Source organism: Vigna umbellata, chromosome 1, assembly GCF_029865625.1.
Source record: "Vigna umbellata cultivar VRB3 chromosome 1, Vumbellata_1.0, whole genome shotgun sequence".
NCBI lineage: Eukaryota > Viridiplantae > Streptophyta > Magnoliopsida > Fabales > Fabaceae > Vigna > Vigna umbellata.
In genome coordinates, this window is record NC_142165.1 from 57,060,142 (window position 1) to 57,132,057 (window position 71,916).

Below are 71,916 nucleotides of genomic sequence, written 5' to 3' on the forward strand. Positions count from 1 at the left end.
TGAAATACACAAAACATCTGGCTCATAGCCTTGCAAAATAATGACATTTTCACTCAATTGTCCCCTACTGGAACAAGTTATATGCACTAGTGTAAACAATGTTTTCGAAATTGCTTAATAAGTTTTGGTTTTAAGAGATACAAAGTTTTTTAAAATGTTTTGACATTTTTAAAAGTTTTTACATAATCAAAGTCTATATTAGTATAGGTTTTGTTATAGTCTTTAGTTATATATATAAAAGAAAACTGAAACGTATAATTTCACATACAAATTCAAAATTTCATTAGTGTCATTTTTTAAATTATTTGAATAATTTTAGGTTTCAGTTCTTTAAATAACCAACACTTATCAGTATGTTAGATTAAAATTTCACAAATTTTATATCCCTACCAAAGTTTTTTTATTGTATCATCTCACCCACTACAGAACACTTTTTGCGACTTCCATTTGCATCACTCCTCAACTACAAAAGCCACACTCTTCCACTCTCTCCCTTCCCCATTATCAAACACAAACCACGGCCGCTTTCGCCACTTTACCACGGTTGGGATAAACTTAAATTTTAGGGTTTTATCAATAATTTTGTTTAAATATTATTTTATTAGTTTTTGGGTATAGTAATATTTAGCTTGATTTGATAGAGATAAAATAGGGATACGTAGTTATGATTTTCGGTTTATCTAGGTACAATATAATTTTGTGATAGATTAAGGAGATTTTATTTTTAAGATAGTTGATATTTTATTTTCAGATTTTATTTTTATTCTCGTAATATTGTAAGTATCACGACTATTTAAAAGCCCTTCAATTATCAATGAATAGAAGACTCAATTTCAGAAAAATATTTGAGTGTGTGTATCGTGAGATTTTCCTATCAGTGGTATCAGAGCTATATGCTCTGAGTACCGAGAGAGAGAAAAAGAGAGAAAGGAGAGAGTCAAAATCGTGAGAGAAAAAGTGAGTGCTTGATTTTTTTGTGAGAGAGATGACAAAGGTAGTCAATGGGATGAGTGTGCCACAATTGTCGGAAAATACCAATTACGACAATTGGTCTTTGCAGATGAAGGTTCTTCTTGGATCCCAAGATGTATCGGACATAGTGGAGGACGGGTACAATGAACCCGCGGATGATGAGCATCAGACACCAGATGTCTCTATTGAAAAAGACACGAGTGAAAGACAGATCGACTTTGTACTTTTTGTATAATGAAGTGGATGAATCTAGATTCGAGAAAATAGCTAATGCAAAGTCAGCAAAAGAAGCATGGGAAATTCTGAAGGTGGCATACAAAGGAGATACCCACGTGAAGCAGGTCTGAGTACAAGCTCTCAGAAGAGAGTTTGAACATATGGAGAAGGATGAAAATGAGGGAGTTGCCGAGTTTATAACTCGAGTGCAGAAGATGGCCAACCAACTCGGAATGAAAGGAGAAGAGGTTCCTCCTAACCGGGTTACGGAAAAGATCTTGAGAAATTTGACGGATGATTTTGAAAGTATCGTGGTCACTATTGAAGAGACAAAGGATTTGTCAACTCTCACAGTGGAGGAGTTAGCTGGGTCATTAAAAGCCCACGAATTGAGGAAGAAAAAAAAGGAGGGAACCCGACGATCAAGCACTACAGGTACAGTTTGACTCGAATAAATCTCGGATTACTCAGAGCCGAGGTCCTGGTGGCATAGGGCAAGAAAGTCGAGGAAGAGGTGGACGAGGTGGACGTGGCTGAGATAATTTTGAGAATGATAGTGAAGAGAAAATCGGTCAGTAGAATTGGCGTGACCGAGGACAAGGAAAAGGCCAAGGTGATCGGTCAGGAGTTGAGTGTTTTAACTGTGCCAAGTATGGCCACTATGCAAACGAGTGTAGATCATGCAAGTGCTACAATTGTGGCAAGGTTGGTCATATTGCAAAGTATTGCAAGTCCAAGACAAAGGGGGAGATGAATCTCGTTACTGAAGATGTTGAAGAAGAGTGTGGAATCCTGTTGATGACAAAGAGCTCGGATGCAATGGACATAGAGAGCCCAATCCCAACAATGGATGAAGTGATCTTAGTAAAGGATGCAACAATTGTGGAGAAGGAAAACCTAGAGAAAGAACTCAAACAAAAAGATGAAGAGATTCAGCGGATAGGGAGGCTTCTAGATGAAGCTAATGAAATTATGAATAAACAGAGGGTTGAGCTTGAGGAGCAGATGATGGAGGCTGATGAGATTTCTACCAACTCGGTATGGTATCTAGATACTAGGACAAGCAATCATATGTGTGGAAACGAGAACTATTTTTATAAACTCACCAAGGTTGAAGCCAAATTTATGTCTTTCGGAGATGACTCCAAGGTGGTCGTGAAAGGGCGTGGAACAATTCGACATATGCAGAAGAATGGACGAGTTGGAGAGATTAGGGATGTTTACTATGTTCTAGAGCTGAAGAACAATATTTTAAGCATGGGTCAGATAATTGAAAAAGGTAATTCAGTTTTTATGAAAAATGAGGTACTGTATTTAAAGGATAAGCATGGTCGTCCAACAACCCAAGTAAAAGCAAAGAAGAACCGGTTGTACTGGAGCTGAAAATCTTGGAGAGAAGATGCAAACCCGATGTGGGATGATGCACATGGAAAGTCGACTGAAGGAAGAAATAATTTAAGTTTATGGGGGAGTTTGTTGGGATAAATTTAAATTTTAGGGTTTTATCAATAATTTTGTTTAAATCTTATTTTATTAGTTTTGGGTATAGTAATATTTAGTTTGATTTGATAGAGATAAAATAGGGATATGTAGTTATGATTTTCAGTTTATCTACGTACAATATTATTTTGTGATAGATTAAGGAGATTTTATTTGTAAGGTAGTTGATATTTTATTTTTAGATTTTATTTTTATTCCCGTAATATTGTAAGTATCACGGCTATTTAAAGTCCTTCAATTATCAATGAATAGAAGACTCAATTTCAGAAAAATATTTGAGTGTGTATCGTGAGATTTTCCTATCATCTCCTCCTTTCCTTTTCGACAAATGCCAAGTTGTCGCTTTCACTACCATTCTCACTATCCCTCTTTCCCTTCCCTTCCTCATCACTAATGTGAACTTTGTCGTTGGCTCTAAGATTGTTATTGAGTTAGTTATAGTGAATTTGTATAACAAATTATAGGGTAGTTTTTTTGATTGAGTTTTATTTTACTTTATATATATATATATATATATATATATATATATATATATATATATATATATATACACACATTTTGTACAACTAAATAGACTGAAAATAGTATTTTGTTTGTGTTTTGTATCTAGTATTGTCTATGATTCTTTCTAAGTATCTTAAATTATGGAAAGAAATTAAAATAATAATTTCTTTTTTGAAAAAAAAAAATAAAATAAACTTTTCTTAAAAAAGAACCAAAAAACATAAAGTAAATAAAGTAAATAATAGACTTTGGTTATTAACCAAAGCCTAAAAGCCTACCATTTTAACTCATCGAAATATGTTTCGATTAAAAAACTGAAGTAGAGTTTTCAAAATAATCAGTATAAAAGCCCTCTCCTATATTAGTAATGATTAAGAATCAAAATTAAGGTTTGTATACCTATGTAACTCTATATTGAATTGTGTATCTTCACTACTACGTTTAAATGTATATAATTTAGGCTTAAATGCTTACTTCATCTTCATGTTAAGAGGTGAATTTCTGTTTAGTACCTGGTTTTAAAAATGAAGACATTGGATCCCTATGTTATGAAAAGTGTATAAATAAGGTCATGTCCGTTAAGTTGACAGTAACGGCGTTAAGTCCATACTGATGTGGCCGTACTTTTTCTCTTCTCTCTTCTGCTGTCCAGCTTTTTCTCTCTCTTGTTCAGCTTTTTCTTTGATGATTTGTTAAACTTGTTCTTTCTTTGTGGACCTTATTCATATACTTTTCATAACATAGGGAACCAATGTCTTCATTTTTAAAACCGGGTACTAAACAGAAATTCACACTAGTGCAGAATTGGCTTTTAACGTCCCCTCATAGACGTCCGTCCACAAAAGCCCCAACGTAAATAATTGACCAGTGACATATTCGTAAATAAGTGAAACTCTAGACGTCCGTTGTGGGGGGAGACGGACGTCTATAATACTATAGACGTCCGTGGGAGGGGCCCGGACATCTAAGAGGCTAAAAAAAGGAACGTTCAACTCCCCTGTCAGCCCATCAAACGTCCGTGCAGGAGGGGCACGGACGTCTATAATATTATAGACGTCTGTCCCCTCCACACAGACGTTTAAGTGGCTGAGAGACAATTAATAGTTCAAATACCTGTCAGCCCATCAAACGTCCGTGCAGGAGGGGCTCGGACGTCTATAATATTATAGACGTCTATCCCCCTCCACACGGACGTTTAAGTGGCTGAGAGACAATTAATTCTTCAAATACCTGTCAGCACCCGAAACGTCCATTGTGGAGGGGGACGAACGACTGTAATATTATAGACGTCCATGCCCCCATATCAGACATTTCGGGTGCTGACAGGGTGGTTGAAGAATTAATTGTCTTCAGCCCCTTAAACGTCCGTGTGGAGGGGGACGGACGTTTATAATATTATAGACGTCCGTGCCCCTCCACAACGGACATTTAAGGGGCTAAAAACAATTAATTCTTCAACAACCCCGTCAGCACCCGAAACGTCCGATACGTGGGCCTGGACGTTTATAATATTAGAGACGTCCGTGCCCCTCCACAACGGACGTTTAAGGGGCTGAAGACAATTAATTCTTCAACAACCCTGTCAGCACTCGAAACGTCTGATACGTGGGGCTGGATGTTTATAATATTATAGACGTCCATCCCCCTCCACAACGGACGTTTCGGGTGCTGACAGGTATTTGAAGAATTAATTGTCTCTCAACTCCTTAAACGTCCGTTGTGGAGGGGGACGGACGCCTATAATATTATAAACGTCCGGCCCCCTCCACAACAGACGTCGAGAGTTTCACTTATTTAGAACCCAGCCCCCCCTTCTGATCCATTCATTTCTGCAAGTAGGGGGCAATCTTATGGCCTCTCTTTCTTACCGGGAGGGCAATCTTATGTCCTTCACCTCCCGCCCGGCCCGGAAATAGAACCCAACCCCCCCTTCTGATCCATTCATTTCTGCAAGCAAGGGGGATCTTCGATGCTGTCATTTTGAAATGTCCGCTTCAACCGCAGTTTCACCTCCCAAAAAGCAAAGTTGGCTTGACGAGCGCAGATGCGAGGAAGTGGGAGCAAGATTTACCGAGATTGCTACTGAGAAAGCGAACGCACAACGCTTCAAGACTTAGCCGAGCGTGATCGAAGCTAGATTTACCGAGAGGCTTCGAGTTAGCGAAGCGTTGTAGTAGCGTCGGCCGAAGCCCTATGGGCTAAAATGCTTAGTGCACAAATGAACGTCTGGTAGTGCACAAACGAACGTCCAACCCCAACCCTACCACAAAACAATTCAGGCAGGTGGTCATCGCGGGACGTCTGACGGGCACGTTGGACGTCTACGTGGACGTCCGAGGGTGTACACCGGACGTCTGGATAGGCGTCGGGCCTGACAAATCGGACGTCTATGTGCACGTCCGATGTGGGCCCCCAACGTTTGAGCAACGTCACCCACAAAGACGTCGGGGGAAGGCCGGACGTCAAAAGGCCAAAAAAACGGACGTCTAAAGCCTTTTCTGCACTAGTGTCACCTCTTAACATGGAGAAGAAGTAAGCATTTAAGCCTATAATTTAAAGTCGTTGTATGTTTGGCTTTATTTAATATATTTTTTTGTCTCAATATGTAATATGTATTTTTAAGATGATATGAATTGATATTTATCCAGATTTTTATAAGATTCTAGCTATCCAAAAATTTTATATATAAAATTAGATACAAACATCAATCAGAATACGAAAACCTAATTTTTATAATTTTATTATAATTCAAATTCAAGTCTTTACTTTGGTTTGGATATATTTTAGCATCATACATTTTAGCATCTTTCATAGATTATAAATAATATTGTTTCTACTTCTCCAAATAACTCATACTAATTCTTCCACAGCCTCAAAAGTTGGAAGTAGATTTTTACCATATTATTATATGCTTCCCAATATTATTTTCTGTATTTTTTATACTAAGAACCTAAATATTGAGTTTTATATTGAATGAAAATAAAAATTTTGAGTAATATGAAAAATAAATATATAAATTTGTCTTAAAATTTTGGATTATGATAGATTTTTTATATATTTAATCTTATTCGTTCTCGTTCTTTTATATTCTTTTTATAAAATATTTTGACGTGCTCCGGCACGCCTTTACCTGAAAAAGCATACAATAAATATGTATTGTGTGTTTCTATGCCTACCTACGTAATAATATAGTCAAAGAACCAATAATACAAGATAAACACCTGAAATACAAAAGATAATTTAAAAGAGAACTAAAAAGATCAACAAAAAAACAAAATGGAATAGAAAAAATTAATAAATGATAATATGACACTTTTAAAAAGAAATCTCTCAATTAGGTGTTAAAATCTTTTGATTAATATTAACTGCTTTTAAGTTGAATACGTTAATCAATCATAAAATGTATTGAGAAAACCAAGACAGAAACAACGCCTGAAGAAAAGAACAAAATATGCTTATTTTCCTGTAAGTAGTCTCTGATGGTGAAGAGCAACATTCATGGTTGTTGTGACCTAGGTGGTAAGCTTACAACCTCAACATTTTCGAACTCTCTTCTTGTTGTGTTTTCCAATGACACTAATTCAGACTTCTTTTTCAATTCTTGGGCTTTACCCCAAAGCACCACGTATAGACCGCACACGATCATCACTGCTCCAACCACACTGTTCAACTTAACCAAATTAGATTAATCATATCAAATCATGAACATGGAAGACAGAAAGTAATGTAAGATTTAGAAAATACCTTCCTACATATAATTTCTCATCTAACATAAAATATGCTGCTATATCCACTAGCACAAGCTGTAGAGGACTGAAAATAGACACAAATAGGGGACCTCTCCTCTTTATGCACCAGGCAATGATCACAACCATTATTCCAGAGGCCACAATTCCCTGCGTAAACACTTCAATTTCTCACATACCATTTATATTTTTCAAAGTTTCTTGCTCCTTTTTCTTTCTATGAATATAGTTCTTAAAATCAACAGCTTTTCTGGTATTTTTGTAACATTTTCTCTTTTTTTTCTCTAAATCTAAATCTAAATCTAAAGAACCAAGAAAATGACTAGGCCAAAAGGTAGTTTTTTTTAGAAAAAAAACACTAGAATATTTTAATAATAAAAAAGTTATATTAGGAAACTTCAATTTTTATCAAAACTAAGGTTCTCTCTACAAACTTTCTCTCTTTGATTTTAATTTTACATAACCACTCATTCAACACAAAGTACATTTTTATTGTTTTCTTTTAGTTATTTTAACTCCTAAGTTGTATGCAGGTCATAACGTGATACGTATGACTCAAGATTATTCTCGCTAATTCTTTCTTGTTCTTAATTATGGTGTGATATAAAATGTAAAAGATGTAAATGTGATGAAATAAGTATATGAGTGTACGTGTGTGGTGGATAGTGTTTGAAGTTTATTTGAATAGAGTATGGGCTAAATGTTAAAATACAAAGAATACATATGAGAACCAGGATTGATGGATATATGAATGAGGAGGAAAATGTTTTAAGGAGGTGTTTCCAAAATAAAAATGAATGTGATTATGTTGTTTAGATGTTGTGATTGGTTGTATGGTCATACTATTCCTAAAGAGGGGAGGTATGACAAGTAAGCCTAGTGTTATGTATTGACTAGAAATACTTATGGGAAGTTATCTTTCACTCTACTAGACTCTCAAACTTATATAGAGAAAAGAGTTTAGGTGGTAAAGAGAGAAAGAGATTCCTATAGTTGGTCTTGGATCGTAGATTCCATTTCTTTTATATTATAAGTGGACTCATTTTGTTATGATAGGGAAGAACCAGATATCATTATTAGAATTGTAAGACTGAGGATTTCATTTTACATGACAAAACTAGGTTTCTAGTGTATGAGTGGATGCATAAATTTGGATAATTGAGTCTAAGTTATATTTATGACAACAAATGAAAATTGTTGTTTTGGCTAGTTGTCACATTTTTTATACATATTGTAATATGAAAATTGTATATGTTTGTCTAAATTATCATTACTTTACTTTTTTTATTTGTCGTTTATTGTATCTCTTTTACAATAATTGCTTCTATGACATGAGTATATGAGATTGCAAGTGAAGTGATGATGATTAGTTATTAAAAAAAACTAGGAGTGGAGTACTTTTTGAAAGGAATACATATTTTTCCATTTACCTTGGTGTATATATATATATATAACATGTATCATAGTGTTTGTTAAAAGACAGACAAATTAATGCATTTTTTTTAAGAATTTTTAATTTTTTTTAAAGTCAACGGGGTTTTACTTTAATAACTTATATATATGTTAAATTTTAATGCAGTTTTAATACAGAGATGATGAAACTCGAGATCGATCTTGTTGAAGACTACACTAAATAAACCTAAGTAATCGTACACATGTAAGTTTTACTATTTTTTAATTCTAAAAGTAAATATTATTTATTTTTTCTAAAATGTTAAAATTATAGGTAATGATTCTAAATTTTTAAAAGAAATAAAACTAATGAATTTATATTTTATAAAAATTTCCCTTATTTTAAGATTTCAAATTTTAAAAGGTAAAAAGTATTTTGGAGATAAACAAAATTCATTCCCGTAACACTTTTAATTCATTAGCTTCAAAATTTACACATATATAAAAAACTTCAGTCAATCTAAAGAGAAGTAATCCAGAAAAATTCTCTGCGAAAATAGTCTTTTTCATTAGAAAAGTTCTGAAAAACCACACTTTTATACTTAGAATATGAAATCGTAAATTAGGATCATACCGAATAAGCTGCAGTCAGAAGCCTGATATTGAAACCCAGCTTCCACTGGTTCCAATCTCTGTCGACACAGAGAGTGAAAATGGTGGCCTGCAGTGCTCCCATTGTGTTCATTAAAGCTGTGCTTGAATTTGAACTTGGGTATTCTTCATTCATTTTAGCCTTATGACGCATCACAAAAAAGTAATTAACACTACTCAAACAAGGAATTAAAAACCATTATGTGTGTTTTTACATCAAAGTTAATGTTGTTGTCTATAATGACTATATATATATATATATATAATATAAAAAATTTGGTTAACAAATTAATTATGTGGTTGTGTTAATAATAACTGATAAGAAAGAAGATTCTATTACCTGAAGGATGAACCAGAGAGAATAAAAGCAGCAGCTGATAATGGCCAACGGAACTCCCAACAACTTATTTCGAAACTGAGTGGGTGATGATGCATGCCCATTTTGGTTCTGATGTGTATGCATAAGGTTGATTTTAAACGAACAGATATTAATTTCTGTGCCTTTCACGAAGGTCACAAACATTGCCCCACTAATTCCAATTATGCTGCCTATCACCTTTGCCCTCCCTTCTGCTACTTCCAGATTTAACTTTTCCAATCTATATAATCAAAACTTAATTTCGCTAAAGTACTAGTATAAATTAAAATCACAGTGCCCAACATATCGTAAATTCATATAGAAATTACGAGAGTATAAAATTTTATTCAAACATTTGAATTAATGCATATCAACTCTAAAACTTAATATGGGCTGTTATTTACTACAAAATTGTACGGTATCTTTTCACAACATTTCATCATTTTAGTTCATGAAGTAATTAGGTTTAGAATATTTTAATTCATATTAGTTTGTTGCGTTTGTCGTGCATAATTAAGGTGTATGGTATTTAAACCGAATTCGCAATAAAAATACTACATCAAATGTTAATATAATATATAGGCAAAAGAAAAATTAGAATGGATTACAAACATTCAAAGTCATTCTGGGCAATCTTTGTATATTATTATTATATGCAAATGGAGTGATTTTGTATGCATTCCCAATACTACTGATAAAACATTCATCTCCGGAAATGGGTTTGCAAAGGCCATGTACATGAAAGCAATATTGTTAAAAAAAAAGTGCATTCTCAACACTAATACAACAACAAAAATATTTAGAGAGGAGTTCAAGTAAAAGTAAAGATGACTTCAGGATTATTGGTGAGACTAACATTATGAATTATCTATTTGGTTATTATGTTTTTATATAGTAATCGTTGAAAGTCCCATATCGATTAGTTTCACATCGACTAGAGATAAGACTAATTTATAGTATATAAGTGGACATAAATATCACCTTACAAGTCAGTTTTGTAGGGTTGAGTTAGGCTTAAAGTCCACTTCTTAATATGGCATAAGAGTCAAGTTAGAGTCTATCCTAGCAACATTTATGTAGACATATTGTTCTACTAGCTATCGAATCACTCACTCATTAATGTTTAGTCTCATGCTCGAGATGTATATACTTCAAGTAGAGATAAGGCCAATTTATAGTACATAAGTGGGTGTAAATCCCACCTTACAAGTCACCTCACCTTACAAACGATTTTGTGGGGTTGAGTTAGGCTTAAAGTCCACATTTTAATAATAAGCTTCTGGACTCTAAAATTTACTTAAAATAAGAAATCAAAACCAATGAGAAGTTTTTTTCATACCAATTTCAATTTTATTTTAATATAAGAAGACTAATTGTTTCCAACTATTATGTCTTCACTAGTACAGACAGGGGAAACGACAACAGTTATTTTTGCCTATAGGCAGCGGTTCCCGAACCGAGGCATATCCAGGCGAGGCAAAAAGTTTGCTACTTTTGGTCTCGGTTGAGAACCGAGGCATAAAATGACAGGATTTCGCCTCGGTTCAACATTAACCGAAGCAGTAAAGTTTTTGATTTTTTTTAATTTTTTTTCTGTAAGACTTTATGCCTCGGTTCAGAGGAACCGAGGCAGTATATTCCCCTAGGCTTATGGTGTTTCCTGTCCCTTTTGTCTCATCACCAAAATCAGTGTCTGCTCTTCCTAAGGTCAAAACCAAATTCATTGCTGCTTGCTAATAAAATAATTTGCCAAATTCTCTCTATTAATCAATTCCAGAAGCCATCAACGTCTGATATGAGAAATTCCACTACTATAGTAGGCAAACACACCTTCAAGGGACACAACTTATGTTTCCAGATTGCCTCCATATGCATACTAAGTAACTGCAATTTAAGCCTAGGAACGTCCATGAGAAATCTCATGCGAAAACACATAATGTTATAGGTGGATTAACATCAGAACCAAACATATTTGCTTACAATCACACACAGTCACATACCAAGCAATAAAAAGAAAAAAAAACAGTCACATAAGAGTCTGAACAAAAGCAATGGTTCCCATGAACCAGCTTATTCTGGAAGCATCCTCAGTCTCAAAGGCCATCTTGAACCTCATCCCAGAACACCACTGAATTCTCATAGCAGCCCTTATAGAAACAACCTCAAAAGGTTTGTTAGCAATAGCTAGGGTCACTGCTTCAACAACAACCTCAAGCCTCACTTTGGCCCTGCCACTCAAATTCCCACCACCACCACCGCCGCCTCCATTCCTTAAGCTCTTGTTCTCCTCTCTCAAGAAAAAAGAGAAAGGCCCATAAGGACCAATCCCACTATTCCCACTTCCACCAATACTTCCAGACCCTGAACCAGAAGCAGAGTTCCACACCTCAAACCCGATTCCCTTCTTTGCCCTCCGAATCCCAACACACAACTCTCCATTCTCATACCTCAGAAACACCACAGAATCCCACAGAAAATAAATCACTTGAAAATAAATTAAGAAACCCCAAAAAATCATCAACAGGAAGATAAGAAAACCCTCGCCATCGTCACCTCCTCCATGTGCGAGTTCTCCGCCCTCTACCCCACCATGTGCGAGTTCTCCGTCACCTCCTCGCAAGCGCACACGCACGAGTACAACGCCTTCCAGTTCTGCACCGGGGTCCAATGGTTCGAGCCCCATTCCCTCGACGGCGAGGCAGCAACGGCGAGGCAGCGACGGACGTTGTGAACGCAGCGGGGAGGGAGCAACGGCGAGGCAAAAACAGGGAGGCGCAGCGGCGAGGCAGTGGTTGGAGGCGGAGGCAGCACGATCGCAGGCAGTAGTGGCAAAGTGGAGTCGTTGGAGGCGGGGCAGCAACGGCAGGGCAACAATGGCGTGGCGAGGAGGGAGGAGGCGCAGCCAAGAACGACAACGACCAGTGGCAGGCACGAGCACTAGTAAGCAGGAGGCTGGCGAGACCACCGGAAGCACAGGCGACGACGCGGCGTGGCAAGGAGTGACCGTCGTGGACGAAACCGGAGAGGAGGAATGGAAGGGCACGGCTGCGCAGAGGAATGGGAGAGCACGACGAGGAAGAAAACGTTGGGCGATTTGAACTTGCGGAGAAGCTAAGTTCTGAAATTTAATATATGGCACCGGTCGTATAACCCGAAGCATTAAGCCAGCTATCGGCTTCGGTTGCCGAGAAGACCGAGGCAGTAAGTGATAACAGTTGAAAAACTATTATTTTCATGATTAAAATTGACACTAAAAGCAACCTTTACACTTAGAAACTAGCTTGAAATCAGGCTTTTCTTTATATTTTTGGAAATAAGAGAGCTGGACAGGTTTATGCTTGATTTCAGTGTTTTTGTGCAGGTTTTAAGGTGAATTTGGTGAAAGAAGTGAAGAAGGAGAGAGATGAAATCAGAAAAGACAACAAAAAGTGCAAAAGGAGAAGCCGAAGTCACCGCTCAGCGGCAGTTTACCGCTGAGCGGCACTCAGGAGTTTGCGGGAGGTCCGCTGAGGGGAAAAATGGCCGCTGAGGGGAGAAAACAAGTCACGCACTCACCGCTGAGCGGTATTTTACCGCTGAGCGGCACTTTAATGGGCTTGGACTTGACTTTTTGTAATTTACGAATGATACATAAGCTTTAGGGTTTCCTAGGGTTAGGTATCTCTGGCTGGAACGAGGCAAACACTCTCTCTTCCACCCCTTTGAAGGAGGATCTTGGATGTTGAGGCTTCCGCTTCACCTTTTTAGGGTTTATTCTTTCATTCTTTCATGGTAATTCATCTAGGTTCACCATGAATATGGTGAACTAATCTCTTTATGTTTGTTGGGGAATCAATGTAGTCTTGTGAAACTCTCATATATGGAATCTGTTTTTACATCTTTTAATTAAGACTTATGCTTTCTTTCATCATTAGTTAGGGTTTTTCCTCTTTGTTTAATGCTTGCATGGTTTAACTCATTCGATGCATGATTATTGGTTTTGTCGATACGGGAACGTACGGGGAAGTCTAGATCCGGGGAATTTCTCCCAATTTTATATTGGTTGTCGTTAAGCTCCTGTACTTATGAACTAATCATTAGGAATGCTAGGAATTGTATGAACTCGTGATTAGGGAGAAGCCTTCTGGAAAGGTACATTAGAGAGTGGCATTAACAATGGTGATTTGATCGTTGAATTCCTAAAATATATGAGAGTGGATAAGATGAAATTGAACCCCAACAACATATTCATACATAAATTTCATTGAAAGTGTTTATCTTTTGCTTTTTGCCATTGATCACAATTCATGCATACATGTTTATTTTCTGTCTTGCATTTTAAACCCCAATTAATTCGTTTGTAAGTCTTAGTTAATTAAGAAATCACATAACTAAACTAGGCCGTGAGTCCTTTGGGAAGAACGATACTTGGTCTTACCAAGTTTTATTACTTGAACGATTCGGTCATACTTGCCGATTGAAAACAAGTTTGTGACATCATAATTTGGTGTTCATAAATTTGTCCATCAGTAAGCCAGGGTATAGGCTTCGGTTGCCTAGCTAACCGAAGCAGTACATACCTGTCACCATCACTCTCTGAAAAGGCTGAGTTGTAGAGCAGGTTTTGAACTTGCAGATGCCTTTAGGCTTCGGTTGCCTGCCACCCGAGGCAATAAAGCCTTCTAAAAATCATGTCAGTCTGAGTAGCAGTGCACGGAGCAAGAGTATAGGCTTCGGTTCTTGTCTGAGCCGAGGCAGTATCTACCTTCCACCACGGGTTATGGTATAACAGATGCGCATAAGCTCTTATGCTTCGGTTTTAACATAACCGAAGCATATATGGCGCCTTCGTAACTACTTTTTTTACTAGTGCTTCTCAAATATTACAAAATTAGAATAAAATATGTATTTTTTATAAAATAGATAAAAAATAATAAAGAAAAACAAGAAATGAAAAATATTAATAATTGATAGACTTGAATACATGGGAATTCTTCGATCATAGGTTTCTCGATTTCGAATAACTATAAGTTAAATGGTATTGTTAGCCTAAAGGAGAAAACGAAATGCTTGATGGACTGTTATGGAATAAAAAGGTGTGTGAGGATGTGAACCAAATAAAACACGCTATCATGTAAAAGATAAGTTAGATATACTAGATGAGGAGAATGGGCTAGACTAAAGAAAGCGAAAAAAAAAACTAACTTTTCACTTAACTAAAAAAGGTAATTTGTCATGTACATATATGTGACAAGGAGACCCAATACCTTTCATGTATTTGACTATAATTGAAGGAATACGAAACATTGAGAGACCAATAACAAAAAAAGATGTTGAAGAGGTGAAACTGGGATTGAAATGAACTCTTAGATGTTTTAAGTTAGCTCCAAAGATGATAATATTTTGAGTTTGTGAAAGGAAAGTGTTGATAAGATAGAAAAAAAAATGTAAAGATAGTAAAATGTGAAAGTAGTAGTTAGAAGAAATGCATTTTGTAGTTGAAATGTGTTGTGTCTTAGATGTTGTCTTACGTTAAATGGTAGTATACAAGGGTATTTATAGACCTCATTTCACCAACATGATTATTCTAGAAAATCCTAACTACAACCACTTATATGGAATGCTCCGGATTTTTGCTTGTATAGAATGTCCTTGATATTTACCTCTTACCTTAGGTTTTTCTATACTATTCTAGAATTTGCATTACATTTCAATACTTTTATCTTAAGTTTTTCCATATTGTTTAAGAATTTGCATTACACTTTAATACTCTTCTTTGATGCAATTTCGGTAACTCCAAACATAGTGCTCAATAATTTGGTCTTGGTAACACCTTTGTGAAAATATCTACAATTCGATTTTCTTCCTTCATTGCCTTAATCCGTACTTCTTGTTTTGCGGCCTATTCAAAGCTTGTAGGCTCTAGTATGGCCAAAGTTGCAAGATTCATATATGTCAACTAGAGATCTGACTCGCCTCGAAATAAATTCAAGTGATGATTCTTCTTGGTCTTGAATTAATGTTGGAGTTGCAAGAGATTGTGGTACATTGTTATCTTCTTAGCTTGTAGTGGATTGATTGATGGGCATGCAGATTGTCTTCCTCTCAATTTGTTATTCTTCCTAGTTTCAAGTAGCATTTTCATCTACTTCAATTTCCTTGTTGATAGTTAGCTTCCTTGTCTGAAGATTATAGACTTTGTATCATTTTTATTGTGTATTGTATCCCAAGAAGATACCTTGTACGATCTTTATCTTCTAGTTTGTGTCTCTTTTAGTATGGAATGTGAATATAGCAAACATATCCAAATACTCTAAGATGTTTAGCTTATGGTTTCTTCCCGCTCCAAGCTTCGATTGGAGTCTTGTCTTGAACTTATTTAGTAGAACATTTGTTGAGTAGGTAGACTGTAGTGTAGATTGCTTTAGCCTAGAATCTATTTGATAGTCCTTTCTTCGACATCGATCTTGCTGTCTCCATGATTGTGTGATTATTTCTCTTTGACACATGATTGTGTTGTTGAGTATATGTAATTGTAAGTTGTCGCTTTATGGCTTCATCTTTGAAAATTTTTTCAAACTCGCAAGATGTGTACTCCTTGCATGATCACTTTAAAGTACTTTTATTTGCTTGTCACTTTGTTTCTTAACAAAAGCCTTGAATTTCTTGAATACTCAAAAGACTTCTGACTTTTTCTTTAAGAAATAAAACCTTGTCATTTTGTAGAAGTCATCAATGAAGACGATGAAATACCTGTTGTTGTGATGTGAAGGCTTCTTTACCAGTCCACAAACATCGGTATATATCATCTCTAGTAAGGCTTTTGTTATCCATGTTTTTCCTAGAGAAAATGGTAATTAGTGTTGTTTGCAGAGGATGCATCCTTCGCATGATTCATTATTCTCCATCAAGCATGGAAGATATCTCATCATGTTTTTCTGATATAGAAGCTTTAAGGCAAGTATGTTTAAGTGGCCAAATCTCCAATACCAAAGTCACAATCTTCATGGCAGTACTAGTTTCAAGTTCGAAGCTTATAGGAAAACTTTTATTTATGTTTTCCATTTTTATTTGGCCAATTTCTAACCTTCTGCTATCATAAATTTTGCATGTATCTTTCTCAAAGTCAAGGTAATATCAATTCTCCATCATTTGGTCAATACTTAAAAGATTTTCTTTAAAATTAAGAACTAGTAAAACATCCTTAATGAATTTAGCATCTTTCTTTGTCTCCACCATGATAGTTCCTTTGCCTTGAGACTCCATTGCGGTGTCATTTTCCAACCGAACTTTGACATTGACAAATTTATCAATGTCTTTGAAGATGCTTTGATCTTTGGCCATCTGATTGATGCATCCACAATCCAAGCAATAATTGTTGATTTAAAATGTTTTTGTGTGTATAGTTTCATGAATAAATAAACTCCTTCATAGTATATGTTTGTTCTACCTCTAATCTTTTTTTGAGTGTGTGAAATAAGAAAATAGAAATCAATTAGGAAAACATATTGTAACTCAAGAAAGCATGATTGCATAAAACACAATTATTTTTAGATAAATACCCACTTCAAGGGCTCTAGAATTGCACTCAGAGCTGCAAACATGAAGAAAAGACTCACCTGTAAGGTTATATTGTCATGGACTGCCCCTAGACGACCAAAAATTCACCATTGGGTGCCAGAACGACTCATTAAGTAAGGTAGTTGTTCGATGGGCGAAAATGACAAACCAAACCTACAGTATTCGAGTTGCTAGAAAAAAAATTTGGCTCGCCTAACGAGTTACAAGTAAGAAAGCATCAATTTTTAGGCCTCATTGGGCGAGAATGAAGCTGTTAGGCGAATCTATCAACTGTGATACACGAAAATGGGTATTTAATCATGTGTTTGCAAGGGTTTTCATTATTCTTTATTCTTACACAAATAGAATCACCTAGGGTGCTTGGGAGAGGCTTTTGGAGGTTGCTTGAAGTGTTAGGAAGTTCTCCCTATCCTCCTTCGGTTTCCTCCTTCATCCATGGAGCTTTTCCCCCTTTTGGGAGTTGAAGAGGAAAATAGGCTATGAATTGAAGGTGTTGATGCGAGGGGAGGCACAATTGGAACATGGAGCAACTACCAAGAACCTTGGGAGAGGGCTTGCATCTGCTCTTTGGTTTCCATTTTTTCCCTATCTCTTTAATTTGTAGAACCCTATGTTGTCCACCACAAAGGGTCATTCCTATTTTTTGAGAATAGTTTTAAAACATGAAACTCTTATGTAATTTTTTGTTGTTAATAACATATGCTTTTCCAATTCATGTTAGTATTCAGTTCCCATGCTTAATGCTTGATGTGGATTGGTTCCATGCTTGATTTGTGGCTTTTGATGTATTGGGAAATATGACTTGAACATAGAATTGAAATTGGATACCTAATGAAACTTGTATCTAGGAATAGAACATGACTTATTAGTAATCTTAAGACTTTTGAACTTAATGCATGATTACTTGTTGAGGATTCAAGGGATTGGAACTTGATGAGTTATAATAGGCTCAAAGTCACTAGGGATAGGATTTAAGTATATTAGTGAGTTGATTTTGACTTGAATATGGAATTGAGGTGTTCGTTAATACATAAGAATGAAGTGGATAAATTCTAGTCTTAACAAATTGTAAATACTCTATGTTACATTTCCTTAGACATAAATTGTTTGATAAAAAAACAAAATGAGTTTCTTGTGTTTTTGTTATCTTTGTCTATAATTAAGTTGTGAATTACAAGAGTTGTCAAGTGTTGCATAAGTCCCTTAGGAGATAACAATATCACTTGCTACACTACGACCAGTGTACTTGTCATTGATTTTGTAGCCAACACCAAGTACTAGTTTCCTTCTCTGTTGGGAGAGTCTTTATTAGCATAGAATAGGCTTTACTCCTTATTATGTTCTTCGTAAAGTTTATTTAATGCTTATTTTTATTACGACAATTCGTCATGTGACCAAATTTCATGCAGTACTAACATTAAGGTTTTTCATGATGTCAACAATCTTTTTCCAAGTGACTTGTCTTTTTCTTGACAGGTCATAGAGAAGCTTCTAGAATTTCTTTTATTTAGAAATTTCTCCTATTTTAGTTTCTAGAAATTGACCAAGTTTTATTTTCTTCATATTCTTTATTATAAGACTATAATTTTAGTTTTGATTGAAAAGACATTTTTTACTGAGTCTTCTTCATACATTTTCAATCTTTGTTCATAAACTCCAAGAGAGTTCATTAGTTGTGTTATTGACAATGTAGGTAAATCTTTTGTTTGTTCCATCACGGATGTTACTGTATCATATTTTTGGAAAATAGAAATTAAAATTTTCTCAATAATTCTTTTGTCAAGAATATTTTGCACATAGGCTCTCACCTGAATAATTATTTCTTTTATTCTAGAATAATAGTCTTTAATGGTCTCAGATTCTTTCATTCTTATTAATTCAAACTCTTGTCTTAGAGAATGAAGTTTAACATTATGTCCCTCATCATTTTCTTGAAACTTCTCGTGTTATATTCCAAGCTTGTTTTATTTTTGGAAAGATTGTGTCATCAATTGCTTGTTAAAAAACATATAAAGCCCTTGAATTTATCTAGTACCACGATTAGTATTTTGAAGTTGATATGATGGAGAAAATGTTAGAGATAATAAAATGTAAAAGTAATATTTGAAGAAGTGTATTTTATAGTTGGAATATGTTGTTTTAGATGTTTTCTTACATCAAATGGTAATGTAAATGAGTATTTATAGACCCCATTTCACCCATATGATTATTCTAGAAAATCCTAACTACAACCATATGCAATGTTCTAAATTTTTTATTATGTAGAATATTCTCGATACTTATCTCATATCTTAGACTTTCTACATTTTTCTAAAATTTACGTTACATTTCAATATTTCTGTGTAGTATTGAAATGCAACACCATAAGCATATTTTTCAGAATTTTGAGAATCTCAATTGGAGGAAACCCTTTGAAGTATAATAATTTTCTAGAATCGGTAATAGATGTGCTTCTCTTCTATCAATCATTGTTTAGAATGTCAGCTTTAGGGTGCAAACCAAATTTGTAGAACGGATATCTGGAGAAAATTGATGAACTCCGAGGATAGCAAAGGCACAATTTCTAGCACTGCTTAAGTTATCTAATTATAAAAATCTAATTCTGGACGTATGAGATTTATAATATATGTTTCTTATGCAATGCTCATCTTTATTATATTAATACTTTGTTTAAAAATAGTAAGAAGATCTGAGAAGAAGATAGGTATGAGCATACCCGCAGGATAAGGCCATAATGAAGGTAATGCCAGGAGTAAGATTGATCATAGCCAACATAAACGATGCTGATGTCAAATCCATCGCCACAAGGTAAAGGTTACTGAATAAACTTCCTCTGAAAAAAAAAATAATCATATATATATATCAGCATCGTTTACATATATGAAAGTGAAATCACTTATATGAAGAATGAGCAGCATACCCAAACAATCCACAGAGGAATCCCAAGAAAAGCACCTTGGAAGTAATCTTTGAGCTATTGTTCCTGATGGAAAAAGCAATTCGGCAATATTGTCTAAAACATTGTAAGATTGATGAGGTGAGAAAGTAAAAGAAAGAAAAGGCAAAGCAATGAAGAACCTATCATATATAAGAGCGACGGGAACAGTGAAAAGCGATGCAAAAAGCAGACGATAGGCAGTGACTACCCTCATGCTCATTCCATCGTTTATGGCTAGCTTGTAGATGATGTTAACAGCTGCATATGCAATCTGCACAAACACCATTAGAATGTATGCTTTCAACTTATGAACCATTCTCTTGTTTATGAATATGGTGTCAAAACAAACCAAAGCTCAATGTGTTTTTGTTAATTATATCACAAGACAAACTTATTTTTTTATGGTTTCTGAATTGCCTTGGTTTCTGTACACAGGTGAACCTCTGTGGTTTTGTAAATGCTACATAAAGTTTCAATTGAGCTTCTCAATGCCTTTGGAACACAAGGGTGGACCACACACCATAAATCATTATAAAATCATACCATTTTTTAATGTGCTCAGACCCTCTGCCTTCAATGGTACACCCATACTATTTATGTTAACGAAAGAGAAAAAAACTAATAATATAAATTTATAAAATACAAGATTTAATAAAAGAATAAAAATAAAAAATATATATAATTAATAATATCTTTTGAAAGGAGGTATATATATATAATACATGTTTTGATCTGAAAATATGAAAATTTAATAAAATATTACACTGTTTCTTTTTATTTATCTCTATTCTAAAAAGCACTTATTCAATTCTATTATACCTTAAATAATTTACATATGGGTTTATTGTATTAGATATAAAGATAAAGAAATAAAATAAAAATTATACAACTTTTATTAAAATAAAAATTCTCAAGTTTAGGATTGAAAATATGAATCCTAATATATCAATCTGTTTTAGGAGAGATGGGTAACAAATTTAGGTGAAACACAATAAAAAGGTCACTAGTAGAAAAGTAACATTCTATAACGATACCTATTATGATGGATGAAAATAATCCGTTATAATAGGTTGATCGGGTGGCAAAATTATAATAAATTTAAGATATTATAACGTAGTTATGAAAATCAGTCGTAATAGGCAATGCGCTGGCAAACTTGTAAATAATTTTAAAACATATTATAATGGAGTTATGAATATCAGTTATAATATATAATACGGTGACAAACTTGTAAATAAGTTCTAAATCTATTATAACGGAGATATAGATTTTTGTTATAATTTCTCTAAGAGATTTCACTTTTCAAAACCTAATGACTTATTCCTTCTTTCTCAACGCCACACTTTCTTCAGACTGAAACCCCAACTCGTAGGGGCACCGTCACCTTTCTCGATTGTAATGAGCCACATCTTCATTCAACATTTCTCTCTCGCGAGAAACACTCTCATTTCGACAGATTTACTCATTTCACCCTCGCGAGCAGCTGAAGCTTCTCACTCTCTCGAGAGTTCTTAAGCTGTAAGTCTCCATTTCTCTTCACAAATATGCATTTTCGCTTCACTCATCATCCAACCACATCTACTGTTAGGGTTTCTCACATACCTTCATCTTTTTCGCCTTTACCTATGATTCCATCGATTGAAACATCATTTTCTACATTTCCACCGATTATAATCACATTCTACCGATTATAATCCTTTTCCACCGATTAAACGTTGATTTGAAGGATGTTGTTGCGGCAGAGGTTATCGCGGTGAGGGCAGCGGACCTGGAGACGGACGTGGCGAGGCTACAGTACGATTTGATATCGTCGGAGATGATTGCCTCAGAGGAGGCGAGGGCGGATGCTTCGGAATTGAGGAAGGATTTAGGGGAGAAGGAGTCGTTGGTTGAGTCTCTAGAGAAGGAGCTGACAGCTTTGAAGAAGGTGAAGGCAGAGGGTGCGGTTAGGGTTAGGGATTTGGAGAGAAAGATTGGAGTTCTGGAAACCAAGGAAATTGAGGAAAGGAACAAGAGGATTAGGTTTGAGGAGGAGATGAGAGATAGGGTTGATGAAAAGGAGAAGGAGATCAATGGTTTCAAACAGAAGTTGGTGGAATTGGAGAAGGTTACTGCTGGGAAAAAAATCTGAGTTGGAAGAATTGGTTAAGCAAAAATTGAAGTTGGAGGAGGCACTTAGAGAATCTGAGGAGAAAGTAGCAGCTTTTGAGAGAGCAAGTGTTAAATGTATTACCATTTACTTTTTATAACCTGATAACATGGGCGACCAATTGTTATATATTGCTCTCTCAAAAGCCGCTACTTTCTCCTCAGATTCTCTAAGTGCCTCCTCCAACTTCAATTTTTGCTTAACCAATTCTTCCAACTCAGATTTTTTTTCTCAGTAGTAACCTTCTCCAATTCCACCAACTTCTGTTTGAAACCATTGATCTCCTTCTCCTTTTCATCAACCCTATCTCTCATCTCCTCCTCAAACCTAATCCTCTTGTTCCTTTCCTCAATTTCCTTGGTTTCTAGAACTCCAATCTTTCTCTCCAAATCCCTAACCCTAACAGCACCCTCTGCCTTCACCTTCTTCAAAGCTGTTAGCTCCTTCTCTAGAGACTCAACCAACGACTCCTTCTCCCCTAAATCCTTCCTCAATTCAGAAGCATCCGCCCTCACCTCCTCCGAGGCAGTCATCTCCGATATCAAATCGTACTGTAGCCTCGCCACGTCCGTCTCCAGGTCTGCTGCCCTCGCCGCGATAACCTTTGCCGCAACAACATCCTTCAAATCAACGTTTAATCGGTGGAAAGGGATTATAATCGGTAGAATGTGATTATAATCGGTGGAAATGTAGAAAATGATGTTTCAATCGGTGGAATCGAAGGTAAAGGCGAAAAAGATGAAGGTATGTGAGAAACCCTAGCAGTAGATGTGGTTGGATGATGAGTGAAGCGAAAATGCATATTTGTGAAGAGAAATGGAGACTTACGGCTTAAGAACTCTCGAGAGAGTGAGAAGCTTCAGCTGCTCGCGAGGGTGAAATGAGTAAATCTGTCGAAATGAGAGTGTTTCTCGCGAGAGAGAAATGTTGAATGAAGATGTGGCTCATTACAATCGAGAAAGGTGACGGTGCCCCTACGAGTTGGGGTTTCAGTCTGAAGAAAGTGTGGCGTTGAGAAAGAAGGAATAAGTCATTAGGTTTTGAAAAGTGAAATCTCTTAGAGAAATTATAACAAAAATCTATATCTCCATTATAATAGATTTAGAACTTATTTACAAGTTTGTCACCGTATTATATATTATAACTTATATTCATAACTCCGTTATAATACGTTTTAAAATTATTTACAAGTTTGCCACTGCATTGCCTATTGACTGATTTTCGTAATTACGTTATAATATCTTAAATTTATTACAATTTTGCCACCCGATCAACCTATTATAACGAATTATTTTCATCCATCATTATAAGTATCGTTATAGAATGTTACTTTTCTACTAGTGACCGGTGTTTGAGGATATGAACCAAATAAAACACAGTATCATTGCATCAAATCCAGTTTTGCATTTTGATGCAAAACGGATCGCGCAGAACGGATAAGATGGATTTGATGCAATGGAATGGATGGAATCGTGAGTGGAGTATGCATAGTGATTTAGAATCATGCTAATTAAAGCCTAGAAGAGAAAATTACTTCAAAGAGGAGTGCAGAATTAAAATCCTAAAAATATTCTTGGTAGTTTTTCTTATGAGTTTTTACTCTTATCGTTTCCTTTATTTATGTAGTTCGTGGTCTAAGTGACTTTTACGTACATTCACTCTACATCAACACCTATGAGAGAAGTTGAAAGATTAAAGCTATTCCTCCCTTGCTCCTGCGTGGACAATAAACACGCAAAATCAGTAACTATATTAATAAATCTCAGTTTCTCCTTTTTAAATATAAACATCATATTCAGTCAAAATCTATAGATTGAATTATTATTACAGATATAAGGACAAAAATATTATTAAGCTTTAGAGGTAACTTCGTCTTTTTAAATAATTTTAAAACAAAAGTAAGAGGTAAGTTATTTTTTTTTCTTTCCGGAAGACGTAGCTCATTGTCCTGAAAATAAATTCCGAAAGTTAAATTCAAAAAAAAAAAATCAAAAAGACAATTCTAAAAAAAAATCGGAAAAATATTTTTCTTTTTCAGAAATAAAATCTTAGAATATATTTTCTATTTCCGGATTACATTTTCCAGAACTAACTTCCAAACAGGGGCAAAAGTGGAAATTAAATAAATTGATAGGGTGTAAGATGAAAATGATAGGGTACAGGAAGCAAAAGCCCATAAGATATAATTCAAAACTATAGGCAAATACAAACTTTGAATTAAAACCAAGATGCGAAGTATATTTCGGTTCTTTTGCCTAATTTGTTTTGAAAGATTATGAAATCAGTGATTAACCAGTGCTCAAGACGAAGGGCATCATAGAAACTTCGTAGGAGTTATAACTTCAACAACTCTCGCCTGCAGACCTTTTGGAACTTTCTAAAAGGCAACCATACGTCATCAGGTGTTGCAAATAAAGATATTAAAAAATATAATAAAATTTATAAAAGACTTTAAAATGTAAAGGAAGGGACCAAAAACAAATAAAAACTCCCACAAGTTGAACTCATTTTGTCTCCTTATCAAAGCTAAACTGCATGTCTGCAAGATATAGCAAAGGGGCATTTTTCTAAGATAACATATTCTCTGCATAAAAGAAGTTCACAGATCTGTTGCCCATTATTTAATTTGAATAACACTAGCAAAAGTTTAGTATTGTGAACACAAAAGTGGGATCAGAAGCTGATACTTATTCTTATTCATGCTGCATTGCTTCACCAAGTATTGCATACTTTGGAAAATTGCATATTGGTGATAGGTGCTGGAATATGGATGATTTAAACAAAGTTGAAGGCACAGGTAATGTGAAGGCTGTACTGTTAATGATACTGCTCCAGACTCTATATGCAGTGGTGAATATCATGTTAAAGATAGTAGCAGATGATGGAATGAGCTTAAGTATTCTTATTGCCTACCGATTCATCTTTGCTAGTGCCTTCATTGTTCCCCTAGCTCTCATCGTTGAAAGGTGTTTCTCTAATAAGTTAAGAGTTAGGAACCAAAAACAGTTAGTTTCATTTCCCATGCACATAACATAATCTTATGTAGTAATAAAAGCTAATGTTATTTTGAATCTACCTACTTTTGTTTTGATACGTGTTTCACCAGGAAACATCTGCAAGATGTTACTGGGAAAGTTGCATTCCAAGGTTTTCTCTGTGGGTTATTTGGGTAAAATTTCTAATGCCCTGATTCATTTAATATAGAATTTAACCAAAATATGTAAGATGATGATTTACACTTTTTCAGGGGATCCTTACTACAAGGTCTCTACGTTAAATCGTTGGCCTTGACGTCTGCAGTATATGTTTCAGCCATGCTGAATCTCGTCCCTGGTGTCACCTACCTTATGTCTATTTCTCTCGGGTACGCTCCATGTAACCTTGCATATCAAACAATAAACTTCTAGTTCAGAAGAAAAAAATTTTAAAAAAAAAACTATATATATATATTTATTTTGCAGACTATACTGTGAAAATCTTCGATTATAATCAGAAATCAGTACAAATAACACTTACTCAACCGTATTCAAGTTGTTTAATGTTTTTCAATGGTGATTTTCAATTTTGAACAAATTATACCGAATAGAAAGGTTTATCATGACTAGCATTTGATCAAATGGTGGGGATCACAATCCCCATCCCTGCTAAATTATGCAGACTTGAGAAGGCAAATCTTGGAACAGCAGGTGGCATGGCCAAGTTGGTGGGAACTTTAACAGGAATTGGTGGTGCCATGATCCTCACTTTCTACAAAGGAAGAAAGCTATGCCTTTGGTCATCACATATTGGCTTGTTGCACCATGCACCATCACCAGATGGTGCCCCCACAGGTTCTCTCTTGTGGGGCTGCATACTAGCCTTTGGAGCCGCTTTGAGTTACTCAGTGTGGTTGATAATCCAGGTTCAACTCATAATAGCCTTCAATAGCATTCTGGAGATTTTACAAAAAGTGTGTTAAAAAGTACAATAGCATTATGATACTAATGCAAATCTACAGATTTTAGAACAGTTACTTTCAGGATCAATAATCAAATGAGTCTGAACACACCAAGAGTGTTTCTTAATAACATTACCAAAACCTTTACATTTTAAAGACATCCTAAATCTCTCCAAATTCAGACAACTTTTTTGCCTAAACTTAGTCAGAAATTGAATTTTGTCGCAGACAAAGATGAGCGAGAAATTTCCGTGGCACTACTCAATTGCGGCTATGACATCTTCAACAGCCTCAATCCAATCCGTTTCATTTGTTCTCTTTACGGAGAGAGATTGGAGCAAGTGGAAAATTGGTTGGAACTTTAGGCTCTTAACAGCAGTTTCTGCGGTAACTGATTAAATATTTGCTTTTTATGCTTTCTAAACACTCTGCTTTGCCATGACCAGCACACACATACAACCAAAATATTGCATGGTTAAAATGAAGTTAATTACAAGGTATAACTGGTTGCTATATTTATTGTTTTGCAGGGAATTTTGGCCTCTGGAGTGTGTTACACCCTTTTAGCGTGGTGTGTGCGAAGGAAGGGACCACTATTTGCGTCTGCTTTTAGTCCTCTAATGGTGGTGATTGTGACCCTTCTCGAGCCTTTGATACTAGATGAATGTCCCAACCTTGGAAGGTGAATTAAACAACTAAATTAGCTGTGAAATTGTATGAGAACCTTCAAGTTTTTCACTTAAAGTGTGAATGCTGTGCAGTGTTACAGGATCAGTGGTGGTTGTGGGGGGATTGTACCTGCTGCTGTGGGGAAAAAGCAAGGAAACACAGATGAAGCAGAAGGAGGAGTTCTCAAAAGACTCTGTTCAATGTGAAACAATCCACTTTACCAATCCATCTTTAGCAAGCTGGCAAAGTGATAAAGACAACAAGATTGTAGCAAGTGTTACTTCCTGTTCACCATCAACTATATCAACCAATCCTGAGTGAAAATTCAACACCACTTGGGTCGACCCAGTTGGAGAAATTGAGTAATTTGTGTGAGATTTCAAACATTTGAGTTAGCAATTCTTACGAGCACTTTATGCGCATCAAATACATGTGTTGTATTGTATGTTTATTACTTTGTTTTATGGGAAAGCCTTACAGAAATTCACATTTAAATGGGACTATATTCATATAATATTTTCCTTACTTTTAGTAGGACATCAAAACTTTTGGAGACACAATAAAAGAAAATTTGTCTGTTAGTATTTCAATTATGCAGTAAAAGTTAAAGAAATCCAAAGTAAATTGCCTTAGAAAGTAATAATGTGATATGATAAAGGATTTGAACATCAAGATGAAAAATTATTCCAATAGTCATTATTCCAAAATGATAAAATTATGATGGGTGGACTAACTATCATAATAACAAAAACACAGATGATACCAAATAAATGGAAATAATCCCAGGCAAACAACAATCAGCATCTAGAATGTACACAATTGGAATAACGTTATACTAGGAATAAATTTTATAGCATAACTTTACACAAGAGCAAGCCTTGAAATTATACTTGCTAAAATAAATTTTATAAAAGGTTAAGAGTCTCTATATTTGAAAAATTAATTTAATCAGGTACTTACATGTACTAACACATTTAAAGAAGGTGTCAGGTATTAGTTTGTAGTTTTTTTAAATATTTTTATTTTTTTTATATTTTATTTCTAAAAAATTAAACTTTGCCACTTGTCAAAGTGACATTTTGTCATGTGGTAATGATACTGTGATATTAGAATGCATGTGTCATTGTCATGTGTCATTACAGTAATCTCAATTTGATTCCTGTATTTTTATTTTATCTCCATTTAATCCTAAACTTTTAAAAAAATTAAACAATGTTGTCTCACCCCAAATTAAATCAAAATTTAATTTTTATATAAATGTTATACAAATATTTTTATTAAAATTTATATTTTTATTAAATATTTTTAACAAGATTAAGTTTATTTATAATATTTAGTTAATTATTTAAATGTTAATTATGTTATTTAAATATATTTATAAGAGTTAAAAAAATAGTGATAGGTGGATTTTTCAAATGACATGACTTAATGAACAAATTAATAACGTGAAAACTTTCATAAAACTATAATTAAAGATCATTTCTATTAAAATTGGAGATGGGAAACTTTCATGAAACCCTTGTTAGAATAAAAAAATTAGAGAAAATTTGTCTTACTCTTTCCTTATGTTCTTCTACATTAATTAGGGTTTTCATAAAATTTTAAGGTGAAAACCACATGGAAGAGCATGAAAAAGAAAGAAGTAACATAAAAGTTTTTTATTTTAATTAGAGTTCCATTGAAGTTTTCACATCTCCAATTTTAACAAAGATTACCTTTAACTACAGTCTCATAAAAGTTTTCACATTGTGAGTCACGTCATTTGAAAAATTCACACCAGTGTATCATATCACTATTTTCTTTTTTAACTCTTTTAAGTATATTTAAAAAACATAATTAACATTCATATGATTAACTAAATATAATTATAAATAAACTTAATCTTATTAAAATATTTAATAAAAATATCAATTTTAATAAAAAGAATTGTATAACATTTATATACAAATTAAATTGTTTTAATTTGAGAAAAACAAAATTATTTAATTTTAAAAAAACATAAGACAAATTGAGACAAAATAAAAATACAGGAATCAAATCGATATTAATGTAATGGCACATGACATGACAGTGACACGTGACACATGGTACTAATGACAAGAACCTAAATACGTCAATTTTTTGAAAATAGGAACCCAATTAAAACAAAAAAAAATTGAGAGACCCATTTGAAACGAGTAATAAAAAATAGAGACATAAAAAATTATTTAAACTTTATAAAAAATAGAAACAATAATGAATCAACAACATGCAGTTCAGTTACTAAACCAAGCTCTATATCAAATTAATTTATTTGAGACACAAATTCAAATTCAATTGGAACCACCTCATCATTACGAGTAAGAAGTAGACTTTCAACCTAACTTAATCTTACTTGTTTGTAAGGTAAAGGTAAATGTTGCATCCCATCATCTCTTGTCGATGCACCCCAATGCTGAAACATATACATATCGAACGTAAGACTAAACATTATGAATAGTCTAATAGCATGTGAAACAATAGAAGCAACAAACAACAATTTTTTAAATATATAAGATGACTAAATAAACAAATTGACAACATGAAAACTTCCTTAAAACTATAAATAAAGGTCATTTCTGTTAAAATTGGAGATTTGAAAACTTTCGTGAAACCCTAATTAAAATAAAAAATTGGACAAAATTTCGTCGAAATCATAATTAAAGGTCATTTATGTTATTCCTTCTTTCATGTTCTTCTACATTAATTAGGGTTTTCATCAAATTTTAATGTGAAAACCCTACTTAACATGGAAGAGCATAAAAAAAAGAAGTAACATACAACATTCAATTATGATTTTCATGAATTTTCTCTAATTTTTTATTTTACTTAGAGTTCCTATAGTTTCACAAAGTTTTCACGTTATCAATTTGTTCGTTTTGTTACGTCATTTGAAAAATTCCCATCGGCATGTCATATCACTATTTTCTTTTTTAACTCTTTTAAGTATATTTAAAGAACATATGATTAACTAAATATAATTATAAATAAACTTAATCTTATTAAAATATTTAATAAAAATATCAATTTTAATAAAAATATTTGCATAACATTTATATACAAATTAAATTTTGTTTTAATTTAAGAGGAACAAAATTGTTTGATTTAAAAAAAAACATAGGACAAATTGTGACAAAAATAAAAATACAGAAACCAAATTAATATTAATGCAATGACACAGACATGACAGTGACACGTGACACCTCTATGGTATTGATAGCAAGGTCTTAAATACATCAATTTTTCAAAAAGAAGAACCCAATTATGACCAAAAAAATTGAGAAAGTTTTTTGAAACAAGTAACCCAAAATAGGGACCTCAAAAATGATTTAACCTTTATAAAAATAGAAACGATAATGAATCAACAACATGCAGTTCGTTTACTAAACCAAGCTCTATCGAATTAATTTATCTGAAACACAAAGATTCAAATTCCTTTGGAACCACCTCATCATTATGGTTAAGAAGTAGACTTTGAACCTAACTTAATCTTACTTGTTTGTAAGGTAAAGGTAAAAGTTGCATCCCATTATCTCTAGTAGATGCACCCCTTCATGCCGAAACATATGCATATCGAACGTAATACTAGACATTAATTAATAGTCTAATAGTATGTGAAACAATAAAAGCAACAAACAACAATTTTCACAAGGATAAACTCTAACCATGGCTCTAATATCATGTTGTTGGAAGATATGGTAATGACCAGATAGTACCTTTGGCATATGTTGTTGTTGAAGTAGAGAATAAGGAAACATGGACATGGTTTTTAGAATGGTTAATTGATGATCTTGGAGGAGGGGGATTATGTTCAAGGTGTACTTTTGTGTCAGATCAACAGAAAGTAAGTAAATAAGTACCTTTTCATTGATTATGGATGTTCACCATCCCAATATAAAACTGACTTTCATTCATTACTGTGACAAGGACTTCTGCCAGCTATACAACAACTTTTACTTGGTGTGGACCAACGTTTCTGTGTAAGGCACATTTATGCAAATTTTAGGAAGAAATATCCTGGCATAAATCTCAGACAATTACTATGGAAGGCAGCAGCAGCAACACACCCCCAAGCTTGGGAATCAGTGATGAGACAAATCAATGAAGTCAACGAAGAGGCCTTTAAATACTTGATAGATATTCCACCAAGGCAAGTACATTTCAAGTTCACATTACATTTCATATTTGGATGAATGCATATTTCTTTTACAAATACTTAAGTTTCTCTTAATGCAAATTTTGGTCTAGGTCAAGATTTTCAAGAACACCTTTTTTTTGACACACTTGTCAATAACATATCTGAAGCTTTTAACAGTTTCATCTTAGGTGCTAGGGGGAAACCAATCATAACAATGTTGGAAGAGATTCGTAGCTACCTGATGAAGAGGTGGGCATCCAATAGAGAGAAGATAAGGTTGTTTCATGGTCCCATTTGTCCCAAAATTCAAAAGAGACTTCACAAGGAGTTACAGAAGACACAATATTTGATACCTAAGTAAGTAAACTACAAAACCACTTACTCATTTTCTATTTGACTGATTCCATTGTAAATTTCTTCCTAATATTGTTTTTGAATACTTTGGCAGTTGGTCAGGTATGCAAGTTTTTGAGATCAGCCATACTTCCAATATTGCTGAAAAGTTTGTGGTTGATGTAGAGAAAAAAGATTGTAGCTGTAGGAAGTGGACTGTAACAAGAATACCTTGTTGTCATGCATTGACTACCATGAGGTTTTTAAACATCAATGTAGAAGACTACATCCCAATTTGGTTTAGAACCTCAACTTATGAAGAAACTTACATTCCATTAATTTTCCTTGTCAATGGACTTGAACTATGGGAAAGGACTTCATATGCTGATGTTTTGCCTCCTCCGAAAAGGGTGTTGCCAGGTAGACCAAGAAAAAAAAGAAGACGGGAGAGTTGGGAGCAAATAAGGGATGATGCACAACTTGGCCAAACTGGAATCCCAAAGAGATGTGGCATTTGTAGACAACTAGGGCATAGAAGAACTAATTACCCTCAAGCACAACACCAGCAAGCAACACCACACTCCACTCAACCAACTGAACAACAACACCAGGAAGCTACACCAGTTCCCACTCAAGCAAGTCAGATTACTCAAGAAGAAGACCACCAAGCTATACCACAACCCACTCAACCAAGTCAAGTTATTAAAGAACCCCAGACCGATCACACTACAACAACACTTTAAAAATTGTTCAACTTTGACTTGTATTTTGGATATGTAATTTCAACTTTAAGTAGTTTTGCTAAGACATATTCAGGTCATATTTGACCTTCAATATTATTTTGGATGTGATGTATTTTTCACTATATAACTATATTTTGGATGTCATGTATTATGGATGATCTGTGATGTAATTTCTTAAGTGATCTTTAATCATCAATATGATATCATTTTGGAACAGCTCTGATGTTTTATCTTCTAAAACTATAACCTGCAATGTTTGCCAGGTTGCTAAAATTGATGCTTTGGCAACTTCTTATGTGATGTTTAATGACTTTGTAGACCTTGTCAATATTGATGCTTTCAGCACATTATTAATATTGATGGTTTGTAAACCTTTATGCTGATGAAAAATCAACGAAGTCTATAATTTTATGTGATGTTCATTCACTTCATAACATTCACTGGCTGTCAATGACAGGGCAATGTAAATTACATAACATTGACTTGAACAATAACAGAAACAAAATCTCATTACACGAACAATGTCATTGCAACCACAATCTTCATTAACTAACAAACATTACATTATAACCCCCATCAAACACCACTAGAACAAAATTAAAACAAAATACATACAAAGATGATGTTAACCAACCCCATCAAACATAAAAACCCCAACAACACCTTCTCCCTTCTCTGACAAACCACAAGTGATTTTTCCAAACAAATTATCTTTCTCCTTTGCCATCCAATTGTACTATCACTTTCATCTATGTAATCTTCATTGCGCCATTTGAAGAAATTACATCCACGCACTTCCTCGTTTCAACTCCGTTGTTCAAAACATCCAACCCAAAACATCTCAGGATAAACCGAACTAATGTACCCCAAAATCAAAACACAACATACAAAAAATACCTTGTAATTAGGGCACCCCCAAAAATGCTTCCCCTGATTCTTAACAATTTTTGTGACTCTTAATACGGCAAGCTCTCCACAGTAGCATATTTGGCTGCCAACCATTCCTCTTAATGAACCACCACGTGAGGTCCCCCATGAGCAAGACGAGCATTGATTCATTGACATTGCCTCCACCAACCACACAATATTTCTTCCTCGACACCTACAACCCACCTCAATCCCAACCACCCAACTTAGGGCACCCACCTCAGAAACAGCGAACTTCACAGACTGAGTTAGGACGAACAACTTAGGGCACCCCACCTCAACTCCAAACCTTCACATCACCTCCTTCCCCTAAGCTCGTTGGAGATTAAAATGTTGGGCCAAATCTGTATGCATTTGGTTCTTCCAAATAAAAAGGACATTTTCATACCTGGCCAAACCTAAAATATGTGCATTTGCCACGTTGGATAAATAATTTGTCACATCTTTTAACCTTTAACGCCGTTGCTACCACCCTAACGGACATGACTTAATTTACACAATTTTCGTAACTTGAGAATCTAATGTCTTCATTTTTAAAACCGAATATTAAATGAAAATTCTGCTCTTAACTTGGGGACTAAATAACCTATTAAGCCTAAAACAAAATAAGAATAAAAATGGAATTCAAAAAAATATTGGTTGCAGAAAGAAATTCATGGGGTGTAGTAAAAAATAATTTTCTGCAAAATGTAAGTGCTCTGATTATTGGAATACGGAACACATTTTATTTTGAACATTTCTTTTAGCATATTTCTTTTTATTTTTATTTTAAACTTTTGAAATTTTGATTGTATTTTTTCTTCATCTTGACCTTGACAGGGCTTTGATGTATTTTCCTTTCTTTTCTTTAATAGACAATTGTTGTTTCGGAATTTTTTCCTAGGGTTTCTTACTCATCCTCGTTACATTTAAAATTTTCAATTATACCCCTATTAAAACAATAGAAAAGGATGTTTAAGTTTTTCTTTTTCGGATTATGGAATTCACAAATATTATTTTTTACATTTCAAATTATATAATTTGAAATATAAAATATGCATTTTGAATTCAACATCAGTAAAGTAATGTAAATTTGAAAGATAATTTAGAATATAAATTATATAATTTGAATTATATAATCTATAATGTAATTTTTGAAGATAAATTAAAATGTAAATTCTATGTAAATTAATAAAAATTTACATTCCAAATTCTAAGTAAATTTTATGTTTCAGAATGTATATTGGTAGAATCCAAAATGTTTAATTTTAATGCATCCTCTAATGTCTTTATTTTTATTTATTTTTCTCACGTTAATAGGGTCGAAACTTTTGTTGTCTTGATTGTTATAGCTTATTTTCATCATCCAGTATTTCCTCAACTACAACTGAAACAAAAGGGGAATACAACACGCATGAATAGAAAAATGTTGTAAAATGTGATGTAGAAGCATATAGCATAGTGCATAACAAAGGTGAAGCATATTAGAAAACATGCTGCAAAATATTTCTTCAGAGGGATTGGAAAAGTTTAGATATCATAGAGTTTTGGTAAAAGTTCACAGTAAGTCTCTCTTTGCTTCAACATATTTACGCAGGTTTGAAGGAGATCACTAGAATTACATCTTCTCAAAATCAAAAGATTTCTGCAGATAAATATTGTAATTAACACCTCACCTATTTTTTTGTATTTCTAATAATAACAATAATAAAATAAATAATTATCAGTATTTTAATGATAATAATAATAATATTTTTATTATTTTAAATCATATTTTTTATTTTATTTTAAGATATTTTATATATATTTATGTACATATATATTATTAATAATAAAAATAGTAATAACTATAATTATAATAGTCATATTTTTGTAATGTATAAAAATTATTTACTTTTCTTATATATACATATATAATTAATTACTTTTTATTTTTTATCATATATATTAATAAGAGGTAGAATCAATTCCATTATTCCCTCCTATACATTAGTAATAATAGTATAATAATAATAATTTTTTTATTTTTTTAATTTTAAATTACAACTTCAATTTGTATATATATAAATGATTTAATCAATTTCACTTTTTACATAATTGATTTCCATTCTTTATTATTAATAATAATATAATAATGAAATTATAAATACTATTAATATTGTTAATAATAATATTAATAATAATAAAAGAATAATATAATAATTATTTAAAAAATAATATTAATAATTATAAATTAAAAATAATACAATTTTACTATTATTTTAATTTTTCAAATTTTAAATAACAATTGTATAAATATATAAATAATTTTTGTATGAACCTAGAAAATAGAGTATTTTGTATTAAAATAATGAGACCGAGTATTTTATTTTAAAATAATCTTACACTACAAAAATAATAATTTATAGGAGGGGTTTATTACTAGGGGATTTTGAAACCTCCGAAACACTCGGCGGTTTTATTTTAAAACTTTTGGAAATTTTCGCGGTTTCGTTAAAACCACAAATAAATTATTTTTTTATTCAAAAACTTTTTAAGTGAAAACATGTTTTCATTTTTCCTCTTTATACCGTGCTAATATTTTTTCATTTTCCCTCTTTACACAGCACTGTAAACCTCTAACCTTTCATCTTCTTTCTTTTATGACCCTCTAACCAACAGAGAAGCCAGCCATCACACATCTCCTCCTGGAATCACTGCCGGTGAGCATGGTGTCCGGCGACGGAACTGGTGCGGCCAACTCTACTCCTCTCTCCTTCTTCGCTCGTGAAAAGTCAGGGCCTTTCTTCATCTCCATCCACGATCGGTCTTGTCTTCATTCTCCAAAAATTCTTATTCTTGTTTAGTTTAGTAATATTTTTAAAAATAACAGTGACGGTCTTGCTACAGAGTGGGGAAGCAATGAAAGCTGCAAGCAAAGCAAAGAGTGAATCTAAACATGTAGGGAGAACGAGCTAGGGTTTGGTTTCACGTTTCTTCTTCCTCTTTTTGTAGGAGCACTCGCTCGCGCATAATAATAGAGACGATTCACACTTTCACATCGGTGAAGCAGCCTTGGAAGAAACAGATTGTTGCTTCTTGAGATCGGTTGTGCTAGATTCCGCACGCGAGGTGATAAAACTGTGTGCGTTGGATCTTGGTTAGGGTTGAGCAAGATATTGTTGTTATTCATCAACTACGTTTGTTTGATAATCGTTTCATCCAATGGCAGTTTACAAATGCAAGAGCTTGTGCTGTGAATCACACCATTTTCCTTCAAGTTTGGGTAATGATTATACTTTCGAAAAAGGATAAGCTATTATTCCTTCAGATTTGGGCCTAACCAAAATCCGCTACTGATATGAAATCATATGACATGTAAGATCGTTGTGAGTGGTTTTATATTTCATTTCCAATGAGATTAACAATTGTTTTTTGAATTGTTTTGTGTTTAGGGAAATTTCATATGTGCTTTGAATACTCAAGCCAAACTGCAATATTCAATGGTACTAACGACGATAGAAATTGAGAGAGAGAAGCTTGAGATGAAACTGGATGGTATACTGCAATCTCAAGTGAGTTTATAGTGTATGTGTATCTCATTTAGTTATGATTGAATTGGCATTATGCCATTGTTGTTGTTTTAGAGATTCAATTCTCTCATCGTTGGTGTGTGATATGTGTTGGTAAATGAAGCTATTGAAAACATGGAGAAGTATGAAAAGGCAATATGTAGCTGCAATCACCTTATTGCAAGAATGTTTGTATTCTGTTGCATGCAGAGTTCATCTTTTGGAAGGTGCTCAAGTGAGTCCAGTTAAAGACATTCAAGTCTTACCTTAGTATAAAAAAATTTGCATTTATAGAATTTGTATTATGTTGTTGTTTACAGGTGGATTTGAAATTAGCATCAGTTTCTCAAAAGCGTGCATTGAAGCTAACAAATTCCATGAACTCTTCATTATCAGCTTTTTTACCCTTGGTATGTTTGATAACATTGTATTAATATTAGTCTTGTTATTATCTGGTGAGGACTTAAAATTAAAAATAGAGTTAAAATTTGTTGATGATCAGGCTGACGAGATTGCTGGATTGGTATCAGAATTAGCAGAAGTTGTTGTACAGGAGAAGTTTCTCTTACAGGAATTCAATGATATGTTCCATACCATGTGTCTCCTTCAGGTAACTAAATGTTCTTTTAACTATTCCTTTAATGATGTTAAAGTAAAGGCCCTGTATAACGAGCTTAATCTTAAGGTTTGAACTTCATCTACATCTACCCTATTAGTAATTCCATAGCCTTCTTCTCTTTGCATCACTTGGTTTCTGTCTTCTCAAAAGTTTGTTTTAAAGAATGTTTTTTTTAACATCAGTCAGTATTTTATTTTAAAATGTACATTAATTATATCAGTAATATGAACCTAAGGATAGTGATGCTGATAGAGAATTTGAGGTGATGGTCCTTTAGAATTATACTTGAACATGTATTTCCTGGGATATGATATTTCTCTTTATTGTATTTCTTGGGATATGATATGATATTTCTCTTTATTGTATTTCCTGGGATATGATATGATATGATATTTCTCTTGATTCTCTTGATCACTTTCAAGATTGTTACAAGCCCTGGAACTAACAAATAAGATAATTTCTGAATGCTTGTTGTGCTTGTCTTGTTTCTCCTATACACACTTCTCTTCAGTGGAAATCATGCTGAAATTGGTATTTATATGAGAGTTGGAGGGGAGCTGGTAATCCAATGGAATCTTGGATAGAACCAATAGAAAACCCAACTTAATCCTTGTGCGGTGACCTGAAAATTAGATATTATTCTTTCTTACTTTTGTTCACCAGTGGACCCCATTTTCTAGTTCCATTTTCCATTCTCAGATAGTACTTTCCATTTGAGTTCCACAGCAGTAATAAAACTTCGGAAATAGTCTACTTTTATTTCCATGCACATTTAGATATGTAAAAAAAGTTATGTAAAAAAAGTTATGTGCAAATATCAATTTCTAAACTGCATTAGGTTCCAGAATTGATCCTTCAAATTTTAACCCAATATGCATTTTTATTCGTTTGCCAGGTAAAAGTGGGAATCATATGCTCACATTTGAAGGAGTATTTCCTTTTTTTTCTGACTTGGTTCTGGAGAATCTGATATCCCTCTCGACTTGGAACACCCATTATTTTTGTTTTAGAGAAAGATTCTTAGAACTTAGAAGCCTAAATTTGTTTGTTTTCATAAGGCTTAACTAGTTATTCTAACTTTTAAGATGTATGTTTCCAAAAATTTAATTGAGAGCCATTATTATAGAAAAACTATAACTTTACAAATTTGTTTTTAGTGTGAATCATATAAATTTTCATTTTCATTTGAGATTTTTGTTATATTAAAATAAATATTAGATGTGTCCTACACTTTGGACATTAGCCATATCCTGATGTCCATGTTAGTGTGTGTCCGGTGTATGGATCAGAGTTGGTACTTCATTATAGTTGTACCATCTTTAAATTTATTCCCTACATGAGAGAATATTAAGTACTAGTCCCTACATTTGTATAAAAGATAAGTTTTTGCCTTGTACCCAAAACTAGAGATTTTTCTTGCAGTGTAAATCTGCTACTAAGCCTTCCTTGCATTGTTTAATTTTCTTCAAAATTTTATTAGGGACTAAAAATTACAATTTTCTCATATAGACTTAAACTTAAAATGAGGAAACGGTTGAGACCCAATGAATAGTTTAAATTATTCTTTACTGATATTTGCTTTCCTATTTTCTATTATTTAATTTCTTACATGTATTTCATGTGTCTCCTTTAATAGAGATAAGGCGTTTCTATGGGGTGGAGCACGGTGGGGGATATGATGCTTGGAGAAAAACTTCAGCTTTAGCTACCCCTTTTGATTTTGACAAAACACAATCCACAAAGCCAAAAGGTCATTGTGTGGCTGTGCGAGTGACTAGTGAGGACCCCGATGATGGCTTTAAGCCTACGAGTGGCAAAGTGCATGTTAACTACCAAGTCCAACATCAATATCATCTGTTGCTTCATTCATCTTGTAACATGTACTGAGTTCAAGTATTTGTGCAGGAGCTTAGCTTTAAAAGCAAGCCATTAATTGTATTTCTAATGTTTACAATTTATATAATAATATTTTGGTTTATATTTAATGTTTACATTTAATTTTGGTTTTATATTATTTAATTTTAGTTTTATATTATTTAATTTTGGTTTATTAATGATAATAAACTCATTTGAATAATAAAAAAAATTAAATTATTTACATTTCCGGCGGTTTTGGAAAACCCTCAAAAGTACCGGCGGTTTTCATAAACCCTCAAAATTACCGGCGGTTTTGCTTAACCCCGGTTATTTCCGGCGGTTTTAGTAAAACCCCCACTACTACCGGCGATTTTTCAAAACCCCTGCTAATTGCGGCGGTTTTTAGAAAAACCGCCGGTAATTACTTAGCGACGCAGGTTTTCCCAACGGTTTTTCTAACCGCGGGTAACATATTTTCCGGGGGTTAAAACCGCCGGAAACGGAAAAAATAACCCCCGGTAAAAATCTAATTTTTTGTAGTGTTATAATATAAATAGAATTTTCTAAAACTCGGTTCATTATTTAAATCACATCTATCTCTCTAGAACACTATCCTCCTTGAGTTCTCTCACTTCTCTCTACTTTTTCTCACTCATTGATCCACTGTTTGACGATAAGGAGGTACCTAGGGGATCACAGCATCAAAGTCTACATATCTGCCTGATCAATGTCTCGATTTGAGCAGGTAAGTTTCGTTCCTTTTTTTAGGTTTTCCCTAATTCTGTGATCACACGGAATTTCTACTTTTGCATGTGTTTGGAATCTCCTTCTCTTGATTATTAGTTCCATTTAAGTTCTAAAAGTAGTTTCCTATCACTAATTGGTAATTTGTAAGTGTTTATAGAAATTCCTTGCGGTGAAAGGCAAGGTCGGAGTAATCTTGAGTAATGCAAGTTTGATTGAGGTAAGGGAAGCTAGATTTATTTCAAACTGTTATTTAGTTTGTATGTGTGATGGATTTATGAGCATGTTGTTATTTGAATGGAAATTAGGTTTTGAGTAGACGTTTTATGATTAAATTGATTGTCTTTGAGTGTGGTTTAATGAATGGTGTTTATGAATGGAATTGAATGATGTTTGGACTGTGATGGAATGTATTCTATGCTGGAAATTTGTGTTGAGAAGGTTAGTGAAGAGGGTGCATTGTTCACATTTTACTTTTGGTGAGTTTTGAGGAAGTGTAGTGAAATTTTGATTTGGAGGTTGGGCACTCAAATGGTCAGTGGTAGTAGTTTAGGTAAGTCATTTGGAGCTTGTTAGAGTCCCTAAGTTGTTCAAAACTGTGCCAAGAGTAGTAGAATGAGATTTGGGTCCCTAGGTTGATGAATTGTGTGTTTTGAAGTGGGAATTGGCTAGTGGCCACTTAAGAATGAGGTTAGAAAGGTTTGGACACACTTAGTCAATTAAAATTAGGTATATAACTCAATCTAGGAGGGTTAGAAGTTGGGAAAAATAGTTGGAGTTGGTAAATTTGGATTAAGTTGTGTAATTCTGCAGATGTTGTGTTGCAGATTATGCAGACTCGCTGAACGAGTGGAATCGCTCAGCGAGTGGTTGTAGAGGTTGGCTCTCTGTCTAAGGATTCACACAACAAGGTGGTGCGCTGAGTGAATGGTTGAGGTCTATGAGCACTGTAAGTTTTATTTGATCAGTGAAAGGGGGCACTTAGCGAGAGAGTTAGATGTCTGGTACTACTAGTAGTTTAATTCGCACAGCAAGTTGGATCGTTGAGCGAGTGTTTGCAGAGGTTGGCTCACTGTTAGTGGATTTGCACAGTGAGCTGGGTCACTGTGCGAGTAAAGTCTGTGGTCGCTCAGCGAGTGCGTATGCTGAGCGATTGTCCCAAGTTATCATGCATTCTTCTCTCCTTTGTTCTTTATTGGTTGGAGTAATGAAATTGATTTATTTATGGATAATGTATGATTATGTATGAGTATTATATGAGTATTATATGAGTATGAAAGTAAGGTTTATGGTTTCAAATGGTGTGGAAGAGAATTCCAAGGAGGAATTTCTCAGTGGTAATTGTCAAGTTTGTAAGTTTGAATATGGGAAGCTCAGTCTTGGAGTTCATCCTGACATTCTAATGGTCACCTATTCTCAAGTAGAGAGGAGTGAGGCATGTCGTGAGAATACCAGGAGGTCCTAGCCTAGGGGCTTTTCCTTGGCCTAAGGTGAGTGATAACAGACTAATCTTGTGTGGTAGCTTGTGGTGAGCCAACTGTTTCACCACAACAAGTGCACGAACGATTATAGCTACATATTCATACTAATCCGGATGGTCAAGTCAAGGGCTGATTAAATATAAAGTTAGTTGTGTTTGATATGTTTGTGTTATAATTCTTGAAAGTTTAATTTTATGCATACATCATTACTTGTTTTCTTCTAGCTTACCCTTCTATCTGTATTTGTGTTGTATGTTTTCCTTGTTATCTATTTGTGTTATGATCATCCGGTGGGTGTGAGCAGAGGGAGATGAGATGTCCTTGGAGCAGACTCTTGATGAAGGTGATGCTGCTGAGTAGTTACTTGTTGTATTTTGTAAATAGTTTTTGTATAAGATGTTTGTTTATAAAGTTTAAATTTTATAGTCTATTTTGGAATGACCGTAAGACTTTACTTTATATGATAGTTAATAAATGTTTTATCATATCCTTATTGTGATGACTCTTTTATATAGTATTATACTATATTTTTGGGATATATATATATATATATATATATATATATATATATATATAATAAATAAATAAATGAAGAAAGAATTGATTTCATTATTTACATAATCGTTTTTATTTTCTTCGTTATTAATTATGATATAATAATAATAATATTAACACTAATAATAATAATATAATTATAATTTTATTATTAATAATATGAATAATAATATTACTATTATTAATAGTAATTATTATTATTTTTATTGTTTCAATTTTAAATTACAACTTAAAATAAATATATATATTAATAATAATATTAATATTAACGAGAAAGAATCGATTTCATTATTTACTTAATTATTTCTTTTTCCTCGTTATTAATCATGATATAATAATAATAATATTAACATTAATAATAATAATAATAATAATAATAATAATATATTTAATAATAATAATATAATTATGATTTTATTACTAATAATATTAACAATAATATTACTATTATTAATGGTAATTATTATTATTATCTTTATTATTTTAATTTTAAATTACAACTTCAATATATATATATATATATATATATATATATATATATATATATTAAAAAATAAAAACTAATTATATATATATATATAAAAGAAAAGAAAGTCATTTATATAAATATATACCTATTATTAATAATAATACAGTAATAATATTTTTGGTATTAATAATATAAACTTTAATAATAATACTAATAATTATTATTATAATAATAATAGTTTTAATAAAGAATAATATTAATAATAAAATATTACTAATAATATTAATAATAACATTATTATTATTATTTTAATTTTAAATTACAACTTGAATATATATATATATATATATATATATATATATATATATATATGTGTGTGTGTGTGTGTGTGTGTGTATATTATTACACATATATATTAATTATTATTATTATTATTATAATTGTAAATATAAAAATAACATTTTTAAAAAAATTTAAATAACAATTTAAATTTTATTTTAAGATAATTTTTACTATTTGTATTTAAACTTAAGAATAAAATATTAATTATTTACATTTATCTATCCATTTAAATTCTTTAATTCAAATAGCACAATAATCTCTTATCTGTCTCCTCAACTAAAATCATCTCGTAAATCCAGTGTAAAGTTTGCCATAATATTTTTTCACCCTCCATTTTTTTAAAATGTTACCACATTAATAGAATACATCTCTCAATAAAGAACTATAATTAATATCTATTTATCAGGAAACAGTAAAATTTATTACTGTTCCAATGTAAGCACTAAAATTATTACACAAGTACATGTCGAAAACCATTAACAAGCGTTTGAAACAGCCAACGGAAACCGTAAAGTTAATTAACATCATTCGATATATATTAATAAAAAAGCTAAACAAGGGGCAACAAAACCACAAACAGTTCATGGTTTAGGATATTAACAATTTTCACATTCAAAATTGTAAATGATTTTTAACAAATCAAATGAAGCCACGTTTCTTTTTCCTTTCTTTTTCCTGGAAAATTATTTTCAATAAACCACCGTAGTCAGCCCCTGGTATCCCAATTTTCCGACCAACAAGATCTAATGAAAACCAAAACAACTACTTAACCAACACAGACATACAAACAAAACACGTTTAAATAAACTAACCCAGCAAGATTAAGAAAAGAAAAACAATTAAAAGACAAGAACTGAATTGACGTATATGAGAAAATGGAGGCACAATTAAATGTATAAACAACAAGGGGCACAATGTTTCATGTTCAATTCTATTACAGATTGAAATTAAAACCCACCACAGGAAATCTATCCACGATTGGTTACAGGAATACGTCAATTGAAACGTGAATTGATCAATTGGAACGAATCCATTGGCCGTTGATCCACTCCTGGTGAACCCTAATTGCGGAGGCGGGGTACACGATCTCCTCGTGAGTGGTGGAAAAGTATACATAGTAGCGGTCGAGGTCGACTTTGCCGGTGATTTCGCCGACCCACCAGCCGTCGTTGTCGAAGGCGTCGACGCGCTGGTAGCGCGCGAAGGAGGAGGAGGTTGCGATGCGCGGAGGCTTAGGGCGGAGCTCTCTGGGGAAGACGGTCATCGTGAGCGGCTTGGATTCATCGTCTTCGAGCAGCGTGTCGTAGCGTACGACGTAGAGACCGTTGTCGAGAGCCGACACGACGGTGGCGAGGTAGTAGGAGCCGAAGAAGCCCTCCTCGTTGCTACACACCTCCACCTTGTCGCCGGGGCGAAAATTCACCTTCTTTCGCGGTGGACGCATTGAAGAAGAAAAGGGAAGGTTCTTGAAAGCGGTGATGGTGAACACTGTTGAAAAAAGACAGAGTGTTGTTTCTGTGGGGGGTTCCCTCTCCGTATATTGTTCTTCTTATTATATATATGGTGTTTTTTTTTATGGATTTATTATTATTATCATGGTAATTTAATGGATTTATTAAAAATTACTTTCAATTAAAATTATTCCTATGAATCTAAAAAGTAAGATATATGAGATTTAATTTTCAAAATATTTAAGTGTATAAAATTGTAGTAATATCCATTTATATTTTTACTTTATATCGGATTGGTATCACTTCGCCAACATGAATCTATTTAATCAATTTTGTTTCTTTGCTTTTATTCTTTTTTTCAACCGTTTATTTCATTAGTATTTTCTTTTTTCAGTTTTGATTAAATCTTGCAGCTAAATCTTTGGGTACAAACTTAAATTTTTAAAGAAGATATAATATTTTAACAGAAAAAAGATAAATTTCTTAAATTACTTTTGAGCTTATAAACATAATTCAACGTAAACAAACAATGGGATATTTGGGTTAAGAAAGAATAGCACTTTATTCTGATAACACTAATGGTGATTAATTGATGTATAGTTATTTTCTATTGCAGTACATTATCTACGAGGACGATTGATTAAATTACTTGTAACATTTTAAATATGTTTTGATTAATGCTTCTTATTCAACCTATTAGGATGAAGTTTTTAAAATAATTTTTCATATATACTTCACTAATTAGAAATTATTATAAAGTAAAATTTCTTTTTATTATGTATTCAACTAGTTAAAATTGTTCTATATGTAATTTCTTTAATTATAAAATTTAATTAAAATTGTTCTATATATAATTGAATACACTGTAAAGAAATTTACATAATCTTATAAGTAATTTAATTAATTTTTGTGTTTATCCGAGTTTAAAGCGTCAATCTTCTTATAGATGATAAAATTTGAATGGTTTGGTGACTTTTAATGAATGCTTTTAAGAACTGAAACACATAATAAGATATATTTATAAAACATTTCCAACACTAAAAGTCAGTAAAAAAAATTATTTATATAAATAAAACATGAGAGATGGTATCATTTCCTAAACCTTTAAAAAATTAATTATAAAATCTAAAATAAAACATGAGAGATGGTATCATTTCCTAAACTTTTAAAAAATTAATTGTAAAATCTAAAATATCAATAATAATAAAACTTACTATGACGCAATTAATATAATAAAAATAATATAAATTTATCTAATATACCATATATTATATATGTTGATATATAATATTAAGGAATATATGAAATATAATTAAATTATCAAAATTTAACCATTTTAGATAAAGACATTAATTGAACCTAATTGGATCAAACTCTTTATTGGGTGAGATAATACAATTTTATTTATATTCAACTTACTTTTTAAGTATAAGACTCTAGTAATTGGATAAATTCATTTAAAGAGATACAAATTTCAAACATAAATATAATATTTTAACATTTTCGTGAGAAAATGAAGTGAAAAAAAACTAAAATATAAACAAGTTTAACACATGATTGTTAGATAATAGAATATTTTAAGCATGTTAAGTAAGGTTTAAATTTTTATTTTGTATACATGAAAAAAAAAACTTTCGTAGCTGTGTAGATTATTTTTATATATAAAAATAAAAGTGAAAGCAGATGTAATTATTTCCAAGATAATCAAAGAACGTACACCTACATATTCGTTACAGTATAATGTATACCCATATCATCAAATACTCATATTACAATATTAATTTTTTATGGTCAAATTCTAATGAGACCGTCCACTTTTCTTAGAAAAACATGGTCTGTACGTAATTTATTGAAGATTAATTCACTTTACAGTAGGAACTATATCTTTTATTAAGAACATAACAAAGGATAACGAAAGTGATTTTATGAAAAGTATGAAAGGCTAAATGTTATAAATAATGATTAAATATAATTTTAGTTTTTAAATTTATGCGAAATAAGAATTTATCTTTCTTTAAAATTTTAATATATTTTGGTAAGTTAACTTTAAAAATAAAAAGATATAATTCTTTTAATCAAAATATTTCAACTTTATTTTACATGTTAAATTGTCTTTATAATTGATATTTGAATTATAGCATGTGAAACGGTGTAAATAACTTAAAGGTGAACTTAAAACTACTTGACACGTAATTTTTTTTTTAATACAATTGAGTGAGAAGAATTATATTTATTTATTTTTAAAGTTTTAGAACCAAATTATATTAGAGTTTCAACAAGAACAAATTTCAATGTTAGAGTTGAAGTTTAGAGACTAAAAACATATTTAACCTATAAATAAAGTATTTGATGTCATAAAACCAAGTTAAAGTTGATAAGGAGATGTAGTTGATAGGCTTATTGGCATCAATGTTTTTGGTGCACCTCCATAATTTTTTTCATTTATTTATAAAACAAGTTCTACTATAACTTTTTGGATTATGGAATCTAAAAGTTAAAAATAATTTATAGATTATGTAATTAAGTTAAGAAGCTACTCTTTTGTCATAAGACAATTCAAAACTTAAAAATGATTTGTGGATTATGTGATTTGAAAGTTAAATGATTTTTAGATTGTGCAAGTTGGAAGTAATTGCTTTCTTCACCCTTTCCAAATCTTAGAAGTTAAAATCAATTTTGGATTTCTACATACAAAATATGAAAATAACAAAATGATAAATGAATTCGAGTTTTGTATGGGAGTGCATGAAGAGACATATGGAGGTGCATAGATAAACTACCCTAATCTACAACTTCACTCATAAATGAATGAGTTGACTATCAATCATCCATACCCTATTGGATAACCTCGAGAAGAGGCTATTCTTATCCATCAAGGAAACTCAATCTCTATCTTACACTACAACAACATGGATCACTGAGGAGAAAGTGATAAGATTATTACATCATCAGAAAAAGGAAAGAACAAGTTGTTCTTCAATGCTACTAAGAAGAGCAACATGAATTTATAATTGCTTGAACAAAATAAATGGGTAGGAGTTACATCGTGTGTACATGCATCAAATAATAATATATCAATTTACACACCTTATGAGGGATTAACTCGATCAAATTCACTATAGAGCGTCTACCACAAAAGAATAATGACAATAAATAAACTCGCAAATACAGACAATGTAAGATATATAATAAAAGAATGTGAAAGAAAGAATCACACACATACATTAAGAGGTTTCAATGAAGTGTTAAGGAACTTTAATCTATATCTACAGGAGTATTCATTAAACTCAGAGATTACAACTCCTAGTTTCTCTCTCTTAACAAACTCTCACTCAAGTACAACTTAATCATTAGTCATAACTGATCGTACAAAGATCCTTTTTATATACCAAAATCATTATAAATAACACACATGAAACACACCTAAACTAATGAGGAACATATATGAATAATACATCTTCTTATTAAACTGAAAAGTCAATTAAATTGTTTTAATAGATGGTCCAAGTCTCAATAAACGCTAAAAAATTAAACAATATTAAGACCATATACTAAATATGATAGAAGTTGTATATCAAATACTTGATGATCTATCATGGTTATACAATCTAAGAACCTATGAAAAGGATTTTGCTGAACCAAATTTCACACATCTAATGTTAAAAATCGACATATTAATGATTGATATTTATTGAGAAAATTCAAGTTATTGATAGCTCCCATTTAATAATACATTTAAAAACTTGATATTATTGAAGGATTCAATTCACCAATGGAGTAGATCCCATCTCCTTCGAGTCACGATTGTTCTCCTTTGTGCATCATCAGCAAGTTTGTTCTTTTTCTGTTTTCTATAGTTTTTGCCCTGATTTGCCCTAACTTGTGAAAAAATGATCAAAACTTGCTTTGGTGATGGAAACTAGTCCAGATTGAGCAAATAAGAAATAAGTTAGATTTGGAATTTTGATTCTCAATCTTGGCCCTACTTGAGTTGTAATTTTTCAAAGTTCATTTGAAAGGCAAAGTAAAAAAAAGTTGTAGGAAGTTTGAAAGGTGCATTAAATTTTGGGTGTCTCTTATAGAATCCATTTGACAATAACAATGCATATTTACTTTCAACTAAAAATATTCACACATACCAATTATCCTTTTTCTTCACGTTCATGCATTCAAAATGAAAAGAGAGAGGCCCATTTAGCCATAAAAAACATGCATTAAAAAACATGCATTACATGTACATTTAGTAAAAAAGAAACTGTAAAATAAAAAAGATTGAAAAAATAATAATGGATCAGCGCGCAAGCTTACTCGATGACAAAGCAAATTACCATTGTTAGTTTGTTTAAGCATGTCAAGACCCAATTCAATTTTAATGAACTAGTAGTGGGACGAGTTCAAATAGGTTAGACTCACCCATTTTGTCATCCCTAATCATATAGTAAGTTTGGTGGCAAGTGATGGAATTTAGTAAGTTTGGTGACAAGTGTTGAAATTAAGTAATTTGCATTATCAATTTATTTAATTATGTTAGGATGCAACTCAATTTTAGCGAACCAGTAATGGGACGAGTTCAAAGAGGTCAAACTCACTAATTTTGTTGCTCCTAATCATATATGAAGTTTAGTGGCAAGTAATGAAATTTAGTAAGTTTGGTAACAAGTGCTAAATTAAGTGTGACAAGTGCTTAAATTTAGTGGAAAAGAAGACAAATTTATATATTGATAAATGGTAGGTGGAAAATATGATATATTTCGCTTTAATAAATTTATTAAAAAATTAGGTTTAACAGCTAGAAATAATTTCAATGCATATAAATGATTTATTTATTTATTGATAAACAAACTAATTATAATATGAATTTTATATTCAAAATTTTATTTTAATATAAATTGTAATTATAGCTATTTTATCAAATATAAAGTTGATGTTAATAATTAGTTTATGTTAATACTTTTAGAAGTGATGATATTAATTGATAATACTTTTTTCATGAAAAATCTCTTTTCGTTTAAAATAATATAAAAAAAATCCATTGCTAAAATAATTATATAAACTAATAGTTGTTTTTTTTTCTGTTTTAAAAAAGTATTGGTTTTTAATGTTTAAAGTAAATTGGAAAATTTAGTATATATACATAATTAATGTTATAAAAATATTTATTTAATTATTTTATATAATAAAAATGAATTAATTTTTATATTAAATTTAGTGACTTAATATAATTATTATTGTTAATTGGAATAAAAATTTCAAATTATTATTTATATTGAATATTTACCTTTTTCTATTATGTATTAATAAGAGAAAGAATCTTACTAATGTCTATCCCCCTTTAACAACCACATCATCTTCTTCCTCCCTACAACGATCCTTCTCCTTTCTCTTTCACCATCTCTTGCAAGTACTTGTCATTGTCTCACTCCACCTAACATCTAACACAAAAACTAAATACCCTATAAGTTATTACTATTTCTTTTGTCATTTGCTTTTCTAAACTAAACAATGTACGCTTGGTTGCCTTCAAACTAAACTCTTCTTTAGTTTTAGGTTCCAACTTTGCAAGCAAACACATTGCTTTAGCTTGTGCAGTTTGAAAAGATTTAACTTTTGTCTCAAGTCTTTTCGCTTTATGTTTTTCTGTATAATATCTTTGATATTGTTCCTTATACTGATCATGTATATAATTTTTAGTTGAGAAGCAAATAATGAGTTGCTAATATAACTTTCAAGAGATGAAATTTAAGGAAATATATAGTTGGAAGTTGCCTCGTTCCTTTTGCCCTTCCCTTCTTGTTACCTTTACTTTTTTTCTTATCCAACTTCTCAATATATGTCGTAATTCTTATGTATAACACTGTAACTTGAAAAAAAAAAGTTATAAGTTAACTATAATTAATTAATCATAATATATCATAATAACATAATGCAAGAAGAAGATTAAAAGAAAACACTTTAATACTATTTGAATGTTTTATACACAGAAAATTTCACAAGATATTTCTATGTACAAAGCCTAAAACTAAAATAACATAAAAACGGTAAAAGAAAAAATGTTAAGACAATTACAATAAAATGTGTTACATGACCTAACTAATCTTAAAACTATTAGAATGTCTCTAGTGAATGCTGATAAAACTACGATATGGTCTCCAATATAATGTTTTTTTATTTCCCTTTATCACATAATTACATCGTTGGACTAAGCTCTCCAGTAAATTGTCTATTGAAGATGATTTAGAGTCAATCACTACAATTCTTCAACTTGACTCCAAATCTTAGAAGAACTCCTAACATCATCTCCCTTTGCCCTTAAATAAAAAAAAAAAAAGCTTAATATCACTTATGGTCTCAACTTTTGTTAGCTTTGTTCGAAATGGTCCTAATTTTTTTTTATCTTCAATGTATTTCTAAAGATCGTAATTTGTGTTCAATTTAGTCCTTTTTGCAAACGTCGTTTAAATCGTACATCACCAATAAGTGAATTACATGACACTTATTAACTAATGTGGCTAGGACCAGAGTTGACTAAGGATGGTCACGCCAATGAGGGCTTGACATGTGGCAACCCCTTTCTTCACCCAAAAATTAGGGTTTCAGATTTGCATCGGCAGATTGGGAAAAAGCTTGGTCGATTGTCGTCACGCGAGAATAGGGTTTCTCCTTCACGGCGAATATGGTGAACTTCGTGATAGTTGGTTTGCTCCTAGGTTTTTATCCTACAGGTGAATGGAGAAGGCGCGGTGGAGAAGCTTGCGGAGAGGCGCTGGTGCGATTTGGGTTTGCGTTAGCGATTTGGATTTTGCTCGTGAGAGGTTGATGATGATGTTGGTGGCTCTTCACCGTTGCGGCACGAATCACGCTTCTTTTTTGAAGGAGATTTTTGGTTCTGTGGGTTTTGATCTTTTGTGTTTTAGGTTGGTGGTGGCTGGTGGAGAATGAAGAAGCTTCATGACGTTGCTCAAAGGTGCGAGGAACTCGTGATTCGGTTTTGCGATGCTTGTGTCGGAGCGTTTGGAACAACGGCGCGACCATCTGGTTAGAGTTTCAAAATTTCTGATGATGGAGGTGCGAAGATGGTGGATGGCCGTGAGCATGACGGTAGCGGTTAGGGTTGGTGGCTAGGGTTTCTATGTAGGTGGAAATTAGGGTTTTTGGAGGTAGGAGATGATAATGACATGTCAAGGGTGATGCGTCACTGATTGCACAACTGGGCATTTGGCCGTTAACGATTTAAACAACGTTTACAAAAAGGACTAAATTGAACACAAATTACAATCTTTAGGACTACATTGAACATAAAAAAATATTATGACCATTTCGAATAAAGTTGACAAAAATTGGGACCATAAATGGTATTAAGCCAAAAAAAAAAAGTAGTCCACTTCAAGCAGTATTTGAGCCTTAATCTTGATAAGAATTTTGTAAACACATTGGGATTCTCCTATGAGGTTATTTTCTTGATTTTGACTATCCTAAATTCAATAACGTCTCTTACAAAGTGTATTCTAATGTTTATGTATTTTGTCATCTTGTGGTAAATTTAATAATCAACTAGATGTATGATACTTTAACTATGATAATGAATAGTCACATAATCCTTACCCAACTCTCCTATCATCCTCTTTAACCATATTGTGTACTTCAATCCCTTAGTGAACAAAATATATTGGGTAGTAGATAAAGCCACCATTGATTGAAAACTTGTTTTTTAGCAAACTGTAATTCCAAAAAATGTTAAAATATACCGAGAAAGTGGCTTCCTGGTATCAACATTTCTTGCATGCTCAATGTCTATAAACCTCTCTATAATAACTATGTTATGAGTAGATGATCTATACACTGAACCAAATGATATTGTTCTATTTAAATATCTCAACACCAATTCTAAGTCTCCTAAAGAGCATATCCTATATTTGCCATATATATGTTAGCTACACTAACAACATATGCCAAATCCGATATGCTGCAAACCATAGCATACATGGGGCTCCCTCCTCTATTAGCATATGCTACAGGCTTCACCTCTTTTCTACCTTCCTCAGAACTAGGAGTTTAAACAATTGAGAGCTTTGTGTAGTGTTCCCACATGTTTCGATTCATGCATCCTAAATCTTTCAACCACCTTTGCAAGTATACTTCCTAAGATAGACATATTACACTAAAAAAAGGATATTCTACGAGGTTTTGATTCCATTTTACGAGGTTTTTACCCTCTGCAAATTAATTTACAAAGGTTTTTTAAACCTCTATAAATAGGTTTGCCACAATCTTGTCAATACCCAATTTCGTCCGGATTGACTAAATGATAGGTCTCTTTCTATTTTTGATTTGTTTTATTTTATTTTCTACATCTTCATTTTATTTTATGTTATTATGTTTAATTTCATTTTACTATTTTGTATTTGATTTAGTGTTTTTTAAAAAAAAGAAAAAAAAAGGGAAAAGCAAAAAAAAGAGAAAAAAAATAAGGCGTTTGTCTTTAGTGAAAAATGAATAAAAGAAAAAAGAAAAAGAAGGAAAAAGCGTTTTTGTTTAGAGGGAACAGTGTACGTGTGTGTGCTGGGAGGAGGGGGCAGATAACCGTTTCTGCAGGACGCGGGGTGATGGCAGAGGCGACTTGGGGTGTGTACGAAATCAGTACGGGATTTGGCACAAAAAAGCACTCAGACAGAGCAGAGAGAGAGCGGAGGGAAGGCATTATTATTCTGGTTTTGGAGAGCAAGAGGGAGAGGATTTCACACACTGCCTCTCGAGCCTTCACCATTGACACTTGCAAAGAAGGACCAGAGACATTATTCACAGCAAAGAGAAGGGAGAAGTCGGCCATTCAAGGGAGAAGGGGATTCATTGGAAACGCAAGCTTACCATAGTAAGTGGATCTTCGAGAGGTAAGTAATGTTGTTTTAGTGAGTTGTTTGCTTGCTCTGGCACATATGCACATATGTATGTTGAAGTTGCTGGGCTTGCCTATGACTGTCTTTGATTGCTCTTAGTGTTGTGGATATTGGTTCATGTTCACTGTTATCGATCATCATCATCCTCCCCAGACCCACTCCTATCTGCTTCTTTTGTTCCACTTCGATCAAAATAGGCTTCCACGCCTCTGCCCATTTCCAACCATCAACATTGAAATTGAAGCAGTAAATGGGATAACAGAGATAATAGAACAGCGTCTTCATCCTCACCGAACCATTCCGTTCTCCACTGGAACCGCCCTCCCAACCACCGAGAACTCCCTCGGCGTGTCACTCCCCCTCCCTGAATCATCAACCATATTCATTTGCCACCCCTCGGCTCATCACTCCCAACCACACGCCCCTGCCAAATCCATTTTCTTCTCCGTGCAACACCTCCTTCGAACCCCATATCTTCCTCTGCCTTCATCTCCGATTCCTTCGAGTCACCAACACCCATCATTTTCATCCCTTACCTTCTTCATTTTCAACACCTCATCTCCATCTTCAACCATAATCCACTCCCAACGTCCCTTTTCTTCCTCTCACCACTTTCATCTCCAGCACCACTTCCAGCATCATCACTCTCATCTCCCCAACATCTCCGACGCCACCTCCAACAAGCTTAACCCAACCAACACATAAGGCAGAACAAATCCAGCATTCACCCCTCACATTCAGATGTACACAACACACACTCGTAATTTTCAAATTAATCAGTAAATCAAAAAAAAAAAAGAGATAAAAATTAGGGGAAGAAGAGAGGGAAATGTGGTTTTGCGGGGACGATTAGCAGCCGAGAAAGCCCTCGAACGGAGAGGGAGGAAAGTGACACTGGTGGCGCCGGTGAAGAAGCGCGCTCCAGCTAGAGGCGACGGTGGCCGGCTCTGGCAGAGGCGGCGGTAGGAGGTGCCCAAGGTGGAAAAGCCTCAACCCTAGGCTAGTGCGAGAGAGAGAGGGGGAGAGAACGCCGTGGCCGGCCGTGGTTCCGGTGGTGCTTGGGGTCGCCGCCGACGCCGAGACGGGTGGAAGGTGGTGGCGCGGTGGCTGGTTGGAAGAAGTAGGGGCGCAGGTGTTCAAGGGAGGCAATTTCAGCCCTAGGCTTTCCTGGTCAGAGAGAAAGAGACCTGGGTCTCGATGGAGGGAGGCAGGTGTAGAGTGAGAGAACCCCTAAGGGAATTCTAGGTTAGAAAACAGCCGGGTGGGCCAAGCCCAAAAATAACGCACGTTAAGCCTTTTTAGAACGTTCGTCCCCTACCTCCTCAACGAACGTCTGTCCGTCCACTTCTTGGACGGACCATTTGGTGACCAACTCCCAACCGAACGCTCGCCAACAACGAACGCTCGTACACAGCGAACGCTCGTCATTCAACGACAACAACGAACGCTCGATCCAACGAGCGCTCGTCATTCAACTCCTGACCGAACGCTCGTCCCCAACGAGCGCTCGTCATTCAGCCCTTTCCCAACGAACGTGCGTCCCCAACGAACGCTCGTCCCAGCGAGCGCTCGTCATTCAACGCCAACAACGAACGCTCGTCCCAGCGAGCGCTCGTCATTCAACTCCAAACCGAACGCTCGTCCCCAACGAGCGCTCGTCATTCAACCCTTTCCCAATGAACGTTCGTCCCCAACGAACGCTCGTCCCAACGAGCGCTCGTCATTCAACTCCAAACCGAACGCTCGTCCCCAACGAGCGCTCGTCATTCAGCCCTTTCCCAACGTCCGCTCATGATCCCCCAACGCTCGTTATTTTTTATTTGTTTGTTTTCCTTATTTTATTTTATTCTATTTCATTTATTTTTGTCTATCTTATCTCAGTCGTTTTATTTATTTCTTTTATTTTTATTTTCATTTTTATTTTGTTCTATCTACTTATTCTAGATATCTACCTATCCTAAAATATTTAATAATGCAATATTTACAATTTAAATAAAGGAATTTGTCAAAATACGTTTTGAAGGTTTAGGCACATGTGTGATCGCACGCATCGTCCTTGTGCTAAAATCCTTTTCCCTTTCTTAATTAAAATTACAAAAAAATATGTTTTAAAGGTTTAGGCACATGTGTGATCGCACGCATCGTCCTTGTGCTAAAAACCTTTTCCCTTTCTTAATTAAAATTACAAAAAATATGTTTTGAAGGTTTAGGCACATGTGTGATCGCACGCATCGTCCTTGTGCTAAAATCCTTTTCCCTTTAATAATTAAAATTACAAAAAATATGTTTTAAAGGTTTTGGCACATGTGTGATCGCACGCATCGTTCTTGTGCTGAAAACCTTTTCTCTTTCTTAAATAAAATTACAAAAATATGTCTTGAAGGTTTAGGCACATGTGTGATCGCACGCATCGTCCTTGTGCTGAAAACCTTTTATCTTTCATAATTAAAATTACAAAAAATATGTTTTAAAGGTTTAGGCACATGTGTGATCGCATGCATCGTCCTTGTGCTGAAAACCTTTTCTCTTTCTTAATTAAAATTCCAAAAATATGTTTTAAAGGCTTAGGCACATGTGTGATCGCACGCATCGTCCTTGTGCTAAAAACCTTTTCTTTTCCTTAAGTAAAATTAACGAAATATGTTTTAAAGGTTTATGCACATGTGTGATCGCACGCATCGTCCTTGTGCTAACAACCTTTTCTCTTTCTTAAACAAAATACAAAAAAAAAAGGTATAAAATCTTCAAAAAAACTAAAAAACATCCGCATCTTCAAACAACAATCAACCTGCTACCAGAACTACGTTATCCTTGATTCTCCATCAAAAGTGGAGATACGTAGGAGCAAGGCTAGTCCTTGTCATGTTCACTTCCCAAAAATCCAAAATCATTTTCAAAACAAATTTTCAAACAATTTCCAAACAAATTTCTCAAACAGATTCAAAAGAACTACGTAACCCTGATTTCTCATTTTGAATGAGAATACGTAGGAGCAAGGTCAATCCTTGTCGGGCCCAAAAAACTAAAAAAATATGTTTTGTTTATTCAGAATTTTATTTTAGGGGATAGTTAAACATTTTGAAAATCACGTCATATTTGTGCATTTAGTTAAAGGTACTGCCTTAGGGCAGGCGTTGTGGGGTGCTAACACCTTCCCCACGCGTAACCGACTCCCGAACCCAGAATCTGGTTTTCGCGGACTGTGTGTTATCGTTTTTATGGTTTTTCCGTAGTTTTCCAGAATAAACTATGGTGGCGACTCCAAAATCTCTTTTCCAAAACTCCCGTTTCTTTTTTGGATCGTCGTCCCGTCGCGATTCCGGTTGCGACAGATGGCGACTCCACTGGGGACGGCGAGAGTCAGGCCATTTAATTAGATGCGCGAATTTGACATGATTTTTCTTTGTATTTTTCTTCCCCCGTTTTTTTTTCTCTTTATTTGTGTTTGATAGTTGGAATAACTGCATGTGAATTGTTGAATATGGAACCCTAGGGTAGAAAACATGTTTATATCTGCCTGGGAATTTTTCTGGTTGTTTTGCAGGTGAGGGTTTGGGTATGCATTGCATTCTCCCTTCACACACACACTTCGTGCATATCATGAGTGGGGCCCTATACCCGGGTCTGAGCGCAACTTAGAATTAGAGGAGTTGTGTAGCGGTGTCATTCTGGGATGTACTTCCTGTCTGACTATCGTGAGAACTCCAGCTAGAGTTTGTTCTCTTCACTTGTGTCCCCTCATCTAGTTGATTACTCGACTGTTGTGGAGATGCTATGAAGGGGGCCATAGCTCTAGTGACCATTGACCTCTAGGTTCAGGAGACCATCCTTGTGAAATTGCATGTACTTGACCTCGAATCCAAGCCATTGAACCTTTATTAGGGCACAAAGGGAGAAACATGTATTCTTGTAATCCTCACGCTGTTCGTTCTCTTTCGAAAATTATGTTATTGCATTTTCATACCATGCATGCATTTGATTCATCGTGTTGTTTTATTATCATGCATCATATTCATGCATCATTTAGTAACATGTTGGTTTTAGGGGAAATCACAGGTATACACTTGACTTCACACGAGATGGATGTTGACACCAGATCTGATGCTACACTGCATACCAACTCTGCCATTTTAAGAAAGAAGTCTAGCCTATGGACACATGTTGGAAATTTGACCGGGTTGATAAATTTAGGCTGAAGACTCAAGACCATACAGAGAGAAGCCTTCGGGAGGAAATATGGGAATTTGTTGAGTTTAATGGAGGTGAAAGTACAGTTGCCCGCTATTACAGCTCTAGCTCAGTATTATGATTCTCCCCTGAGATGCTTTACCTTCCAGGACTTCCAGCTGGCGCCAAATGTAGAAGAATTCGAGCATATTCTGGGCTTGCCATTAGAGGGTACCAAGCCATATCAGCACTTGGAGCATCATGCCTCTGTTTCTACCCTTGCTGTTATAATGAAATTACAGCCCAATGAATTGGAGAACCGGTTGATAACGAGACATCAAATGCGGGGGCTGACACAAGGATACCTTGAACAGTATTTGCACGACCTGGGCAATAGGGAAGAATGGGAGACCTTCATGGATGTACTAGCCCTCACTGTGTTTGGCATTGTCCTATTTCCCAAATTGGAAGACTTTGTGGATTACACTGCTATTGATGTCTTCGTGGCAAAAAAGACAAGATCAGAAAACCCCGTAACAGCAGTCCTCGCAGATGTGTATGGGACTATGAGTTTTTGCCATGAGAGAAAAGGGAAGAGGATTCTTTGTTGTTTGCCGGCATTATATGCGTGGATGACGGCACGAGTATTTAAGGGGGTAGTCGATGTTAGAAGTTCACCTGAGAATCTGTCGCATCAAGGAGGTAATGGGTGGGCTCTTTTCTTTGCCGGTTTGAGAGAGGGAAACGTAAAGTGGCGCCTTCCTTGGCTTGAGACTAAACCATCCATCCAACATTGTGGCAACTTCCCTAACATACCTCTCATAGGTGCTAGGTATTGTATTAACTACAACCCTATTTTGGTCCAAAGACAGTTCGGATATCCTATGAAGGGAGCGCCTTCACCAGATTATCTCACAGCCTTCTTCATCTACTATGAGGACGGACATTGTACTGAAATGTTGAGGAGAGTCAGAAGTGCCTGGGAAAATGTGGTGCGAGCAGAGAAGGACCTGAGGAGTGGAGTGATTGATAGCAGAGTTAGTTATCATACCTGGATTTTGGAGAGGGTAAGAGAAGTCAAGTTGCCTTTCAAGCCCATCAATGATCAATCGGCGAGTGAAGGGACATTCCAAGCCCCAGAAAGTGAAGAGGTGAAACAGTTGAAGGTTGAGGTGGAGAAATTGAGGGTGAGGAATGCTAGGTTGGAAAATGAATTACAGAAAGCTCGCAATGATTTTGTGGATATGAGGAATGATAACGAAGAAAAGTCACGGGCTTATGAAAACATTGTCAAAAGCCAGAAGGCAGAGAGAGATTATACATTCCGAGTAAAACAGGATCTTGCGGCCGCAAGTAAGGAGTTATCCATGAGGGTGAATGAGAAGAATATGGCTCTAGAAGAGGGCAGACAGTGGAAACAACTCTATGAAGAAGCCAAGAGGGATAAGAGGGAAGCCCTAAAAAGACTAAGGGAAGCGCAAGTCCAAGTACAAGAATCGGGGCATCAAATGAAGGAAATGGCTACATCATTTGAAGCGGAGTTGAATCAGGAACGCTGGAAGCTGGCAGAGGCTGAAGGGGAATATCGAGCCATGCTAAAGCAGATGGAGGATTACATCGAGGAGCAGGAGGAGCGATGGAGATCGATGGAATTTGAAGAAAGGCATCAGGCCTTGGTAAATCGAATGAAAGAGCACATCGCAGAGCAAGAAACGGCCGTAAAGCATTGGAAGGAAAGCTTCTCTCAGTTGGCTGCTTTGGCAAATGGGGCAATTGAAGACATCCCCAGAATGGTGTCGGAAGCTGAAGCGAGTACCCACTTTTATAGCCCACCAGTAGAGATAGAGCTTTTTATTAATCACTGTAAACAGTTGATAGACGAGATGAAATCCCTCATCACTCGGGATAGGAATTGATGTATTTAGGGATCTTTATGATTTGTTTCCTGTAAGAAATGTAATGAACTTGTTTCCCTTTAAATGAAAGGTGTGGGATGTTGTTTAGCATCTGCTTGTGTTAATTTCCATCCGTGATGTCATTACAATATTGGGATTTCCCCCTATTACTAGCATGCATCATCTTTTCTTTTGTTCAGCATGTTTCATTTCCATCTAATTAATTAAAATAATAAAGCAGTACGCGTGAGAAAAAACGACGACCAAATTTCCACGACACCCCTACCGGACCCGGGCAAACTCAAAAGCCATGGCAAGCTGGGAGGAGTCACAAGAGTCTCTCAAAACGGATGTTGGCCAGTTGAAGGACCAGATCGGCCAGATCTTGGCGACGCTTGAATCCATGAAGACTGCTGGAGAGTCTTCATCTACGCATGTTGGGGGGAATGCTCACCCTTATCCTCCAATGTTCAACGCTGCGAGCCAATCTGTTCCTTTCCCACTGTATGGTTTACCTCCGGGTTACACCCCTCCTGTAGGAGAGTACTCAGAAGTTGAGCACGCTTCATTCTCGTTCCCCGCGACTGTCAATATACCACCAACCACCGGCACTCAGGGACCTGTCTTAGTGTCGGCTCCCATGGTGGGCACGGGAATGAATGAGACCAACACCACTGATGGAATTCGGGTGACCCTAGTACCGCCTGTGGTTGCTAGGGAGGATTTTTCAGCCGAAGCTGCACCACACGCCACGGTGGTTGGGGGATTTGGTAGCCTCGTTGGAGCTACAGGTAGGTTGGAAAGTCTGGAGGCGAGGTTGAGAGCTGTTGAGGGAGTTGAGAGCTACGGGTTTGGAGATGCAGCCAGATTGAGTTTGGTTCCGGGCTTGAAAATCCCGCCTAAGTTCAAGGCGCCGGAGTTTGAAAAATATAGGGGTAACACTTGCCCTAAAAGCCATGTGACCATGTACTGCAGAAAGATGGCTGCGTATGCTCATGATGAGCAGCTACTCATCCACGTTTTCCAGGAAAGTTTGGCTGGGGTGGCATTGAACTGGTACACCCACCTGGAGCCATACCGAATTCGTTCTTGGGCGGATCTAGCTGACGCCTTCGTAAAACAATATGTATACAATACTCATGTTGCTCCGGACCGTCTGCAGCTGCAGAATATGACCAAAAAGGATAATGAAACTTTCAAAGAGTACGCCCAACGATGGAGAGAGTTGGCTGCTCAAGTTGAGCCGCCGTTGTTTGATAAGGAGATGGTGTCGATGTTCGTAAACACACTCCAGCCGCCATTTTATGAACATATGGTTGGGAATGTATCTGTCAATTTTGCTGACACCATCATCATTGGTGAGAGGATAGAAATTGGATTGAAAAACGGGAAGATAGCATATGGCCCACCTGCAGCCACAAACTACAAAAAGCCCAGTTTCAATCAGGGGAAGAAAAAAGAGGGGGAGGTACATGCTGCGTCGGTAATGCCTGCGTGGAGAGGACGAGCTCCCAATCCTAATTATCGACCATACTTAAACCCACCTCCTTATGCTGCTAACACCACGTTTGTTCACCAAGCTAGGCCTCAACAACAACAAGCGTATTATCCACCGCAGCGTATCCCAACCGAAGCCGCAAGACCGGTCGCAAACATGGGCCCAAATCTGAATGTGGGTCACAACAACAACCCCAGGGGAAATCAATTTGTTAGGTTCACCCCAATCCCTATGACCTACACTGAATTGTTACCTAACCTAGTCAAAAAGGTTCTGGTCGCCATTTGTCCGATGAAGCCTGTACAGCCGCCGTACCCTAGGGGTTATGACGCGAATGCCAGGTGTAGTTATCATGCAGGAGGCGTTGGCCACTCGACCGAAGGATGTATGGCCCTCAAATACAAAGTTCAGGCTCTGATAGATTCGGGTTGGTTAAAATTTCAAGAGGACCAGCCCAACGTCAATACTAATCCATTGTCCGGGCACGGGAGTTCCTCGACGAACGCCGTCGAGGTTGGAAACCAGGATCTGATAAGAGATGTGGGCGAAATCCGAAGTTCTAGGAGGTTTATCTTTGAAGCTTTGTTGAAGAAGGGCCTAGTGAAGGGCGATTATGATCTGGGTATAGCGTGCGCACTCCATCCGGAGGCCGAGCACTCTATTGAGGAATGTATGGAATTCGAGATTTTTCTACAAGACTTACTTGATAGAAATCTGATGCAAGTGTGCCGCAAGGTCAGAGAGGAGGAAGTATTTGCACAAATTGGTGGAGAATCTGATGTGACTCTACCCGAACCTTTGGTAATCCATTTTACTAGGACCACCCCTGCACTGGTAACTGAAGGAAATCCGTCTGTGGTCATCCGAGTGCCAACTCCTTTCCCTTATAAGAACGAGAAAGCCGTCCCATGGAGATATGGGGCAACTGCATTAGACGAGGGAGAATATGCAAATCCGACAATGGAAAACATATCAGGCATTGGTGGAATGACCAGAAGTGGTCGAATCTTTACACCACCAGAATTGGCGAGAGAAAGGACCAATGATAGGGAAGCAACAATGGCTGCAAAAGCAAAGGAGTTCTTGAGGGGGAAGAACGTGGAGGCCGAGGAGACCCCCGACACAGAGGAGAAGAGGGAAATATCTGAAGAAGAAGTTGGTGAATTCCTAAAGTTCATACAACAGAGTGAGTACAAAGTGGTGGAACAGTTGAATCGCATGCCTGCCCGGATCTCCTTGCTAGAATTACTCATGCACTCTGCCTCGCATCGAAAGTTATTGATGAAGATACTCAGTGAGGCTCATGTAGAACAAGGTATTTCTCTGAACAAGTTCGAGGGCATTGTTGGCAACATCGTTGCTAATAATTACCTCACCTTCACTGATGAAGAGATACCTGTTGAGGGGAGAGGTCATAACAAAGCCCTTCATGTCTCTGTGAAATGCCTGGATCACGTTATAGCGCGTGTCTTGGTGGACAATGGCTCCTCTCTGAACGTCATGCCAAAATCGACATTGGAGAAGCTCCCCTGTGATGGAATGCATATGAAGCCGAGCTCTATGATTGTGAGGGCATTTGACGGCAGTAAAAGGGTAGTGATGGGAGAGGTAGAACTACCAGTCCAGGTCGGTCCGTGTGTCTTTCAAGTGACATTCCAAGTCATGGACATCCTCCCGGCCTATAGTTGTCTGTTGGGTCGCCCATGGATCCATTCCGCAGGGGTTGTGCCTTCTACACTGCACCAAAAGTTGAAGTATGTTATGGGAGACAAGCTGGTGATAGTGGCAGGAGAGGAGGATTTCCTGGTGAGCGGACCGTCATCCTCCCGTTATATTGAAGTAGCCGAGGAAGCTCTCGAGGCAACTTTCCAATCTTTGGAGATCGTGGGAAACACCTACGTGGAGCCATTCACGGTCAGCCCACATCTGTCGCGTGCTTCTATCATGATGGCCAGAGTCATGTTAAAAGAAGGTTATATGCATGGGAAAGGTTTGGGTAGGTATGGACAGGGGCGAGCATTCCCTCTGGAGGTCGTCGAGAACAAGAATAGGTATGGCCTGGGATACAAGCCCACCAAGGAGGATAGGAGAAGGTTGATAGAAGAAAGGAGGGAGCGTAGTCTGGCTCGGATGGAAAGACGGGAGCCCAAAGTGGGAAGAATTCGTATCTGTGACCTCAAGGAGAGCTTTCGCAGTGCTGGTTGGGTTAACACTGGCCACATAGCAGCTGTGGGAGATGAAGATGGATCGGAAGGTTCCAGTTTCGTGTGGGCCTGCTCCCCGGATGCGCGACTCGACAACTGGGAGATGCTGGATTTGCCCGTGATGCTTAATTTGAATAAGATGTAATAACTTTAATTAATCCTATAGCTTTACCCGGGGCTTTAGGATTCATGACTTACGGGTTGACGTTTTTAGTTTGTTATGCTCAGCGCGATAATCAAAGTGTGTTGTTTGTGTTTTATCATCATTTTGCATTCCTCGTCGTTTTTCGTTTATTTATTTCCTTTTCATAAACTCAAATAATGCAGATATGACAATGAATGTTTTGAAAGTAATTATGTTGATATTCCTGATTTTGGGCGCCCCATCAATAATACGGAAGATGATTGTGATGATGACCCGGAACCCCCTCCTGAACTGTTGAGACTAGTGGAACAAGAGTGTAAGGAGATGAAACCTCACCAGGAAGACGTTGAAGTACTCAATTTAGGGAATGGGGATGAGGTAAAGGAGGTGAAGATCGGTACAGCCATGAAAGCAGAAGTGAAAGAAAAATTGCGTGACTTATTGAGGGAGTTCAGGGATGTGTTTGCTTGGTCTTACAATGACATGCCAGGCCTCGATACAGATATTGTACAACACAAGCTCCCACTCAAGCCGGAATGCCCACCGGTAAAGCAAAAGCTAAGAAGGATGAAACCGGAAATGTCCTTGAAGATCAAGGAGGAGGTACAGAAGCAATTCGATGCAGGGTTTCTAGCTGTGGCGAGATACCCAGAATGGGTAGCAAACATTGTACCGGTGCCTAAGAAGGATGGTAAAGTTCGGATGTGTGTCGATTATCGAGATTTGAATCGCGCAAGCCCAAAGGACAATTTCCCATTACCACACATCGACACCCTGGTTGATAATACAGCCAAGTATTCACTGTTTTCGTTCATGGATGGTTTTTCGGGGTATAACCAGATCAAGATGGCACCAGAAGATATGGAAAAGACGACTTTTATTACATTGTGGGGCACATTTTGTTATAAAGTGATGTCTTTTGGACTCAAGAATGTTGGGGCAACATATCAAAGGGCGATGGTGGCACTTTTCCATGATATGATGCACAAGGAGATTGAAGTTTATGTGGACGACATGATCGCGAAGTCCGAATCAGAAGAAGAACACGTCCTCAACTTGAGAAAGTTATTCGAGAGATTGAGAAAGTATAAGCTTAGGCTGAATCCCGCCAAATGTACATTTGGAGTGAAATCCGGGAAATTGTTGGGCTTTATTGTCAGCCAGAGGGGGATAGAGGTGGATCCAGACAAAGTGCGAGCGATAATGGAAATGCCTGCGCCTAAAACGGAAAAAGAAGTTCGAGGGTTTTTGGGTAGATTGAATTACATTGCTAGATTCATCTCCCACTTAACTGCTACTTGTGAACCACTGTTCAAGTTGTTACGAAAGAATCAGGCTGTGGTGTGGAATGAGGATTGTCAGGCCGCTTTTGAGAGAGTCAAACAATACTTACAAAACCCTCCTGTATTGCGTCCACCAGAACCAGGAAGGCCACTCATTTTGTATTTGACTGTATTGGACAAGTCAATGGGTTGTGTGTTGGGTCAGCATGATGAGGATGGCAAAAGAGAGCACGCTATATATTACTTGAGCAAGAAGTTCACAGACTGCGAACAACGATATTCATCGTTAGAGCGGACTTGCTGCGCATTGGCGTGGGCCGCTCATCGTTTAAGGCAGTACATGTTGAGTCATTCCACATGGTTGATATCCAAGATGGATCCTATCAAGTATATTTTTGAAAAGCCTGCTCTTACTGGAAGGATAGCTCGATGGCAGATGCTATTGTCAGAGTATGACATCGTATATGTCACTCAAAAATCTGTCAAGGGTAGCGCACTAGCAGAATACCTGGCTCATCAACCCCTTTGTGATTATCAACCAATGCAACCTGAATTTCCTGATGAGGATATCATGGCTCTATTCGAAGAGAGCAAAGAAGACCGAAACGAAAAAGCGTGGACGGTGTTATTCGACGGAGCCTCGAATGTGATGGGACATGGAATAGGGGCAGTGCTTATCTCCCCAGAGCGTCAGTATATACCAATGACGGCAAGGTTGTGTTTTAGCTGCACAAATAACATCGCTGAATATGAAGCCTGTGCCATGGGTATTCGAGCAGCAATTGAGGCTAAGGCAAAAATTCTGGATGTGTATGGAGATTCGGCTTTGGTCATCCATCAACTGAAAGGAGAATGGGAAACTAGGGATACAAAATTAATTCCCTACCAAGCTTACATCAGGGGATTAATGGAGTATTTCGATTCCATCACATTTAACCATATACCTCGAGAAGATAATCAATTAGCAGACTCACTGGCCACCTTGTCGTCAATGTTTGAGGTTGATCAAGATGCAGAATTACCAAAAATGAAAATGAAAAGCCATGCAGAGCCCGCATATTGCCACTTCATCGAGGAGGAGTTAGACGGTAAGCCTTGGTACTTTGATATCAAGCGTTATCTTAAAACCCGAAAATACCCTGAGGATGCGTCTGAAAACGATAAAAGAGCACTAAGAAGGTTGGCCGGCAGTTTCATCTTAAGTGGGGATGTTTTATACAAGAGAAACCATGACATGGTTCTCCTCAGATGTGTGGATGCAAAGGAAGCCGAGTTGATATTGAAAGAAGTGCACGAAGGTACATTTGGTACACACATGAATGGACATTCGATGGCTAGGAAGATCTTAAGAGCTGGTTACTTCTGGTTGACCATGGAAAACGATTGTTGCATACACGTGAGGAAGTGTGAGAAATGTCAGATATATGCAGATAATATCAATGTGCCACCCACTGCTCTGAACGTGTTGTCTGCACCGTGGCCATTTTCGATGTGGGGAATAGATGTCATCGGAGCTATAGAACCAAAAGCGTCAAATGGTCATCGCTTCATACTAGTCGCAATCGACTATTTCACCAAGTGGGTTGAGGCTGCTTCGTATGCCAACGTGACTAGAAAGGTTGTGGTTAGATTCATAAGGAAGGAGTTGATCTGTAGGTATGGGCTACCTAACAAGATCATCACTGATAACGCTACCAACCTGAACAATCAGATGATGGCGGAGTTATGTGAGGAATTCAAAATTCACCACCATAATTCCTCTCCTTATCGTCCAAAGATGAATGGGGCAGTAGAGGCTGCTAACAAGAACATCAAGAAGATTGTGCAGAAGATGGTGGTCACCTACAAGGATTGGCACGAAATGCTTCCTTTCGCTTTGCACGGATACCGCACATCAGTAAGAACATCAACTGGGGCCACGCCGTTCTCGCTAGTGTATGGGATGGAAGCGGTACTTCCATTTGAGGTCGAAATTCCCTCCTTACGCGTGTTAATGGAAACTAAGTTAGAGGAAGCTGAGTGGGTTCAAACCCGATTCGACCAACTCAACCTTATTGAAGAGAAAAGGTTAACAGCAGTGTGTCATGGACAGCTGTATCAAAGGAGAATGAAAAAGGCGTTTGACAAAAGGGTGCACCCAAGAGAGTTTCATGAGGGCGAACTGGTGTTGAAGAGGATTTTGCCCATCCAAAAAGATCATCGAGGCAAGTGGACCCCAAACTATGAAGGGCCGTTTGTGGTGAAGAAAGCATTCTCTGGTGGGGCACTAATTCTCACAAGGATGGATGGGGAGGAATTACCGTTACCGGTTAATTCTGATGCGGTCAAAAAGTTCTACGTATGATGATTCTGTGATAGGGGTTGTCGTTAGCGAATATTAACATTGTCTTTTAAATTGTTGTAATCTGTGTTATTTCGTTCAATAAATACCGCATATTAAATTTTTGTTCATACTTTCTGAAATTATTGCATGTCGCGCTGAGCTGTTTAGGTAAATAAAGAGGAATGAAAACGAAAATAATTGAACGAATGTCAATAAAAGCATCACGGGTATTCAGTCGGCTTAGCTCGGTCCTGGTGGGTGTCGTAAAAATTAAAAAAAAAATAATAAAAAAAAATAAAAATAAAAAAAGGAAAGCAAAAGAAAGGACACATGTTGAATTCGTTGTCAATGAGGTTGTCAAGGGCGTAGTGTTTTCGAAAAGCAAAAGCAAAATAAATTTTGAAAATACCAAAGTTGGGTCTTCTCCTGATGCAAGGTTTCGGGGGTAACCATCGTTCTTTTCCGGCTAGAGCATCTGCATTCATACTACTTGAACCCTCAACCTTTTCATTTCCCATTAAAATAAAGGGTTGTCATGAATACCATACTGGGGCAGTGTTCATCATGGTACACATCCCCAACGATCTGTTGATTGGGAGATAAAAAAATAAAAAAAAAAAAAAAAAAAAAAAAAGAGAAAGAAAAAACAATGAAGTCGATGCGTCAATTACTACCGAGTTTTATTCCAGGGCTAAAGTCGCGAGAAAGTAAGGTAAGCAAAGATTCAGAGTGACGTGTGGCCATTTTTTCTTTATCCAAACGTTAAAAGAAGTTTATCCAATTGCACCCCTTTTGAGCCATAAATTATATTTGTTTCCATCACCCCCGACAAGAATCATTAGCACATTGATGTCAACCTAAAGGGTACATCAAGGGCGTCCAAAATCAAGGAGGGGATTTCTGAAAGAAAAGAGAAGAAGGAAAAAGAAAAAAAATATATAAAGTCTCAAAGAAGTACACAACAGAGACAACGAAGCAAGCGACCCAAAAGGGGAAGAAAAGAAAGAAAAAAAACAGTAATGAAAATAAAAGGATGCCCGAAGTTTCAAATCTTTAGGAATAGTTGACTCGACACCTTGCAAATGATTCTTGTTGAAACAATTTAACCGCCAAACACTTATTTGAGCCTTCATTATCCATTTCTTTCAAAACCCTTTTACCTTTAGCCACGGTACAAGCCAATAAAAGTCCACGCTGACTGAAGATTGTTTGTCCTAATCTTTCTCACGATTTTAACCCTGAAACGAAATGATGTGGCGAATGACACAATCACTCAAAAGAAAAGAAAAAAAAGAAGGAAAGAAAATGAAACATCGAAAAAAAAAAAGACAAAAAAAATGTGGAGTCTCCCCGTCAATCAAGAATCGCCAAATTGGGGCAATCCTTCCTACCCGAACCTTTCCACCTCTCCAAATCAAGTTTACTATACGCAACAAAGTTGGGGCAACCCTTGCGGGCCATGCATGTGTAGATACTAATAACACCTCCCAAAGTAAGAAAAATTCAAATGCTAACCTTACCCACAGGTAGTCATTCAACCATCTGCCTTTCGTACTCATCTCCCGCACCCTTTTCAGGTTCAAGCTAGTGCTAGAGGGAATTTGAACCCCTAGTTACGTTCGCTTCCTTGCACCAAAGAACCCACTGCTCCTTGCCATTATTTTGACTGAATGCATTTCGAACGTACATCGCGTTTGACGTCAACATCGACAACGGATTCCATGCATAGAATTTTCAAAAAAAAAAAAAAAAAAAAAAAAAAAAGTGTAAGAAAGAGAAAGCGAGAGCAAAAGAAGGGAACGAAACCACTGGCTCATATGCATTCATGCACCATCATAACATAACATCATTTCATAGAAAGCAAAGAAAATTGTTCAAAAATCCGTAAAGGGAAAATGAAGTGGTGAAAAAGGTTAGCAGACCTTTATATCTAAATCTCTCTAATGTTTTGCTCAGTATTTACCAATGTTTCTTCAAAAAAAAAATCTGAATCCCAGAGTTGTTTCTTCGATAGCACACCTCAAGGCCTTTGTCGAGCCTATTGATCCTCATTTCATTCATCCATAGGGTTTGTACACCCTCCACGAGGTTAGTACACCTCATAGCATTCATCCATAGGGTTTGTACACCCTCCACGAGGTTAGTACACCTCACATCATTCATCCATAGGGTTTGTACACCCTCCGCGAGGTTAGTACACCTCACATCATTCATCCACAGGGTTTGTACACCCTCTAAGAGGTTAGTACACCTCACATCATTTGTTCAGGGTTTGTACACCCTCCACGAGGTTAGTACACCTCACATCATTCATCCACAGGGTTTGTACACCCTTCAAGAGGTTAGTACACCTCACACACAGTCATCCATAGGGTTTGTACACCCTCCACGAGGTTAGTACCCCTCACATCATTCGTTCAGGGTTTGTACACCCTCCACGAGGTTTGTACACCTCATTCCCCTCAAGCACGGTTTTGGTTCAACGTTTTAAGCCCAGTCTTGTCTGGCGCCTCTAGTCTTTCTGTGATTTTGGGCCCTCTGCTCGGCAATGATCGTTTATGTTGCAATCTCACATTCTTCATCGATTTGTTTAACTTATGTTTCGTATTCATTTTGCTTCCTTAGAAATCCAGACAAAATTAGTATTTCTATCTTTACTTATCTTTTACTAAATAATATGAAGACATTACATTGTCATATTATCTAGTAAAATCTAAGTAAAGAGGGGCAGCTGTCAATACCCAATTTCGTCCGGATTGACTAAATGATAGGTCTCTTTCTATTTTTGATTTGTTTTATTTTATTTTCTACATCTTCATTTTATTTTATGTTATTATGTTTAATTTCATTTTACTATTTTGTATTTGATTTAGTGTTTTTTAAAAAAAAGAAAAAAAAAGGGAAAAGCAAAAAAAAGAGAAAAAAAATAAGGCGTTTGTCTTTAGTGAAAAATGAATAAAAGAAAAAAGAAAAAGAAGGAAAAAGCGTTTTTGTTTAGAGGGAACAGTGTACGTGTGTGTGCTGGGAGGAGGGGGCAGATAACCGTTTCTGCAGGACGCGGGGTGATGGCAGAGGCGACTTGGGGTGTGTACGAAATCAGTACGGGATTTGGCACAAAAAAGCACTCAGACAGAGCAGAGAGAGAGCGGAGGGAAGGCATTATTATTCTGGTTTTGGAGAGCAAGAGGGAGAGGATTTCACACACTGCCTCTCGAGCCTTCACCATTGACACTTGCAAAGAAGGACCAGAGACATTATTCACAGCAAAGAGAAGGGAGAAGTCGGCCATTCAAGGGAGAAGGGGATTCATTGGAAACGCAAGCTTACCATAGTAAGTGGATCTTCGAGAGGTAAGTAATGTTGTTTTAGTGAGTTGTTTGCTTGCTCTGGCACATATGCACATATGTATGTTGAAGTTGCTGGGCTTGCCTATGACTGTCTTTGATTGCTCTTAGTGTTGTGGATATTGGTTCATGTTCACTGTTATCGATCATCATCATCCTCCCCAGACCCACTCCTATCTGCTTCTTTTGTTCCACTTCGATCAAAATAGGCTTCCACGCCTCTGCCCATTTCCAACCATCAACATTGAAATTGAAGCAGTAAATGGGATAACAGAGATAATAGAACAGCGTCTTCATCCTCACCGAACCATTCCGTTCTCCACTGGAACCGCCCTCCCAACCACCGAGAACTCCCTCGGCGTGTCACTCCCCCTCCCTGAATCATCAACCATATTCATTTGCCACCCCTCGGCTCATCACTCCCAACCACACGCCCCTGCCAAATCCATTTTCTTCTCCGTGCAACACCTCCTTCGAACCCCATATCTTCCTCTGCCTTCATCTCCGATTCCTTCGAGTCACCAACACCCATCATTTTCATCCCTTACCTTCTTCATTTTCAACACCTCATCTCCATCTTCAACCATAATCCACTCCCAACGTCCCTTTTCTTCCTCTCACCACTTTCATCTCCAGCACCACTTCCAGCATCATCACTCTCATCTCCCCAACATCTCCGACGCCACCTCCAACAAGCTTAACCCAACCAACACATAAGGCAGAACAAATCCAGCATTCACCCCTCACATTCAGATGTACACAACACACACTCGTAATTTTCAAATTAATCAGTAAATCAAAAAAAAAAAGAGATAAAAATTAGGGGAAGAAGAGAGGGAAATGTGGTTTTGCGGGGACGATTAGCAGCCGAGAAAGCCCTCGAACGGAGAGGGAGGAAAGTGACACTGGTGGCGCCGGTGAAGAAGCGCGCTCCAGCTAGAGGCGACGGTGGCCGGCTCTGGCAGAGGCGGCGGCAGGAGGTGCCCAAGGTGGAAAAGCCTCAACCCTAGGCTAGTGCGAGAGAGAGAGGGGGAGAGAACGCCGTGGCCGGCCGTGGTTCCGGTGGTGCTTGGGGTCGCCGCCGACGCCGAGACGGGTGGAAGGTGGTGGCGCGGTGGCTGGTTGGAAGAAGTAGGGGCGCAGGTGTTCAAGGGAGGCAATTTCAGCCCTAGGCTTTCCTGGTCAGAGAGAAAGAGACCTGGGTCTCGATGGAGGGAGGCAAGTGTAGAGTGAGAGAACCCCTAAGGGAATTCTAGGTTAGAAAACAGCCGGGTGGGCCAAGCCCAAAAATAACGCACGTTAAGCCTTTTTAGAACGTTCGTCCCCTACCTCCTCAACGAACGTCTGTCCGTCCACTTCTTGGACGGACCATTTGGTGACCAACTCCCAACCGAACGCTCGCCAACAACGAACGCTCGTACACAGCGAACGCTCGTCATTCAACGACAACAACGAACGCTCGATCCAACGAGCGCTCGTCATTCAACTCCTGACCGAACGCTCGTCCCCAACGAGCGCTCGTCATTCAGCCCTTTCCCAACGAACGTGCGTCCCCAACGAACGCTCGTCCCAGCGAGCGCTCGTCATTCAACGCCAACAACGAACGCTCGTCCCAGCGAGCGCTCGTCATTCAACTCCAAACCGAACGCTCGTCCCCAACGAGCGCTCGTCATTCAACCCTTTCCCAACGAACGTTCGTCCCCAACGAACGCTCGTCCCAACGAGCGCTCGTCATTCAACTCCAAACCGAACGCTCGTCCCCAACGAGCGCTCGTCATTCAGCCCTTTCCCAACGTCCGCTCATGATCCCCCAACGCTCGTTATTTTTTATTTGTTTGTTTTCCTTATTTTATTTTATTCTATTTCATTTATTTTTGTCTATCTTATCTCATTCGTTTTATTTATTTCTTTTATTTTTATTTTCATTTTTATTTTGTTCTATCTACTTATTCTAGATATCTACCTATCCTAAAATATTTAATAATGCAATATTTACAATTTAAATAAAGGAATTTATCAAAATACGTTTTGAAGGTTTAGGCACATGTGTGATCGCACGCATCGTCCTTGTGCTAAAATCCTTTTCCCTTTCTTAATTAAAATTACAAAAAAATATGTTTTAAAGGTTTAGGCACATGTGTGATCGCACGCATCGTCCTTGTGCTAAAAACCTTTTCCCTTTCTTAATTAAAATTACAAAAAATATGTTTTGAAGGTTTAGGCACATGTGTGATCGCACGCATCGTCCTTGTGCTAAAATCCTTTTCCCTTTAATAATTAAAATTACAAAAAATATGTTTTAAAGGTTTTGGCACATGTGTGATCGCACGCATCGTCCTTGTGCTGAAAACCTTTTCTCTTTCT

The 71,916-nt window shown here is 35.9% G+C and overlaps 5 protein-coding genes and 1 pseudogene across 9 annotated transcripts; 3 read left to right on the forward strand and 3 right to left on the reverse strand.

Annotated features, from left to right (window-relative positions):
* Window positions 1–1,349: 1,349 nt before the first annotated feature.
* On the forward strand, window positions 1,350–2,571 carry LOC148205861 (uncharacterized). Its single transcript, XM_088105507.1, has 3 exons — window positions 1,350–1,628; window positions 1,682–1,801; window positions 1,894–2,571. Exons 1-3 carry the CDS (start codon window positions 1,350–1,352, stop codon window positions 2,569–2,571), a joined length of 1,077 nt encoding a protein of 358 aa, XP_087961633.1.
* Window positions 2,572–6,535: 3,964 nt separating this feature from the next.
* On the reverse strand, window positions 6,536–20,196 carry LOC148205862 (WAT1-related protein At1g68170-like). Its single transcript, XM_088112271.1, has 7 exons — window positions 19,978–20,196; window positions 19,820–19,882; window positions 19,616–19,732; window positions 9,322–9,580; window positions 8,965–9,123; window positions 6,937–7,088; window positions 6,536–6,854 (listed from the first exon to the last, which is right to left on the reverse strand). Exons 1-7 carry the CDS (start codon window positions 20,151–20,153, stop codon window positions 6,689–6,691), a joined length of 1,092 nt encoding a protein of 363 aa, XP_087968397.1. The 5' UTR covers window positions 20,154–20,196; the 3' UTR covers window positions 6,536–6,688.
* Window positions 20,197–22,073: 1,877 nt separating this feature from the next.
* On the reverse strand, window positions 22,074–22,672 carry LOC124848457 (peroxisomal and mitochondrial division factor 2 pseudogene; annotated as a pseudogene).
* A 2,080-nt stretch (window positions 22,673–24,752) lies between these two features.
* On the forward strand, window positions 24,753–26,969 carry LOC124848459 (WAT1-related protein At1g68170-like). The gene is made up of 7 exons (XM_088112281.1): window positions 24,753–24,967; window positions 25,093–25,155; window positions 25,234–25,350; window positions 25,644–25,887; window positions 26,152–26,310; window positions 26,454–26,605; window positions 26,685–26,969. Exons 1-7 carry the CDS (start codon window positions 24,753–24,755, stop codon window positions 26,911–26,913), a joined length of 1,179 nt encoding a protein of 392 aa, XP_087968407.1. The 3' UTR covers window positions 26,914–26,969.
* Window positions 26,970–35,295: 8,326 nt separating this feature from the next.
* On the forward strand, window positions 35,296–38,878 carry LOC148205863 (QWRF motif-containing protein 3-like). 5 transcript variants are annotated; one of them, XM_088103894.1, is made up of 8 exons: window positions 35,297–35,536; window positions 35,620–35,841; window positions 35,942–35,995; window positions 36,165–36,284; window positions 36,406–36,516; window positions 36,602–36,691; window positions 36,784–36,891; window positions 37,796–38,084. In XM_088103894.1, exons 4-8 carry the CDS (start codon window positions 36,213–36,215, stop codon window positions 37,868–37,870), a joined length of 456 nt encoding a protein of 151 aa, XP_087960020.1. In that variant the 5' UTR covers window positions 35,297–35,536; window positions 35,620–35,841; window positions 35,942–35,995; window positions 36,165–36,212; the 3' UTR covers window positions 37,871–38,084. The 5 variants fall into 5 exon arrangements, with proteins under 5 accessions (XP_087960022.1, XP_087960020.1, XP_087960021.1 ...); XM_088103895.1 differs by having other exon boundaries at window positions 35,297–35,503; XM_088103896.1 differs by having other exon boundaries at window positions 35,296–35,841; window positions 35,942–36,087.
* Window positions 38,879–43,187: 4,309 nt separating this feature from the next.
* On the reverse strand, window positions 43,188–43,892 carry LOC148205864 (protein AGENET DOMAIN (AGD)-CONTAINING P1-like). The gene has a single exon (XM_088112286.1). It carries the CDS (start codon window positions 43,790–43,792, stop codon window positions 43,364–43,366), a length of 429 nt encoding a protein of 142 aa, XP_087968412.1. The 5' UTR covers window positions 43,793–43,892; the 3' UTR covers window positions 43,188–43,363.
* Window positions 43,893–71,916: the final 28,024 nt, after the last annotated feature.

What these genes read in the sequence shown, in the direction of transcription:
- LOC148205861 (XM_088105507.1), top strand. Translation starts at nt 1,350, where the DNA reads ATGGAGAAGGATGAAAATGAGGGAGTTGCCGAGTTTATAACTCGAGTG. An exon ending in GATCAAGCACTACAGGTACA is followed by an intron (nt 1,629 to 1,681) that starts GTTTGACTCGAA and finishes CTGGTGGCATAG; the next exon opens with GGCAAGAAAGTCGAGGAAGA. An exon ending in AGGACAAGGAAAAGGCCAAG is followed by an intron (nt 1,802 to 1,893) that starts GTGATCGGTCAG and finishes AATTGTGGCAAG; the next exon opens with GTTGGTCATATTGCAAAGTA.
- LOC148205862 (XM_088112271.1), bottom strand. Translation starts at nt 20,153, where the DNA reads ATGGTTCATAAGTTGAAAGCATACATTCTAATGGTGTTTGTGCAGATT. An exon ending in TTCCTCTGTGGATTGTTTGG is followed by an intron (nt 19,733 to 19,819) that starts GTATGCTGCTCA and finishes TTTTTTTTTCAG; the next exon opens with AGGAAGTTTATTCAGTAACC. An exon ending in CTCTCTGGTTCATCCTTCAG is followed by an intron (nt 9,124 to 9,321) that starts GTAATAGAATCT and finishes ATGCGTCATAAG; the next exon opens with GCTAAAATGAATGAAGAATA.
- LOC124848459 (XM_088112281.1), top strand. Translation starts at nt 24,753, where the DNA reads ATGGATGATTTAAACAAAGTTGAAGGCACAGGTAATGTGAAGGCTGTA. An exon ending in TTTCTCTGTGGGTTATTTGG is followed by an intron (nt 25,156 to 25,233) that starts GTAAAATTTCTA and finishes ACACTTTTTCAG; the next exon opens with GGGATCCTTACTACAAGGTC. An exon ending in GAATGTCCCAACCTTGGAAG is followed by an intron (nt 26,606 to 26,684) that starts GTGAATTAAACA and finishes AATGCTGTGCAG; the next exon opens with TGTTACAGGATCAGTGGTGG.
- LOC148205863 (XM_088103896.1), top strand. Translation starts at nt 36,213, where the DNA reads ATGGTACTAACGACGATAGAAATTGAGAGAGAGAAGCTTGAGATGAAA. An exon ending in ATCTTTTGGAAGGTGCTCAA is followed by an intron (nt 36,517 to 36,601) that starts GTGAGTCCAGTT and finishes TGTTGTTTACAG; the next exon opens with GTGGATTTGAAATTAGCATC. An exon ending in ATACCATGTGTCTCCTTCAG is followed by an intron (nt 36,892 to 37,795) that starts GTAACTAAATGT and finishes TTCGTTTGCCAG; the next exon opens with GTAAAAGTGGGAATCATATG.
- LOC148205864 (XM_088112286.1), bottom strand. Translation starts at nt 43,792, where the DNA reads ATGCGTCCACCGCGAAAGAAGGTGAATTTTCGCCCCGGCGACAAGGTG.